Genomic DNA, 70,843 nt, shown 5'->3' with positions numbered 1-70,843 from the left:
AATTTTATGAAATACCAGTGTGTGGACTTTTTGTTTTTAATGTATAACTGCTAAAAATAAATTATTTTGATTAAATTCAAAGTTATGTTTGATTCTTTGTTATTATGCGAAAAGGTGGATCTGTATTCAACCCATATTATGTTTGTGTCAGGGATTTTCTCAAAAAATACTGATTTGATTTCAATGGGGATTTAATTATTTTTTTAAGTTTTTTTTTGGGAAATAATACTTACCTAATTTCACTTCCAATAAACTTATTGGTCTTGAGACAGAATACATTTTTAATTGGCTATAATTTACTACATCATTCCTTAATTATTTGTATCCTCTTTAGTATTAGATTAATATTGCTAATCTAAACAAAAAACCAGAACTTCAAACACCTATATTGCTTTTTGTGAAGAATGGAGCACATACATCATTACCTACTTATAAACTACTAATATACATACATGTGTGCATAAAAAAATAATAATTTGCGTGTCTTCTGTAATAAGCTAAATTTCTTTGTTTTGTTATTGGCAGCATTTGGAAAGTATATTTAGGAGTTAGGACATTGTGACATGTAGAGTATAGAGAAAATAAACAACAGTAGGTACAAACACAATAATTTAATAAACTCAAATATATTAGTTATGGTTAACTCTTATTGACTAAAATGAACAAAATAAATACTTAAACAGATATAATTATGTTTGTTGATGTTATCAATGTCATAAGTTATAGTTAAGGTCAGATATACATGTATTCTCAATGAATGTAAGCACTATTATTATTTATGTAAGTATGATAATTAGCTCAATATTACCGAAGTACTATATATTTGTTTAAATTTAAAATGTTGTATCTCATATTGAGCAATCAAAAACATTTCAACAGTTCCAATTTCTGTGTCTATGTTGCAATGTACTTGTAAGAGATATTGAAACAAAAGATTTAATATAACTACCACTTTGTTTTATTTATTGTTCTTGTACCTTCTATACATAGATAGGTTTATGTGCAAGAGTTACAACAGCAACATTGTTTTTTTAAACACGATTTTAAGGGTTTGAGTTTATAATCGTTTCATTATCTTGAAAACTGTGCAAAATTATTATGACATTGTAATTTGACACTAAAACTGCCTAGTTTCAAATATTTTGGTCCTTTAATCCAAGTACATTAGTAATTAATCTCAGTTAGATATATAATGTAGTTTGAATTTTAGGTAATGTTTCTTTAGCACCAATTTTAGAACATACCTAATACATAATTGAAAATAAATGATATAAGTACAATGTACAATCTTATTGTTTTGTTTACATACTATTATTTTAGACAATATTCAAAAAACCTATGTTCCTTTTAGTGAAGAAAATTACATAACCTGGGTTTATTCCAACATCTTTCCAATATTTCATCATCTTTTCAGATACTTACAGTTGTAGTGATGCAATAAATTTAATTAAATGAAAATGCATTGTATTCCTTAATTAAACCCAAAACATATATTTATTTAGGCACTTTCAGCTTCAATAACACAAGTTGAGTTATAATGTTCCCCTAAACTGTACATATGCCTATGATAGGTGATTACTAAGGGAGGATTGTCAAACTCTGCTCCTTGTTCAATGCATTCAGGACCCGTAGCTTGTATCACATTTATTGGACATTTTAATGAGTTTGAAAGTGCTCTAATTTCTAATTGACCACCCCAGACTTTAGTTTCAGTTATTTTATCACAATATTGTTCAAATTCAGCTTCAGTGAGCATATCACATGTATCTGGGTGGCTCATGAATGGGATAAAATCATCCTTATTCTGCCTAATGTAGTTAGAAACATTTTTTCTCAATTCATCTACAGAAAGCACTTGATTTTTTTTAAGTTCCAGTTGATGAGCAATAGCTTTGTACAAACAATCACCATCTGAAGGAATATGGAATATCTTCAACTTTTTCTCTTTTAACTTAGTGTTTAGAGATTGCATTTCCATATTCCTAGGGCCGTGAACATTTTCCTTTTCTTGCTGTTTTATTTCTTCTTCTCGTTCTTTTGCATGTTGCGATTTCTTATCCCTCCTTCTTTGAGCTTTTGAAACTTTGAACTTTACTGGCTCAGTTTCTGTTATCTCATCTGTGTCATTCACAAGCACCTCTGTTTGGGCACATTCTATTTCATGTTTATGACGCTCTTCAAGTTCAGATTCTAGCCTAGCCACTTCGGCAACAAGGTCTTTCTTCTTTGTCTTATCGTTTTTTGCAGCTTTCTTCAGAGCTTGAATTTTAGCTTGTACCTCTTTTTTTTCCTTTTTGTGTCTACATTCTATTACTGCCAGCGCATCGCCATCAACTTCCATTGTGAAATCCAAAAAGTGATTTTTCGGTATGTATTATAATTATTCCTTTTCGGAGTAATTACAAAGAGAAAGATAAATTTACCAAACTTTATGAATCTTACACAGCACGGTTATAATTTGTGTAGTCAAAAGTATGAAACCACTGTAAAATTATATATCCTGAAACAATCGATGGAAACGCTGTGTAGGTAGTAGTTAAGTAGATATCAATAATGAATATTAGATGCGAATTTATATTATATACGTAATATTTTAAGAATATTCAAGATAAGATATCTGCTTTTTCCGTAGTATTATAAAATAGAACTCAGAGAGAATTATAATAATACGGAAAATACAAATGCTCTTCTATGATTGACAAAGAGATGATCGTGGATGATTTTTTTTTTTTTTTTTTTTTTTCTTCATGGCTTCGCACGTCTAGTGCATTTAGCCAAAGACAAGTTGATGCAAATATTCATAATATTGGCTTGCGCAGCTTGAGATTGCAATTTTAGGTTTCTTTGCTGACGGTTTTTGCATAGGACAAAGGTAGGGAAACAGTTTGAGATATAAAATTAAGACTGGTAAAGAAATTTAGAAAAGAGGATATCAGGAGGGTTTGAAAGGAAAAAGGAAAAACTATGCCTTACATAAAATAAAAATTAAATAAAAATACAATTTACAAAAACATAACACTAATGATGGATGAGGATGAAATAATTACAATTTTATATTGTTCTTAATGAAAAATGATGCAATACATTTATACACAGAAAAATTATTTGTACTAAGTAAAGAGAGGATAGAAGATGGAAAAGGAATACAAAGGTCTAGAAGGGAGCAAATCATAGATGTACGGTCAAATTGAGAGCAAGAAAACAGAATATGATTTAAGTCGCCAACATCTGATCCACAAACGCACATAGGGCTGTTTACTATATTGAGTCTGGCGAGGTGAGCAGGGACACAAGTGTGACCAAGCCTAATACGAATAAGAATAGAAGTCTCGACCTTGTCAAACTTAACTCTGAAAACCACGGTTTCGTTGGGATCTGAGGCTGGATGACGGAGTAGTAGCGGCCCTTCATTATGCAACTAGATGACCATGTTTCTTTCCAAGAGTCTCGTAGAAAAATTTCGGCAATGATTGTAAGTCTTGACTGTAGTTTTTAAATGGAAATAAGTCACCACTTTGCACCGCATCCTTAGCTAGTTTGTCGACGGTTTCGTTGCCGTGGATTCCAGAATGACTAGGAATCCATACAAAATATAATAAGTATCCCCTCAAAATACATTTGTGCGCCAACTCTCTTATTTGGAGAATAACTGGCAAAATACCGTTATATTTAAAAGGAAATTTAAAGATGGCTTGTAGAGCACTTAGCGAATCGGAAAAGATAACAGCTTTATTTAATTTAAGTAAAAGAACATATTCTATAGCCTTCAGTATTCCAAAACATTCGCCAGTAAAAACAGATGATTCCGGAGGAAGCTTAATTTTTTGAACGATCTTGTATTGAGAGTGAAAAACACCAATGCCAACACATTCCGAAAATGAAAATTTAGAAGCATCTGTGTACAGGTAATGGAAGCCCTCAAAACGTTCTTCAAGAAATGCGTTGAATGAGATTTTTATATTGGGCGCAGTTTTATTAACACAGTCATAAATTATACTAGGAGAGAAAATTAACGAGTTGTAGCAGTTGTTGAAGAGCGGGAATTTATTAAAACGATGAGTGGGGGCCGGGATGGAAAAGATTTTTTTATAACTTATAATTAGGCATGGAGGATTACGGGAACGATGACTAGGTATAGTGGAATAGTATTTAGACAGAGCTTCCAGTAATGGAAAGAGGGGATGGGAGGAAAATTGAATAATTTTAAATAAGTATTTATCAGCAAGGTATTGCCTCCTGTGACATAGTGGAGGTTCACAACACTCCACTTGCAATGCATTAATAGGGCTAGATTTCATTGCCCCTGTAATTATGCGTAGTGATTTTGATTGAAGGTTATCTAATTTTTAAAAGAATAAGCTGCACCTGGTTCCAGCAAGAATGAACCATAATCAAAAATGCTTCTAATTATAGCATTATAAACAAGTTTTAATGAATGGGGGTGGGCACCCCACCACACACCAGATAAACATCTTAGCATGTTAATGTGGCGCTCAACCTTATTAACAACGTAGTCGCAATGTGAAGTACCAGAAAGTTTAGAGTCCAAGACTACGCCTAAATATTTAAAATTATTTTTGACTGGGATTGGAGTATCACGGTAAATAACGTTTATTGTTTGGGGACTCCTTTTTTTGGAAAATAAAACTGCTGCACTTTTAGAAGTGGAAATATCTAAGCCGTTTTGGAGAAGCCATAACGATAGAGATTGAAGAGCAGAGTTTAAAACTAAACAAGCGTGTTCTACTGAATGGGAACTATAATATAGTAGTAAGTCGTCCGCATATTGTAAAACTTGAACATCATTATTAAAAGAGCGGTCCAAGTCGTACGTGTATATATTGTATAACAAAGGACTAAGTACCGAGCCTTGCGGAAGCCCTTTCCATACATGTCGAATTAACTGTTGCTGAGTAGTTGAAATGCTAACCGTACGATCATGTAAAATGTTTATTATGAAATTTGAGAGATTTATTGGAACGCTGAGTGATTGTAATTTCTTATGCAGGATAGATAATATGACGTTATCATAAGCCCCATTTATATCTAGAAATACAGCAACTGTCGAGCAATTTTTGAGAAGGATAAACGAACATCTGTAGTAAAAATACTTAAACAGTCGAATGTACTTTTTCCTTTTCGAAAACCGTATTGAGTTTTTGGCAGTAAGTCTTTATTTTCTATGTACCATTCTAGCCGATTTTTTAATAAGATGCTCTGCTATTTTCATTAGAACCGGACTGAGAACGATAGGACGATATGATGAAATATCAGACGGAATTTTACTAGGTTTGAGAATTGGCAACACCACATGACGTTTCCACATCTGAGGAATGTTTCCTGTTGTCATTACGGAATTGATAAGAGATAAATAATAAGAATGAACAGTGGGACTAGCATTAGATAAAAATGAGTATGGGATGCCATCGATACCTGGAGATGAGTCTACAGTATTAGAAAGGATACCTTTCAATTCCTCAATATTGAAAGGGATTTTTAATGACGTGTCATCAGAGGTTATATTGGATTCCACACGAATTACCGGTTGTAAAGTAACTTCTTGAGGTACCCAGGGAGGAGCTAATGTATCTATAAATTCACCTGCTAAATTATCCGGGATACGGGAAGTAGTGTGGTCGGAAAATGCAGACCGGAATCTCCTAATATTACGCCAAACAGCTGAAGGGGTGTATTCGGTGAAATGACAGAGCAAAAATTATGCCAACTCTCTTTTCTTCAGTTTATAGAGTTTTCGAGTCTGTGTAATGATACTAGAGAGGTATATGAAGTTTTCTTGGGTCATATTTAAACTATATTCTATTTCAGCTTCTTTACGTTTTTAGCTGCAGCTGTGCATTCGAGTCCCACCACGGAGGCATTGGGATCTTCCTAAATGAATGATTATTTTTACTGGGAAAGCATCATCTGCAGCGGAAACAAGAATTTTAGCTAATACTTCTGCACAATCCTGCTCATTTCCATTATTGACAATTGGAAGAGAAGATAGCTGATTGTCAACATAATTTTTATAATTTAGCCAAGTGCTGCTCTTACTATGTGGAAGTTTGTGTTTTAAGTGAGATATTCTAGGTTGTGAATGTGGGATTGGGAATGGAAAAGATATTTTGATAGGGAAATGATCACTACCATATGTTAAGGGAAGGGTGCACCAAGTGAGACGAGAAGCAAAGTTAGGAGTGCAGACAGATAAATCTATTGCGCTATTGTTCTGACTTGGATCACTGCGACGTGTGGGGAACCAGAATTTAATATACATAAATTATGTGTATCAAATATATTGAGTAGTTCTTCCCCATAGGAGTTAGAAGTTGAACTACCCCATGACTGGTGATGGCAGTTAAAATCACCTAACAGTATATAAGGATTAGTAAGTGTGGAAAGAATACTGTTAATTTCATTAAGTGAAGAATGAGAAGGGTGAGATATATATACAGATATAATACATGTTTTATTTATAATTATAGCTATGATTGAGATTTCTTCACTGTGTGATGGTAGAGAAACCACAGTGAAAGGAATTGAATCCTTCACAAGTATAGCTACTCCACCATATCCATCTGGTCTATCCTCTCTTACTGTTGTATAACCATTAATTTTAAATATATTATTTGATTTGAACCATGTTTCACACAAGGCAAAAACTAAAGGTTCGTATTTATTTATTAAATAAATAATATCACTTTTTATTTATTGCGCTGCGGCAATTCCATTGGATTAAATGAACTTGATTGTCCATTTTGGGGTGATATCGAAGAAATGAGACTATGAAGTGAAGCAGCGTTGGACGGTGATATGTTAAATGAGGATAAAAGGTTAATTAATGCCGTAATAAATTCCATGATATTGAATTGTTTTACAGTATTGTCTTTAAGTACTTCATTGATGGCACAGCCGTTAGTGGGCTCAGGAATTCTAAATTCTTTTAAAATATTGTTGTGGGCTTCCTTATTATACCCTTTAGAAGGGCTCTTGGGGGGCTGAGGTTTGCGAAAAACAGTTTTTTATAACTTGAAGAATGTTGATTGAATGTAATAGGTGAAGAAGTTTCAATTTCTCTGGGAGTTTGAGATATAAGGGTGTCAGCAAAAGATTTAGTCACTGGTGGGAGCAATTTACTGGCTTCTGCATAAGATACAGAGTTCTGGGCCATATAGGTTTTTATTTGTATCTGCCTTGAGAGCTCAGGACATACTTTACTAGTAGCAAAGTGAAAACCTGAGCATAAGCAGCAATTGGCATTACGTTCATCCCTGTCACAAGAGTCCCCAGTATGGCTATCGCCGCATTTGTAACACCTTGGTTTGCTCCTACATTGTATTTTAGTGTGCCCAAACCGACAGCAATAAAAGCACTGTATAGTAGGGTAAATATAAAGGTCCACAGGCATTGAATTGTAGGACATAAAAATTCGTTTTGGAAGAACTTGGCCATCAAATGTGCATACAATGGTTTGAGAGGGCTTCCACACCATAGAGCCGTCTACTAAAGTTTTAAAGTTTAATCTGCGGACTTTTAAAATAGGTCCACAACCAATTGGTACAGATGAATTTTCTATTATCTCTTCCGGAGACCACTCTACTGGCACACCACGCACTAAACCCATTCTAGTTACGTTAAAAGACGGAATGAATGCCTTATAATTAAATTTAGACAGATTTTCATGAGTAATAAAAGAGTTGGCGTCAATAAATGTAGAAAAAGCCAAAGAAATTTTATTTCTGCCTATCCTCTTAACACTACCATTAATAATATTTTTAAAATTGTTACGTTGTAGGAATCTCCCAAACGAAAGTGGATGCAAAGTGGTAGAGTCATTGTCCTGAATAATATGTTTTTGTACGTGAATAACAAAAGGCGCACTATCCGAACCATCATATACTTTCCTGCCTACAGTTTGCGCGGGAATCGGGGTTTCTGAGGTAATAAGTTTGTTAATCGATTGGGGTTGACTAGTCTGAGAAAGATCTTCGCAATCACAGCCATGTAGGTTATCATCAGATGAGCCGTGTTTTAACGTCTTTTATTGCAACGCTTGCATACATGTCGGCGACTTCTTTTAGAGGCCGGGCTGATGCAGATGCATCTGTCTCCATACCCGACTCGGAGGCATAATTATGTGACTTTTCAGTCTCAATTGTGACAAAGTTGCCCGCCGGAGGGACTAAGCCCCCGGATCAGGCGGCAAATTCATAAGACCTTACTATTCTACAGTTTAAATATATGCAAAAACTTACCAAAAATGATGAACTAAACTAAAAAACACTAATCTACAAAATATACAGAAAATTTAACCCTACTGATAACTTATATTTACAAAATTAATTATTTTTTATCAAGATTAAAAAAAAACACGTCCGCCTATTTCCAAGTTTCCCGCGCTTTTTCATCGTGGATGATTGATCTGCCTTGACATTTATTTTTATTTTTCAAACCTTTTGGCGGGACTTATACATCCAGTTTTTCAGATGCAAAATGTAGAATCGGTATGCCGAATGATAGATTCAAAAATTTAAACATGCATAGCTACAAAAGTAGCTAAACAAATTTAAAATTTCCAATCATCTTTAAATTTTTGTGTCCTTATCAACAATCGTTATTTTTTCACTAATATGAATCTGAATGTAAAAAGATTAGTCTGAAATATTCGGCAGAGTGATCTTTGACCATAGCTGATACCTATAGAATGAAAAAAAAAATTGTTGACATTGACATTTGAGACGAGCTGACTGCTGGCTTTATGTTTGACAGATCGCCACTTTTTGGGTCAATAAAAAACCAATGAACCATCGAAACCGCCAAGTTAAGCTATTTTATTGTCTTTTTACAGCTAAAGTATTTAATTTTAACATATTTTAAAAAGATTTTACATGGTTATACACTTTATTTTAGTGTAAATTAATAAACATGCATCCTTGCACGATCCCAGCACCTCAACAAGATACGGAGGGTGATGGAAGGTGGAATAGTATTGTAAGTATCCACTGTCCATTAATCCGTTAGCGATCTATACGTATGTGGTCTTATTTTCCTATTTTCATTAAAAAAATTATTCCCATTTGTTAAATGTATAATAGCTTCATTTTTTTTAAATCTATTGATTGTTTGTAGAGAACACTGTCAAAAATGCCAGAAAGTACTTTTTATTTCAGCATAATAGATTCCTGTCCGACGCTAAGGGTAAAGATGCAGATGTAATTTTTATTGGGGATTCTATTTTGCAAGCGTTGGAACATACAGAAGTGTGGAACCAATGGTTTGCACCTTTACACTGCCTTAATTTTAGTATTCATAAAGATCAAACCCAAAACGTTCTTTGGCGTATAAAAAATGGAGAACTGGATCATGTAGACCCTAAGGTATTATATGAAATATTGGTTTATTTTAATTAGTTATGGTTTATTATTGCAATAATCCATTTTTTAATAATTTTGTAGGTAATAGTGGTGCATGTTGGAACTAACAATGTTGAACATACTGCTGAACAAGTATGTGAGGGTATTTTAGAAATAGTTAAAACAGTCAGGGAAAAACACCCAAGTGCTTATATTGTATTACCTGTAAGTAGACAATTCATAGAATATGTCTTTTGAATCAGACTAAGGAAATTAAAATACAGCAAATAATGTATTGTGCAGTCTAACATATATATATATATATATATATATATATATATAACATACTAAAAATAACTCTTATTACAGAGTCTTCTGCCACGTGGCCAATATCCCAATATGTTAAGGGAGAAAAATTCAAAAATTAATCAACTTGTGCGTGAGAAGGTAGCAAATATGAATAAGGTTGAGATGGTATCCATAGACAAAGGTTTTATACAAAGTGATGGCACCATAAGCCACCATGATATGCATGACTACCTCATTCCAAACAATTCGGCGTGTCGAAAGGCATTTGAACCAATTTATGATCTCCTGCAGCAGATATTGTTTGAAGGGGAGCCTGAAAAAGATTTGACTCCTTCCGAGTAAATTGTGGGAATGAAAATACTGAAGCAGCTTATTTTTGTGCAGCAAGCTCATTGTGATTACAACATTAGTACTTAGCTTTTTTACATTAGGCTTAAGTGGTTCTTAGTAAAATACTTTTAATTTTGTGAACTTTACATTCCAAATTAGAGTTACAATTATTATTATGATTATTGTCTTGATTGGCTGTGGTTGTTACTGTTTTTATTCTTATACTATGTTTAACTTATTTAAGTGGAAAGTCATAGTAAAATTATTTGTTAGTACTGCTATTATTGTAAAACATCTTTTATACAAGTATTGCGATTTAGTTTCACAGCCATGAATATGTTTTTGTAAATTATGATTGTTAATTATTCCAAATCAAGTATTATTTATTCAGTATAAATATTTTTTGAAACAGAAACATTTGTGCGCCTCATAAAATTACTCCCTGCAGATTTAAAAAATTATATTATATAGTAATATGCACTTGCTTTAGAAGGCTAATCACACAAAGTACTTTTAGTTTGTATCATCACATAATATAATTATTATGGCCTATAATATGTGTAACCAAAGATCTGTGAAGATTTAACAATTCAGTACTATTTTTATTAAACATGAGTCGTTAAAAGCAATTCCCTTTTAATAAAAATCTGATATTCTAAAATTTCTATAACAACTCACTAATTTCTATACATTTAAGTTTTTTTTGTGATGAAATGTGTAACCCACTATGACACAATATACATACTCATTTAAAAAATATACTGTATCAATTGTAGTGGTATTAGTGGCTATATTATAAGGTACTATTAGGTACTCAGGTTGCCAAAATAATTGCTTGAATCTCTTAACACAAAGTATTTATTTGCATGAAGAAGCTTAGGATGAACAGTGAATTATTTCTGTATAAATAAAAATGAAAGCACCATGATTTTTTTTCTTGTTATACCTGAAAATTTATTTCTTATACGAATACAGACAGAAAAAACTGAGATTGTTAATTAGTTTCCAAAAGTCTAAACAGATGTGGGACAAAGAACGAAGAATAAAAAAAAACATAAACTCGCCCCTCTGTTCCGAAGATTTAAGCAGAGGTGGAACAAGTGCATCCATATTTAGCCGATTTTTGTGCGTCTAGTTATGTGAAGGGTTCGACAAGCCTACTGTGATAGAAACCAGAGATTTTATTTCCACATATAAAAAAATTAAAACAGGCGTGAATAATATAACACTTTCTGCGTGTCTGTGGCTCTGTGGTCTTTATTTATTATAATTAGTCGCCTATTCCTACATGCAGGATATGTACTTACTGAAATGTTGCAAATCTTACTTACAATAGACATGAATTTAACTTCGGTTCCTCTCGGTACTGGTTACTCAGGATTGCGCTGTTATCGATAGACCACGAATGGCAGAGAAGACCGTTCCGACTTACCTACTGCTTGATTGACTCATTTTTTATTTAAGGTGGTAGCTCAAGGTCCATTTTCATACATTTTGTTTCGGCTTTAATCTGGGTAACTAAACAAGTATTGGCAAGTAAAGAATTTAAATTCACGTCTAGTTAGTGATTAGTTCTCGCAGTTGAAAGAAAAATGTAAAAATAATTAATAATCATGGATATTTCTGCCTTTAAAATTTCGTCATATTAAATTTTAAAGGCCGAAATATCCATGATTACTAATTATTTTACGTTTTTCTTCAACTGCGAGAACTAATCACTAACTAGACGTGAATTTAAATTCTTTACTTGCCAATACTTGTTTAGTTACCCAGATTAAAGCCGAAACAAAATGTATGAAAATGGACCTTGAGCTACCACCTTAAGTACAAGTAACTACATTATAACTTTTATGATCCGTTAGCTCGTGTGCTTTGCTTCCTTTCCAGCCGTTAGGTAGGCTGAGAAGACATCTTTCCATTGCGCGCTATACATGTTCGCCAAAAGAAGGTAAGTACGTATTTGCGAGATCGCAAGGGAAAAGTCTAATTTATGTTCAATTAAGTATCTCTTTATAATTCAATCTTTAATAGATTTGATATATTGCGTGGGTATATGTACCTATCTTAGCTACCTACTTTATATTGTAAATGTAAACTAAATTGTTGGTATTTGAAAATTACCGAATGCAATGTGAAATCAAGTGAAAGCTACATCGTGTTTCAAGCAGGCATGCCTTTTAATATGAAATTACCCAGTAGTATTAGATTGTGAATATACTTAGGACAGTGTTTTTTATTTCTAATAAACGTTATAAATTTTATTATAATTGATATAGCCATCTGTTATGAATTAGGACATAGGTAGGCTGTAGGTTGTGTTAGGTATAGAAGTCTGTTCAAAATTATTGAACACATGATTTTCAGTTCCGGATAATCTGTTTTGTTGCATAAGTAAATATTTAATCTACTTTCTATTGAGCAAGTATCTTATTAGTAAGAGAAACTGCATAAAGCACGGCGTCGACTAGAATCGAATCGCATTTATTTTAGTGTACACGCAATTGTACTACACGCAGTGATTCGGCACGATGCACCACTGGCATTCCTAATGGACACAGTTTAATAGTAAATATAGGTATGGCTACCAATTTGGCGAATATGCAATCGATTTGGCTCGGTGAGCCAAGTTGACGCTACCCATAAATTATATAGGGCGTACCGCGTATCATGTTCGAAGGACCAACTAATAAATGAAAAATCTCCTAGCCGAATTTCGATTATGGCGGCCCAACTCGACGGAGATCAGTCAGGTACGCAGGAGATATTATAGTGTACAAATTTGTGTTCCTTGAATCTTATAATCCGGTGAGATGGCAATTCGACTTGATCGAATAGTGATCAGGAGTAGGACTAACCGCTTTACGTGCATTCCAATGCAAGAGGGTATCATTCCGCCAACTTCCTGACAGCTGCGACCGAATAATTTTTAAGGTGTATATACCCAATCACTTATATACGTTACGTTTTCTTTTAGCAGAGTTCTTTATTGTTCCGTTCTATAGACATACGTTTCGATGACGACGCATAAAAAGGGACCGGAAGGATGTACATTTTTTTATTTAAACCATAAGCTATGTAAAACTACTATTCTAACAGTCACAATTATTTATGTCCCCCCACAGGATTCGAACCAGGAGCTCAGCGTGGTACCTAGTTGTATTCGTACCACGCATAACAACTACGCCATCGAGTCAACCAAGGACCAACTAAAGAAAGTAGATACGAAGTATACTAGACTTACAGGTTAAATTGATGACATCACAGGATCCTCTATCGGCTCGTCGTTCATGCTAATTCCTGTAGAAACTAATGTAATGGTCTTGCAGCCTCTATTTTTGAGTTTATCTTTTTATTAGCAATTATTTTTTCATGTATTTCATGTAAGGCATGGTAGTTGGTTTCGTCTGTACTTAAAGTATTATGGATAATGTAGGAAAGAAAACAACATTTATAACATGTATGAATATTATTACTTTCTAATACTACATACTACATAATTTTATAAGTTTATTTATTGTGACTACAACTAATTGCTAATATTTAATATTTATTCAGCAGTCTATTGTAGTATAAACTGATGGGCAAAGTGACATTTCCTAATGTCAATGATTTATTAAACAAATCAAAATTGCATTTCTGCAGTCTATTTAAATAAGCGTTTACTGCTACAGCTGGCAAAAATATTTGTTTAGCAATTTTAGGAACTTGAATACTTCTTGCCTGAAAAATAAATTGTGTATATAAAATGACTTATTTAGGGTTTTATTTAAAGGAATTATTAATACTTTAAGCATGCAAGAATGGCCTAAATTCATTTTTTATTCAAGGAAACTTGTTAATCTTTGAAATCTGCATAACACCTACATTGGAACTACATAGGTTGGTACTTTGCGGCACTTAACTCTAATGTGGTATTTTAAAATAACTAAATTATTTTTTAATGATTGAGTTAATTTTTTAAGAAAAGATTAGACCCTTCTTGCACTATAGGAATATTTTTTTCATCCATACCTTTTCTAAGTGACTATTTGCTCTGCTAGCTATTTCAAACGTAGCATTCCTCATATCTTCAGTATCCATGGCTCTCAATACATTTTCTTGACTTATTTTGTATTTCATAAGAATATCCATAGGTAGAGATACCATTTTGTGATAATTTGAAACATGAATTGATCTGAAAAATTCATAAGAATATGAACATCTATTTTAAACAAGTGCTTTAAAGTATTTTTACCACTTATGATTAATTATATTAAATTTATCAAAATCCTAGGTTATTATTATTGGCTTATGTTATTGATTATGATATTTATTTATTTATTTGGTTGTTAGTTTTATATACTTTGAAGTGTCCAGATTTAAATTTAAAGCTGAAGGCATTCTTTCTCAATTAACTCAAGGATGAAGCAGAGACCAATTATAATATTAAATGGGAAATAAATGCTTCAGGGTAGGTGTCTGACTCTATTCAAACTGAGAGCAAACTAAGATTTGTTTACTAACCTTAATATATTTGCTATTCCTTGTGCTTTACCTAGATGTGATGCAGCATGATCAGCATGGACATCGGCTACTCCAGCTACACCTAAAATAAGATAATAAACACAGGACACAGTATCCTCTGCATACCGTTCCAAATCTTCCATATTACGGAAATATTTTGACTTCAGAAGACTGCCTCTTGATGTTATAAGTCGTTCTAAGTGTCTACGAGAGAGTTTGTAACCGCTACAGACCTGAAATTTAATATGTATGAATTTACCACTAGTAAAAAGAAGTTACAACTAAATTTAAACATACAACTAATCAAATCTGAAAACTAGTTTTATTAAAAAGTTACAGCAAGTTATTATTGACTACCCAATTTGAGCTCAGTGTGGGTTTTCAATATCAAAGGCAAACTAGTGTAATAAATTACCTTGAACAACTCCTGGGCAATGGGATGTGCAGGTACATTTTGCAACTTCTGATCATTTTTGTAAATATCTTTGAGGGCATCTTGCCAGAATTGTAACCTGAATGCAGCGGTTTGCGCATCAGATGTCTGGTCTTGAATGCGCGCCACTTCAACATTAAAAGCTCTTAGTACCAACGCTGGAGATCGAATAGCCTTCGTCATAAGAAGCGTTGCCAAAAAATTTTCATAGTCGTGCTGTCTATCTGTAAAATAGATTCAAAGTACCAAAACAAAATATATCACAAAAACAACTCATATATATCTCTGTGTATTTTTACTTCAGCAAAAACCTAATAACATAACCAATAAATATATTATATTTGGTACCTTACGATATTCGCACAATAAGTAATTGTGTCTTCATTTGAACTAGCTACTTTTGTGATAAATCTGGTGTTCACAAAACTAAGGCTATTTAATTTATGGGGAATAAATAAGCAACTTCGTTTCATATTGACACAAAATCTTCCAAATCCAAATCCAATTTATTTTATTTGGCTGTATCGTTTATACGATAATTATGCCAATGTCAAGTTTGAAAAGCATTGTCATTGGTAGAAGACACACGTGCTATATGTCAAAAAAGGTCTTAGGCCGGGTGAATATGAAAACAATGATAACATATACGAATGAAATAAAAAAGCAAAAGAAAAACCTTGAATAGGAATAATTACTAAATTGAAAGTTCTTAGTAAAACTAAAATAATAATGTTAATTATATCAACCGTGAGAAAATACATAAAAAGAGAAAAATATATAATATATAAGTACTAACATGACAGCTACGCATGTCACGTTTACCTCTACCCTCCATAATCACGTTACATGTTATTATTTATTATGTAAGGTTATTTTCTAATAAGGTTATAATTTAATATTATTAATTAAAATATATTTAATAAGTTCATATATAAAGGGAGAATCAACTAAACTTAATAAAAAGGACATGTTGACAGGTTTCGAGATATTTGAAGGAAGACAATCATACAAAGAATAAGAAAGGTTAGGACATTTAAAAAATATATGATCCACAGTTCCTTCTTCCAGACCACACTCACATAATGAGTGATCCCTGACTCTGATTTTATTTAAAAATACAGGAGAACTTATGTGACCCAGACGCAAGCGAATAACAGTTGAGGTAGCATGTTTGGGAAACTCACGATATTTAAAAACCATGGTTTAGCAGGGATAGTCTGCTGAATGTTAAAATATCTATGACCAATAAGAGAGGAAGAACTTTTCCAAAATTCTGTCCATTTTTCTTTCAGATGAGATTTAGTCTCAATTCGAAGGTCACGAGCGAAACTTTCATTATACGTACCAAGGCCAAGATTGATAGCATCCCTGGCCTGTAAATCAACTACCTCGTTTCCTGCTATGCCGCAGTGGGAGGGAATCCATGCAAGCCTAATATCTAAACCAAGTGTAAGGCTTTTCAACAACTGCTCTCTAATTTTTAGAGTGATAAGAAAGTTATCTCCTAGTGCGAAAAGGAATTTTAAGAAGGTCTTGGAGGCAGCTATAAGAGTCTGAGAATATTATTGTTTTCGGGACCTTATGTGATCCAACGAATTTGATGGCTTCAAGCAGAGCAATAGCTTCACCCGAAAATATGGTCCAGGTAGAGGGACAACTGAAGCTAAGGGTGATCCGATACCTGGGAATCCACACAGCAGCACCAACGTTTACTGAACCCTCCATTTTAGAGGCGTCTGTGTAAATATGGAGCCAATCTTGCCAGTCGGTCTTTAAAATGTTATTAAACACCCTATCTGCTGCAGGTAAATTTTTAGTTATACCTAAATTTAATATAACCTTGGGTTTAAGAATAAGAGCTTCAAATGGAACACTAAATATGGGATTATGGGGAAATTTAACTAACGGTCGATCTAGCCTACTAAAATTAACATAGGATTTCAACAAACATGGCAAGTCCTTATGTGCCCAATAATCACAATGGGGTACAATTAGGGATAAATTATGCAGCTTCGGGATTAGGTCATGATTGGAATACTGAACTATATTATAAAAAAATCTATCAGCTAAAAATTGTCTACGAAGGAATAGAGGCGGATCTAAGCATTCAACCTGAAGAGCATTAATAGGAGAGGAACGCATTGCTCCAGTAATTATTCTCAAACACTTTGATTGGATTTTGTCAAGTTTTCTAATAGCCATTTTGTTACAGGGCTCAAGCAAAAAAGCACCGTAGTCAAAATGGCTTCGAATAATCGCATTATATAATAACTTTTGAGAATATGGATGTGAGCCCCACCAGACACCCGATAAAGAGCGCAGAACATTAACATTCCTTTCGCATTTTTCAGAGATATAGTTGAGATGATGGACCCCAGATAATTTGGAATCTAAAATGACACCTAAAAATTTAACTGAATTTTGAATAGGAATTATAAGACCATTTAATGAAATTTGAATATTAGGAATAATCCGTTTTCTAGTAAAAACAACAACCGAACATTTAGGAATCGATAAAGTCAATCCGTGATTAGTAAGCCAATCGTTTAGGTATGTAATAGCTGAATTGAGACGGAATGTGATTTCAGAGAAGGAACAGCTTGATGTATATAAAGCTACATCGTCTGCATATTGCAATATATTACAGAAGCTATTAACCGATTCGCTCAGGTCGTATGTGTATAAATTATATAGTATTGGGCTTAATACCGAACCCTGGGGTAAACCCTTCCAAATTTTTCTAAAAGGTTGAAAATTTCCTTGATATCGGACAGCTATGAAACGATCCATAAAAAGATTGCATATGAAATTAGTTAACCTCACAGGAATACTCAGATTGAGCAATTTTTGCCTGAGTATTGGAAGTTGAACATTATCGTATGCGGAGGCAATATCCAGAAATACACCTACTAGATGTTCACCCTTCGATAACGATAACCGTATGTCAGTAGTGAATATACTGAGGCTATCCATGGTACCCATAGACTTCCGGAAACCAAACTGAGATTTTGAAATAATATTTCTCTGCTCTACTATCCATTCAAGGCGATTTTTAACTAAATGTTCTGCTATTTTTGCTAAACAAGACGAGAGGGCAATGGGGCGATAAGCAGATGAATCGGAAGGGTCTTTTCCCGGTTTTAAAATAGGGATTATAACTTGAGTCTTCCAGGCATCAGGAATACGGCCCGATTCAAAAATTTTATTGATAATACTCAAAAAATATAATTTTGAATTATTAGAAGAGTTTATTATAAAAGAATATGGTATACCATCCAAGCCCGGAGATGAATCGCGCAGATTACTGAGAACACATTCTAGTTCGGAAAAAGAAAAACTAGCGTTCATTCCGTCAGAGGGATCATTCAGATGCTCGGACAACGTGACTGATTCCTCAGACGGGACATAAGGAGGGGCTAGCCTATCCATAAACTCATTTAACCACGAAGAAGGGTCATGGCTAACAATATTAGGATTTTCAAAAGAGAGCCTAAAGGATTTAATCCTTTTCCAAACCACGGAGGAAGGTGTGCGAGGGGAAAGGCTTTCACAAAACCTTATCCAGCCATTTTTCTTCTTTTTCCGCAGCAACCTTTTTGTATATGCCGAAGATTTCTGGAAATCCAGATAATTATCATAGCTCAGATCAAGGGAAAAACGTCTTTCTGCTTCTTTACGAGTGCGAACACTTTCGGTACAGTCTGAATCCCACCAGTGGGGAGAAGGTAGTTTATTTGTAGAAGAATTTTTCAATGGAATTGTCACATCAGCTGCAGATTTAATTGCCACTACAAATTGATCGTAACATGAAAGGAAAGAAGAATCAGATATCAGCGGTAATAAATTTAGCTTCATATCTATCTCACTTTGAAATTTTTCCCAGTCTGCTTGACTAGTTCTATATTTCAAAAGAGGAGTTACCGGTTTAGGGGGAATAGATTCTTGAGGGATAGTAATAAGAATAGGAAAATGATCACTACCGTAGGTAGACGGTAAAATCTTCCAAATCAAATGAGAAGCTAATTGAGGGGAGCAAAGGCTTAAATCTACAGCACTAGGATTTTGGAGAGGAGATACTCTACGCGTAGGAGACCCGTCATTTAATACACACAGGTTTAAGGAATCAAAAGTTTCTATAAGATGAGGGGAAAGAGAGTCACAATTAAAAGAACCCCACATAGTATGGTGAATATTGAAATCACCAAGAATAATTAACGGTCCAGAAAAGAAAGATAATAGAGAGTTAAGCTCTGTGATTATATGTATACTGGGATGAGGGATATATATTGATACAAAAGTTTTATTCATTGTTTTTAAGGCAATAATATTAAATGTAGAGGAGTGAGATGGAATGGTTATACGGGAGAAAATAATATCTCTCCGTATGAGGAGCGCCGCTCCTCCATATCCATCGTCTCGGTCGTCACGGAGGCATGAAAAACCCGATATTCGAAAGGTCGAGCCCGGGCTCAACCAAGTCTCCGAGACAGCCAAGAGAAATGGTTGATATTTGTTTATTAAATGAATCAGTTCATGTTTTTTCGAGCGTATTGATTTACAATTCCATTGAAGGATGTTGAGGGATGGAATTTTACGATTTATAGAAATGAGCAATTGGTTAAGCTTATCAATAACAGTGTACGGTAATGCATCGTCAAATTTAGAAATGATATTAATTAAAGTGGACACTAATAGGGGAATTAAGTTATCCTGAGGGACAGATTCTGTTGATTCTGTTATAGCACAGCCGTTAGGCAGACAGGATGAGGGTGTGCGCGTAATATTAGCATGGGATTCTTTATCATAAGAGTTACTTACGGTAGTAAAAGGAGAACGGTTTATTAGAACAGTCTTTTTATGAGATGTGGAGCGAGGGCTGGTATGGATGTTTTCCACTGGAGCATAAGATTGGCTAGACTGAGAAGGAATAATTTGGGCGACGTCTGAATAAGATCTTCGGACAGCAGGAAAGCGTAGTGATGCTTCAGTATAAGATATATTATCCTGAGACATAATAATCTTAATCGACTTTTGCCGGGAATGTTCGGGGCATATTTTGTTGGTGGCGAAATGAGAAGCAGAACAGAAGAGACAAGTAGAGCTCACTTCTGAGACTGAGCAATCCTCACCGGAATGGGGTTGTGCACATTTATAGCACCTAGCTTTTGATCGGCATTGTTGCTTTACATGTCCAAAACGACAACAATTATTACATTGAATTGTTGGGAGATTATAAATCTGTACAGGAATTGCCATAGAAAAACAAAAAATCTTTTCTGGTAGCTGCTGTCCCTGAAAAGTCAGTACCACTGTTTGAGTAGGAACCCAAACAGGGGCACCTTCAGTAAAAGTTTTACGATTCAATCTTCTCGCTTTGATAACTCTTACGCTATTTTGTGACATTTCAATACCAGAAACCAGTTCCTCCATTGTCCAATCTATGGGTACATTACGTACCGTTCCCATACGGGTGACGTGGTAAGACGGTATTACTGCTGACAATTTTTGAGGTCCTAGTATCTGGCTAGAAATAAATGAATTGGCTTTTTCCGCACTTACAAACTCAACTGCTACTCGGTTACGCCCCAATGCTTTTATGCCTCCTTTACTTATGCCACCTATATTATTTCTAAACAAGAGTTGGGCAAATTTCATTGCTTTTATGGTAAATCCAGATGCAGTGTCAGGTTCAAGTCTTGAGACGTGAACTAGGAAAGGACCAATGTCTTTGTCAGTGTACTCTACTTTTTTATTATTAAAATCTGGATTAATGTAAGTGTGTTGGATTGAGGTGTACACTTCTACGGTTTTTTTAGAAGGAATGGAAAGAGGCTGACTGGAGCTTGGGCGTTTACGCTTATCACCTAAGGATGCATTTGTCGAGACAGATGGAGTGGAAGGGAGAGGATCCGGGGGAAGAGGATCCGGAGGGTCTGGTGGATCATTCATGGCGAAAATTCGTTAATATAATAATAATAATAATATATATATATATATTTTTTTTTTTTTTTTTTTTTTTTTTTATAAATATATGTATTTACTTACCAATACTAATACTTAATATAAATTTTATTTACACTAACTAAATACTTAAATAAATGAAAACCTTCAAAATCAGGAGTCGAGAAATAAACCGGAGACACGTGTGCCCTCTAACCTCGACTTGATCAAAAAAAAAAACCACAAAATCTTGAATAATTTGAAATTGCTGCAAATGTCAATTGTTAAGTCCTAATGTCAAAGCAAACAGTACAGCAATTTTTTATTTTTTTTTTTTTTTTTTATTTTATCTTTTTTATTGGGAAAGTAAAAGGTTCTAGCACATACAGCATCATTATTAATAGTGTTTTTAATGAAATTCAGTACGTTAACAAAATAGAAATTCATTGTGGATGAATGAAATGGTTAGGCAAGTTTCACAATTTCAAATAATATTTTTATATTTATAGGGCTTAAAGGAATAGACAGGTAGAATGCGGCGGTAGGTGATTTAAACCTATGGCGGTAGATATCTAATATCTACAAATAAGTTCAATCTTATTTTAGGTACCAGTGTTCAATATACCTACTATATATTTTTTGTTATGTATTTAAAAGTACTCAGAACAATGACAAGCATAAAAGTATTTTATTTAATCATTTTACTCCCTTTTATCATAAATCTAGATTCTCATTTCTTCATGCCACGCTTGAGAAGCCTCTTCGGTCATCTGAGAAGTTGAAGTTGAAAATGCCTGTTTATACTACAAAATTTATGGAAAAATTCTTTACCGTTGTCGCTGTTAGGTTGTGAAATGCTTTACGATAAGGCGTGCATAATCGCTACCAATTTTCAAAAAAATGGTTAAAGAACACCTGCTTAGTCGTTAGAAATTTTATTGTATGATATTGACTATCCTTTGTTACTTTTTTTGCTGATTTGTAATAAGTATTTATACTTATATATGTATGTTTGTATATTTTATACCTATATAATTTCATTTGTATATATACGTACGAGTATGTATGTAATATATTATACTGTTGTAAATGTATGATCTGTATATATTATTGTGCTATATTCTATACTTATATATTATATTTGTAGTATTAGCTAATTCGTACGCCCTAGACTACCCTTTTCATCATTCCTTCTTATTCCATCCAAGGGTTGTCTGTATAGATGTTGTCTTTTATAGATGAACGTATTAATTCTAAGCTATATGGGTAAGGCTCATATTTTTAGCGCTATCGCATACAGGAGATCACAACAGAAGTTGTCACAACTGAAATAATGTGTTACAACAGAATTTGTAAACCTTTTTACACGGTAACACTGACAGAGCTTATTTTGCATTTTAAAATAAGTGAGTGGTATATACATTTCATTTTTTATGTATGTTTGTATTTAGTATGTATATTTAGTTTTCGAATTATTTTGTGTGTAATAAATTGATAAAATAAATAATAATATTAAATTAAAAGCATGATTTTTGTATATATTTTTATTATATATGACGTATTATTAAGTTGTTTATTTTCAGATTCAGCTGACTTATTTTTAAATTATGTTTTATAAATGTTGTGGAAAAATAAATACAGTTTGTGTAGTGATCAAAAATTTAATTGTTCTAAAATATTACAATCTACACTTTCCTTTATAATTTCCGTTGTAATACGTCGCACAATTTGTGTCACTCTGTCGCACAACGGATGTAATTTACAGCACGAACTAACCTAAAAAATCATAACATGTAAAGTAATAAATATAGCCTTCAAAAACTGTCATAGTTCAACAAAGAAATGATTGTTTTGTATGATTTAATACAAAAAATCAGGACAACTATTTAATTAATGATAATTTCAAGGAATAAATCTTACCTTTTCTTAACGACAAACAGTCTGCTCCAACACGTTCTTCCAACCAGCTTCCAAGTAACACGAAAAAAAGATGGCGGAATTGTTCAGGAATGTGTCAAGTACGATGAGCTAGTATTGTCACTTCAAATAAATTAATTCTTTATGGTAGATTATAAATAAAACCAGGAAATATCGCGTTACAAACTGACGTGTTACAAGAGAATAAAATTTGGGACACCTCTTAAGTTGTTAATATAAACAATACGGGGTGATTAACTGTAGTTGTTGTCGTTTTTTTTCGTAGTTAATATCCTATAGAACAAGATTTATACGAAAAATAAAAAGTCATAATGATAAAAAATTATATGTGTAATGATTTGTGTGGAGTGGGCGTATGCAGACACCAACAAAATGTATGGAATGAAAAAGTCGAACATTTTTTATTTTAATGTGGAAAAATAAATACTAGAAATATGTTTATGAAAAAAATTGACATAATAAAAAATTGTACGTACTATATTTCATATTTATAAAAAGTAGATTTATTATATATTTTTTATTTTTTTTTTGGAGTCTAACTCTTCGGACACAAACATTTTACAAAATGCGCTAAAAATATGAGCCTTACCCATATATCTGTAACTTACCTGCTATGTTTTTTTGTTGGCAATAAAATAAATAATAAAAAAAAGTATCCACCCAGACAAACTCTCACATGCTTACGTAAAAATAAGAAGTCGTCACTTAGTTCAATTATAATTTATTTCGCATTTTTTTAAAAGTATTTGGAATACAATAACTAATTAAATTCAAAAGGAAAATTAACAAAGTTATCTGGAAATCAGGTCACTAGCCATAATCGATCGACTTAATATTGTATTGTCAACTTTGTGCAAATTACTTACATAGCGAAAGACAGCTAAACGAATAGGTTATTGTTTCTTATAATTTATGAAACTAGTTCAAGTAAGGCGCCACCTTGGATCAGGGGCAGTGTACCCGAGGTCTTGGGTTCGAATCATTAGGTCAGGCAAAACTAAGAGTTAGATCACTTCTTTCAAGGATGATTTATCCGGGATTGGTTTCGGTACTAAAGTTAACGTTAGCCAAAGTTTCTTCGAAAACGTTTCTTGAAAAACGAAAAATCGGTTCTACAACATGCTTCAAAGAGAATATCGCGTCGACCCACAATATAAGGGGAGGTCAATGAAGACCTTAGGTTAGGGGCGAACCGGGCAACCGTCCGGGGCTTTCCGCTTAGGGGAGCGTTTCGTTGAGACGAAGAAACTCGTAAACTTTACAATAGACGAACTTTTTTTAGCATTACCACCCAGTTTACCAATGCCAAAAAAAAAATGTAGTCGGGAACCTTTTTTTTCTCCCACTCGCACTTCGCACCAGCTATGTCAAATGGGCGAGGGCGATGGCGAGCCTATAACTATATCGGACACCGATTCCACATACCGAGTTGATAGGTACTAAAGCAGAAAAAAAACAATACTTATTACCTTGTCCGAACTGCGAATATAACTCTAAGGGCCCAGACCATAGAACAGTCGTCGTAATGCGCACGTGATAGGTACAACTACAGTTACACATTTTTTGGGGCTTATGATACCCAAAAACAATATTTTTTTTAAATCAGACTAGGCTTTTTCGAGAAAGTAAATATTTTCTATATTATTATACTGCCTTGCTAAGCGCAAAAGAGGTATGTCAGGGAAACCTTATTTCGAGATAATCGAAGTTTGGTAAATATAGTTTTATAGTTTTTTAAGTAAAACTGGGATAGAGAAAACGCTTTGAAGGTTTTTTAACAAGTTCTAAACAAGATACCGTTATTTAGTAAGTTCATTGGTTAGGCAGTTCTTTAAGCTTTCCGACGCTATAAAAATCAAGATTTTGATTTTATTGAGATACCGCTTTTATGAAGGTGAAGATTTTGTTTGTTTGATCGCGCTAATCTCAGAAACTGCTGGTTTGAATTGAAAGAATATTTTAGTTTTGAATAGCGCAAATTATTAAGATAAGGCCACATAAGATGAGATTATGACCAATAGGTTTTGCCCGCGGCTCCGCCCGCGTTATAAAGTTTTTCGGGCTAAAGTTTTCCATTATAAAAGTCACATTATTTATTTTACCGGGAGCCTATGTTCTTCCCAGGGTCTAAAACTGTCTCCATACCAAATTTCGACTTAATACGTTGGGTAGTTTTGAGTTTAACATGTTCAGACAGGTAGATGCAGCGGGGGACTTTGTTTTATAATATATTTTTGTAGAATATTTAAGAGGAACAATCCCGTCATACATCGCTGTTGCATATCTTTAACCGTTTACTCAGCGCACGCAACGGAAGCTCTCAAAACTAGTAAAATTTCCCCGTTTTAGCAACATGTTTCATTACTGCTCCGCTCCTATTAGTTATAGCGTGATGATATATAGCCTATAGCACTCCAGGAACAAAGGGCTATCCAACACAAAAAGATTTTTTTAGTTCAAACTGGTAGTCCCTGAGATTAGCCATTACTGCTCTGCTCCTATTAGTCATAGCGTGATGATATGTAGCCTATAGCATTCCACGAACATTGGGCTATCCAACACAAAAATAATTTTTCAGTTGTAACTGGTAGTTATTGAGATTAGCCATTACTGTTTCGCTCTATTGGTCATAGCGTGATGGTATATAGCCTATAGCATTCCACAAACAAAGGGCTATTCAACACAAAAAGTTTTTTTAGTTCGAACCGGTAGTTACTGAGATTAGCCATTACTGCTCCGCTTCTATTGGGTATAGCGTGATGATATATAGCCTATAGCACTCCACTAACAAAGGGCTATCTAACACAAAAATATTTTTTCAGTTCGAACCGGTAGTTCCACAGATTAGCGCGTTCAAACAAACAAACAAACTCTTGAGCTTTATATAATAGTATAGATAGGAGCGGACCATCAATGAAAAATTTTGCAAAAATTTGAAAATTGTATTCCTTATGGGAACTTCCGTTGCATGCGCTGCGTAAACGGTTACAGTTACGCAACAAACGTGTATGAAGAAATTATTCTTCTTAAAAATATATTACAAAATAAAGCCCACCGCTGCATCTGTCTGAACGCGATAATCTCAAAAACTACCCAACGGATTTCAATGAAATTTGGTGTGGAGATAGTTTCATGACCCTGGGAAGGACATAGGATACTTTCTATATCCCAATATACATTTGCCCGGGAGGATAATGGGAATTATATCCCGGAAAACTCTTTCACGTAGGCGAAACCATAGACAAAAGCTATAATAGTATAGAGTATAGATAAGTAGGTAAGCAAAGTTTAAGTAAAATAAACGATTTATTGTATTGGAGTTTTCCATCATCGTCAATTAATTAAGAAACGCGATATTTTGGAATCCTCTGTAATCTCGCTACATGTTTAATATTACATTTGCTATACTTACACTTCTTGGTGGATAAAACGTTCCGATAGAATTCTTCACCCTATGGTTTTTACCTATTGTTGTCCAAACAGGAATAAACTTTACGTTTTTTAAATATTTTTTATTCTCGAGCCTTTTGGCGACATTTCCAACGAGCCAGCTTATATTCTAACATTAGTACAAATGCTTATCCTAAATTACTGATGAAATAATATGTACTTAGGTACTTAACTATAGAAGCTTTTGTTAATTTTTTTTATACTTTAGTAGGCCCAACGGTAACAAATTCATACAATAAGTATTTTTTAGAGCCTCTCTCATAGGTTTCGTCCTGACACATTCCACTAGGAGGTCTATGAGAGAAGCAATACAATGAATTTTGAATTACGAGTTGCATTAAAAGAGAGGGTGTTTATTTCATTGTATTCTTTGTGTAACAAATTTTGCTGAATAATTATATTTTTTATCGAACAGTAGAAATATTTATATTGCTAAATAAGTATGTTGTGGAAAAACATACGGTTTATCTAGCAAAAATGCTATTCTAAATATAGGACGTTATATTTTACAGCAGCAATCTTATTATATTAAACAGGACTAATTAGGTACTTACTTGTCGTTCTTAATTTATAAAAAATGTGTGAGGCTTGAAACTGTTTTCAAGATTCTAAATTCTTAGATGGCACATTGAAATACCAAGGTTTAGCACAGAACTATAAAAGCGTGATACAATACCATGACAATTATAATTGTAAAGAAATTTCATACCGATGGCTCGTCTGCATCAAAACGGTACTAGCTCTGGGTGGCATGTTCAGGCGTCCAAGTTATCTTTGATGACTAGCAATCCTATAAGAGAAGTAGTAGAAAACCTGAAACTAACTCCCAATCCGGATAAACCGTTTATTACTCTTTCAATTGGTGAGTAGATATTTAGACGTATTTTTTATGATATTGTGTGTGGGCGTGTTTAAATAATCGACGTGAAAAAAAAGGGTCAATACCTACCTGATACGTTTAAAAGTAGGTTATCAATAATTTTGTTCATCTATGAATCCGAATGAAAATTTAATACCTGCTGAAATTGCGGGAGGTAAATATTAAACTGATTTAGCACGAAGTAAACGATATATTTGATTATGATGTTGTTTTGTTCGCCATTTCAACTGAATGCTCAATAGTAATTAAAGTCTTAATAAGTTTTATAATCATTCAGTTGGAAATGTGTTTGGTTTTTGTTTCTATTCTATTCTATTTGTTATTTTTTCTGTATTTGATCTCTATATTTTTTATACGGACACAGCGAAGTGACTCTTGCAACTGGTGGTATGTGAAGTAGAGCCAAAATAGATAATCTATATATATGGTGCGGAATGTTGCAATTTAAGAGCTCATAAATGATTTAATAAAACATGGTTCAAATAAATTCTGTGATATCACATTCTAAGGAGCCATTGTTGATAATTCTCATAAAAGAAAAGAGAAAAATTTTAGAATAGCTGAAGTCGAAACTTGAAACAAACCGATTAATATGGTTTAAAATTACGTACTCTATTTATGGCGTAAATCAGGTTTGGCATATATTGCTCTAACCTTTAGGAAGGCCTCTAAATACTTGCTTAATTGTCTTACCTTTGTGTTTAAATAATCAATACCTAAATCTATCTTCACGAATTGTTGAATTGACGTTATCTTAAATCTTATCTTATTTTACTAATATTATAAATGCGCAAGTTTGTAAATATGTTTGGATGTTTGTTAAAAGTACGTTAGGAGCCCTTCAAGTATTACGGAACGCAATTTTTTAAGATTTTTTTGACCCCCCCCCCCTCCACGTAACGCGCCGTAACGTTTTCCTGTACGCCCCTCCCTCCAAAAGATATGTAACTCTAAAGTGTCAATTTTTTTTTAATATTCAAAATTATGTTACACAAAGTATAGGAAAGTCGCTAAAATACCTTTGTTATTGTTTTAAAATAAAAAGAAACAATATTACATAACGCTTTGTACGAACCCCCCGTTCCCCAAATAGCGTTAAGTAATACTTGAACGGCCCCTTATAGAAACAGCTGAATGGAACTGGATAAATAATAATTAGCACATGGCTAGCCACCTCAAAAGCCACTTTTATTCCAGCAATTTGCTGTTATGGAAAATAATTGACTTTTTTATGTTTTTTTTTCAATAGATGGCTTTGTCGGCGAGCTGTTATTATGAATCTCTACAGTCTTCTAGGGACTTTTATAGCGGGAAAGGCTTTCATACGGACGATGCCGCGAGCAATATCTAGTTAACCATATAGAGTGGAAACGGTATAATAGTATTCAACCGAGTATGGCGAAGTTTCTTATTTATATTTCTACAGTTACAGTTCTTCTACAGTAAGGTGCGTTGGGGTTAAATCGGACGCTTTTTCAACGTGTTAAACAGTGTCCTTGAAATATTTTTTTACAAGAATTGTATAGAAGTTATCATAATAAATTATTAACTTAGCTATATGTTATTAAATATACTAAATGGTATATATTTTTTAAATTTCTTAAATATAACAGTAAATTTTTTTATAAAGATTTGAAAAAGTACCATACTTTGAGAAATGTGTGAGAAAGATAGGACCTTCACAAGTATAGTTCGGACTACTCTCTAAAACCGTCTATATTAAGGAGATTCTAAAATCCATAAAAAGAGTATATTCTGATCTAGATAGTCATATATAAACATTCAAAAAATTTAATAAATTTCGTAAGATATTTTTAGAAGCGAACTTCGCTTTTTTAATAGTTCTAGACATACGATCTTACCCCTCATGATTGACACTGTAGATATTTTTAAAAATATTCGAAGAAATAGTACATACACGTGTAAGTAAATAACAAATAAACAAAATTGATCATTCACCTGAGCTAAAAAAAAATACATAATTACTGTATTCAAACGTTTTCGTGTATAAATTTTGACACAAACTTGCAATATTTTACAAGTGCCATATCGAACGATTTTTATCCGTTCTTTAACGACAAATAATTGTATGCGTAAAGATCGGATCTCAGGGAATATAGGTGTTTCGACAAATTTGAATAAAATAGTCACAAGATTTATTTCCTTTATGATACTATATAACTACAAAATTAATTGAAAACAGTAAATACTAAATTAAAATTAGACAAATTCTTGCATGGGGTTAATCCGAACCTGCCAGGGAACGACGAAATACCGATATTTTGTTCGTTAGCACCGTAAACATTATTTACTTGATGGAATCATTCATGTGAACTAGTGGAACGTAGGGAACAAGATGAGGTCGCAGGTAGTGTTGTCTAAAAACAAAAATAATAACACAATTGCAAGTTATTTGATTTAAACGATGTTACACCTCCTACGATCTTACCCCAATGCGCCTTATATGTATATTTTTTGGTATGTTTGTTGCCACCTCAGAACTCCGTCATTTATAAAGCGATATAAAAAAAATATTTGAATTAATAAACGTTCAGATTGGATGCATATAATTTTTATCAAAATTCGTTCAATAGTTTGGATTTTGAACCATTGGTTTAGCTAGGTTCTTTTTTGATATAGTACATACATAACATCACGCATTTTCTTCAGCGCAATATTCGTACTGTATGCGCATATACCTACGTTATCAAGGCAGTCCATTTTCTTAATTAAGCAAAAAAGCCAAAAATAAAAAAAATAAAACTTAAATTCAATTCCCTTCAAAAACCACTAAAGGCCTAGAAATAATTTAATATTATGAAGTATATACTTGTTACCAATGTTTGAGTTGGTGAGTAATTAAAATTGCTAGCTAAACTAGATAAGTACTTGAACAAACGAATACGATGTTTAATTGTAATTAGGCACCGACTCCAAATTGATAACTAGTATACAGAGTAATTTTGACAATACGTTAGTAAGCGAAACCAAACTTGACTTGTCTTCTCGAAAATAAAAATAAAATACTATACAATAAGTTACTTTAACCGTATATGTAAAATAAAAAGTGTAAGTTTGAAAAACATAAATATCAATAAAAAGTAATTTTATTTATGCCACGATTACTTTTCTAAGAGAAATTGTCGCAGCGGCAACATTACACTTAGTCAAATAATATATAGGGATCAGAATAGAGAAATCAGGATTTTTGGCGAAAATATTCGTTATGCATGGATGATTTTTGAATCAAAGTTGGCACAGCTAATGATGAGGTTATGGTTTCTTTTATTAACTCAGTGTTAAAATGACCTATAAGTAACGTAAAATGATTTTTTGGTACGTAACTTTATTAAAGCGGATTAATTTTTCGTAATTTTATTTTATTGGTAAATGGACTTACACTGGTATGATCTTCATACATATACACATCTTCCCTCTGTGATTTGTTTTTCCCTACGATGTATGAAAAGCGTATTCACATCAGCATAAATTATACTGTGCCTTCGAACGACATTTTCCTGAAGCAGTGATGGCCGTGCATCCTTAAGTGTATGGTCGTTAAGCTGTTGCCAATAAAAACAAAACAAATTAGGTAAATTGTCTGCTTTACTTTTCTATGAAGTTCTGTTATTTGTCTTACTGTATTTAATGTGATCATCAATGCAGTATCACTTTAGATGAATCTAGAGATTTCGTTTGTAACGATCCTTAACCAGGTAGAGCTATGTAGTAAAGGTAACGAAAATAGTTCAATGTTGATGTATAAGCGAATACAAAAATCTACATCTGTATAAATATGTATATCTATTTCCCATATTAATTGGGTTCGTTCTCCTTCTCCCTCACCTCCTTCCCCAGACATCCCTACTCAATTTCCTCCAGTTTCATCCCATTCGCCGGTTACCCTGGCGTTGAGACAAAAAAAAATATACTGGAAACGTAGGTTTATTGAAATACTAAAACATTTAAAGAAATAAAATATCTACTTGTTAGAAGTCCGCGAAACCAATTCGATTAAAACAAATGAAATAAATAAGTACTTACTAAATGCACGATTTGATTAGGTGGGTACATATATTTAAACACAATTGCAATTATTTTTGAATGACATGATGTTAATTACCGTCACTTATTTACTACATTTACAAATTTATTTTCAAGCTAACATGCCATTTGTGAGTCACACGATCATTTGAGTTTGAAGAGTTCTAAAAGTAACTATTTATACTGTTAAATGTGTTTGAGTTTCTCATTAAATACATAAAATAAGAACTAATTCTGGCGTAACATTATGATACTTAATATTAATATTATAATAAATATTTCAGGTGACCCCACGTGTTTTGGAAATTTTAGGCCCTCTAATCTTACTCTGAATGCTGTTAAGGATAGTTTACGCGTAAAAGAAAGTTGGAATTACGGTCAAACTGTTGGAAACCTGAAAGCAAGACAAGCGGTGGCCGAATATTACAGTGCTCGTCAAAATTCCGTGTCTGCAAATGACGTTGTGCTTTGCAGCGGTTGTTCTCATGCCATCGATATTGTAATATCAGTCATAGCATCTCCGGGGCAGAATATATTGGTGCCACGGCCCGGTTACATGATCCATAAAACTATTGGCGAAGGATTAGGAATTAAGATGAAATATTACGATTTATTGGTAATTAACAGTTACTTAATGTTTATTTACGAAAATACACTTTCTGGTTATAGGAATACATGGAAAGATAAAAAATTGACATTATACCTCATGTCAATTTTAAGAAACAAATTTTTTAATAACATATACCTAATATAGCTATGTATCTATTAAAGTGGTTTATATTATGATAGAATAATCATTCGAATATCAAAAAGACCCTGCGCTTCATTAAGTGTATAGGTCTACGTAACTACTTAACAAAGTACAAATAGGTGTGCTTACTTAATTTTTTTCTCACTACTATTTAAGTAGGTAATGCATTACACCACGAATCGCGTGTAATTTCAAACACGAGAAATCGATTTAATATTTTCTAGGCCGTGCATTTTGCAACAGAAAACATTATAAGTTTCTTATGTACCTAAATATAAGCATTTAATGTCTATGTTTCTTTTTTCAGCCTGATTGTAATTGGGAAGTCGATTTAGAACATTTAGAAAATCAAATTGACGGAAATTCCGTAGCGATTGTTATAAACAATCCTTCTAATCCATGTGGATCCGTATATACAAAAGACCATTTACGAGAAATATTGAAAATAGCTTCAAAGTATCGTGTACCTGTAATAGCTGATGAAATATACGAAAATTTTGTTTTTTCGGGATACAAATACACTGCGATGTCGTCATTGTCTGATGATGTTCCTATAATAACATGCAGTGGATTAACGAAAAGATTTTTAGTTCCTGGTTGGCGGATGGGCTGGTTCATTATTCATGACAAACATAACGTCTTAGCCAAAGACGTTAGAAGGGGTTTGCTCAATATGTGTGCCCGAATTCTCGGACCAAATACATTGATTCAACAAGCTTTACCAGCGATATTAAAGAATACCGAGGAAGATTCATTCAATGAGATGATGTTATTTATAGAGGTAATATTTTTTCATCAAATGAGTATATAAAATAGGGCTATAATGCGGTATACATACACAATTATCATCTAATGACTATAATTCTTTATCTTTATGTTTTAGAATCAAGCTAAACGTGCATGTAAAATGTTGAAGAATGCTCCCGGCTTACGACCGATTATGCCCCAGGGATCTATGTATTTAATGGTTCAAATTAAAATCGAGTATTTTCCAAAATTCACTGATGATTTTCAGTTTATTAAACAATTATGTTCCCAGCAGTCAATACTTTGCATTCCTGGAAAGGTATGTTATTTAACGACAACAATTAATATTCATAAATTAATTAGTATCTATATATATTCAATAGGTATGTACGTCTTATTTATTATTCAAGAGAATACATATCTTTTTAAGTATTTTTTGAAAACAACAATAATTTATGATAGTGCTAATTAAAATATTTCTGTTTCAGTGCTTCAATTATCAAAATTTTATGCGTATCGTGCTCACGGTGCCTGAAAATATATTAATTGAAGCTTGTGGTAGAATTATTGTTTTTTGTAAGACACATTTTACCGATGTTCACAAAATTATTTAGGTATTGGATGAATGCATTTTTTTTTGCATATGTTAAAATGGTAACGTATACTTATCATATTTTAAAATTGACTAGCAAAGTGCGAAAATTTTATCAGAATAAAATACGTCATCAAATTAAATTGTTAGTTTCATTTAAATGATATCTCTATTAGCGCCATGTAGCACGTAAAATAATGTATAGTATGGTTTGATAATAAGCAGGTATTTAAATACAAAACCCAAACACTTTTCTAATTTTCCAATTTAAATGAACAAACAAAATAGCTTATCAATCATGTAATATAAACAGGTACCTATTAAATATAGAATGGGTATTTCGAAAAACACTTTTTTCAACTAAATGCTTTTTAGGAACAATTATTAGATATCAGTTTCTTCTATTAATAATATTACATAAAATTTCATGAGAACTTATATAGACGAGTACATACGTACCTACTTATACCAACTAGTTCTTTTTAAGTGGGCACGAATGACCATATCCAAACCTATAGCGAGCTAGCTTTTGCATGCGGTACTACCCTCGGTGGTGAAAACGGCTTTGTGATTGCGCAACTGATTTAAATAAATTTTAACGGAGATCAGTCAGGTACTGGTGGTAATTCTCTCATATGTAAGAGTGCGTCTGGGTAAGTACCACCGCAATTTCTATATCTGCCGCCAAGCAGCAGTGTGTGACACTGTTGTATTCTGGTATGAAAGACACGGTAGGCAGCGCAGCTGCTGGAGATAGTAAGACTTAACATATTATGTCTCAGGAAGGCGAGCGCAGTGGAATACCAAACAATATTTTGTAATTCAAAGTGTTGGATGGTGTTTATGGGCGGTCGTATCGCTTACCGTCAGGGAAACGCCAAGCTTGTCTCGTCATTCAAAGCAATAAAAAAAATGTGCGCAGGAGACAGTGCATAAATGTGTGCGCAATACAAAGGTGCACTCTCAAAGTCCGGTGGGACGGCAATCCGACATGACCAGAGGGAGGTCAGGCGCGGGGTCAACGGTTTTACGTGCTTTCCGAGGTACGGGCGAATCACACCGCCAATCTTCTGACTAAGATGGAAAATCCCAGTCACAATTATTTTCGGCGCGACCCAGGATTCGAACTCAGGACCTCAACGCGATAGTGGTACACGTACAGCGTACGCAATACAACTTAGCCATCGAGGCGGTATAGTAGAGCAGTTGCCATACTAATATTTTTATTGTATTCTTTGTCGATATATCGCACTTTTACAACTTACACTGAAGCAATTTTGATGACAATTCTTGGCACGAACTAAACTTGATCCTCAAAAAAGAATAAATTATAATAGAAGGATAGATGAATAATATGTTGTTCACAAACCGAATTCAACGTCTTAAACGATTAATGAAGTCGCAAGCGAGTGCCAGTTTACTTGTTAGAACTTAGCAATCCACGCTAAATAAAAAAAATTAAAGACATATGTTTAAAAATTTAAGGTTTTCGAAATTTTTCCTCTATATGTGTTATAAAACCTTGCTTCATATTAAGTTTCAATATTCTAAGTCGACTGGAAGTACCCTTTAGGTTTTGATTCCCTTGCGAGTAGTTGCGAGTTTGAAAATATGCGGCTTAAATTGCTGTTTCTTTTGATTTTCGTTGACATCGAAGTTTGATTTTGTTACAGCTTAAAGGTTTTATAGACCTGAGTATTTGATATGAATTTCAATTTAATACGTCTACGCGCTCATGAGGAAAGGGGTAGTAACTTTAAAATTATTAATAATATTTTTATTATATGATGTAACTAAAAATTCATGGTATTCACATTTTTTCCTTTATCTGTACTATAAGACTGCTTTGTACCAAATTTCAAGATTCTGAGTTCACGGGAAGTACCCTGTAGGTTTTGATTCCCTTGCGAATTTCGAAAATTTACGACATAAATGGTTTCATCTTTTGATTGCGTTGGCTTAGAAGTTTGATTATTTCACAGCTCTAAGGGACAGTAGACTCGAGTATTTGATATAAATTTCAGCTTAATACCTCCACGCGTTCCTGAGAAAAAGGGTCTTGACAGACGGACGGACGGACAACAAAGTGATCCTATAAGGTTTCCGTTTTTCCTTTTGAGGTACGGAACCCTATAAAAACGAAAAAAAAAAAAACGTAATTACCTACTTGTATCTATTATTAATTTATTAATTTATTTGTACACTTATTACATATTATATAATTATGTAATGATTGAACTAATGACTAGCTAATTTCATGGTGTCGGTTTTTTCGTGACGGTAAATTGCGAGCAACGTCAAAATTTACTCTCATAATTTTTCCTTAGCGCGAACAAAAGTATGTACTACGTATAACTTAAAAAAATATGCGTTTTCATCTAGTGGTCAGCTGGAACAATGAACAGTTTTACGTTAAGTTATTTATGTTATCTTAACTTGTAACAAATATATCCAACTCTAAGATTTAACTAGGATTTAGAAAAAAAAAACAAAATAGAAACAGATATTTTGCATTTTTTATAAGTTTACAACGATTTTAAGTCCCGTTACTGGGATTGCCTTTGAGAAAATAGAAAGAACACTTTAAATTATTAGGAAGTGATTTGAACACAAGTGTAGCCAGTAGTCGTGATGTGAAATTAAGTTTTTATTAAACACTTATTTAAATTTATTTGCCGTTACTTCTTACTGATTTATAACTTAGGTATCCACCTATAATTTTATAATTTATTTAACTATGTCATTTTAATATTCTACCTAACCGTGAGAATTATGACAAAAAACTGAATATTGAAATACAAATATGGCAGCCCGCTGTATAAAATCGTAAATTTTTCTAGCTCTTATAAATTGACGTAGATGGCGTTGTTTATGGTACAAAAAAGAAAGAAATTGTCATTTGAAATTTAGTCGGGTTTTTTACAGCCACTTTATAGCACCACGTTGTTAAAAAATCGTGATTAGTCCATTTATTGTACTATTTCAGCGAATCCTTTGAGGTAAGGTTATTGATAATAAGTTGCTTTATAAATCATATGAGTGCTTAATTATTTAATAATATTACAATTAATTACATTTTTCGCGACGTTACATCATTGAACAAAATACCTAAAAACTTAGAATCTTAAATGCTACGGTGGCTAAGTCCGTCTAGTCTATAGAGAATAAGATCGCCATGTTAAGCCGGTACGTCGTTTTCAGGTATTGCAGAACATTTACTTACCACCCTTGGCTAAACAAAACTTAAAGTAAAAATTCAATTTATTGTATATACTATATTATTATTTAAGTATTCTTATTTGACCTTGGACAAATTAATTATTTTTCTATAAATAGCATAAAGTCCCTTAATTGTAAAATTAAACGTGTGTTAGTCACGTTCCTATTAAAACTACATAATATGGTAGGAACTCACGTGTTTTGTTTAGCTGCCACCCCTGATATTTAACGACATCGGAAGTCCTAATGGGGAAAAAATCCGCTAAAAATGTGTGTTAATGTGAATAATAGTGATGAAAAGGTTTTTAACTCCTGAATAACAAAGTATGCTGAAGTAAACTCATTTGACAGCATATACTGAATTCTTCTTGAAAGATATTGACATGCATACTATTTAATTACTTATAGTTTTTTTGTCTGTTTGGTCTTAGCCGACATAGTAGAGAAGTCCGACTACATGTAAATTTTCAAAAGGTTTTTTATTACCTAACCCATAATTATTTCGTGTTTTTGAGTTTTATTTAATAGCAAACTAAATATTTCATCACATAGATTGAATTTATTATTTTTTATACAATATTATCGAAAAGTCTTAAATCCGTCCCTGGAATATAAGGAGATGAGTTATGCCGGTCTACGCCGAGTTGACCTTACATATTTTTTGGAAGTAGGAATCTACTGTCAACAAAATCATAATAACAATGAAATTGAAAATAAGAAACTAAGTATAAAACTAACAAACCACACGCGAAATCAATAGGATTATTCATCCCCACATGGGAATATTTACTTAATTCTTTATTCCTTGGGAATTTATTTTAATAAACTTTTTATTAGTTTAAATTCCCTCCAACTGGTTTATCATACCTGTGTAAGCCTAATATTATTTAATTGTACTTCTAATGGCAATAACAGTAAGAATAGAATTTCTGTTATCTATATTAATTTTGCAATATAAAATAAATCGTTGTCATTATATTTTTATCGTCAAATACAGGTAGGTACCTACATATCGCGTAAAACGGTCGTTGTAACATTTATTACATGTAAGTATCAGTGAAGTGATAATTATGTATAGGTAACATACCTTCATTGGTACCTACTTATTCATTTGTTAAACATGAAATTCTGTGCATAATATAACACATCAATTTTGCGAACTTATGAAAATCTCTATCTAATATAATAATGCTCATGTTTAAAAATAAACTAATTTAACAAAACCTAATAAGTATGAATTTTTTTGATTAAGTACTAATTCTATAATTTTCTATAAATAAAATATGAATTACTTAAGTATATTAATTTAATTGTGGCTCCGCCCGGTTTTGTCTGTAAGGTTCTGTTTCGCTAACATCTTATCCCACTGTAATAGTGTATTCAACAAGCCCTGGTTGGGAAATAGTTTAAGAATGTGGGTACGCAGATAGTGGTATGTTGTGCAGCGGGTGGGCAATTTAAGAATATCGACCCATTTATGTATAAAAATAACTGCGCCGAATGCGTCATTTGAAACAAAAGTACAAGGGACAGAAATTACAACAAACAATCAAACAAGTATTGTACGTCATACAATAAATTACTAAGGAAAACATAATCTTTGATTGAGTGATCCAGAAATTGGTTTTATTGTCTTTCATGCCTGTAATAAGAATTCTTGTTAGTAGATATTTGAGTAAAATTTAAACGTTGGCCATTACTATTATTAATTTTAGGTTTGCATGTTTGTCTGAAATGTGGCGTCGTAACCGGTAACTCCCAAATGAATGGTCAGATTTAAACGCGTTTTTTGTTTCAAAACTGATGGAGAATTTTTTTAGCTAAAATTCAGGAAGATATATTCTGGCACTTAAAGATCATGAGGCTTTTCCTACTTTCACAGATCCGGTTGGTTTTAAATGTGGTATATTATTGCTTCGGTGGTATTTTCAAGATATTGCAACCTTAGTGGTGGGTATTAGTAAAAGGTATTTCTGTATGGATTATAATTTCGATTAATTAATTGCTAAAAATAAGGTTATTGTGCCGTTTTCCTGAGGGTTGGTAGGAACTTAACTATTTTGCGCGTACGCAGGTATGTCAGATTTAGCATCATCATCAAAGATCATACTATATAGAAGGAGTGTAAACGAATAGAAAATTATGTGTGTTACAAATTTATTAAAGCACATCCCCGAACAAATAGCGTTTAGAAAAACAATATCCACATTATAAAAAATATGTATGAAGAGATAGAGACAACATATTGCAAAAATATGACGAAGCTTCGAATAAATTGCTTCTAAAATAAGCTTAACCCGTCATTTTGTTTAGGGGAGCGCCTTAAATTCGATGGTAAAATTTCAATCACTGGACGGACACTACTTAGTACTAGTAATAAGACCACTGAAATTAACTTTCTAAATAGTCTAAATATCATTTATCAGCCCCTGTACCTACCTACGTAAATGTTAGAACCAGTTTATTCTTACTGATTTGCCAATAGTCCCTATGTAAGTAATTAAATAAAACTTAGAGCGATTTTAAACAATTAACAAAACATTTGACATTAAATTGTTTGTCATTCATAATCATATTGTTGTCTGTCTGTTTTTAGGATTTCGTACCTTAAGCAACCGTTATAGGATCATTTTGTTGTATGACTGTCTATCAAGACCTTTTTTCACAGAAACGCATAGATGTATCAAGTTGAAGTTTATACTCGGGTCTACGGTCTCCTCCAGCTATTATTAGGTCCTTACTTATGTAATTATGCCGTGCCCACTTTGATCTGAAATATCTCCTCTTTGTTTGAGACTTCTTAGTTCAAATTTATAAATGCAATTTTCTGCTATATTTGTGTTTCGAAAACAGTCATTTAATTGTTTTTTTTCTGATTAGTTTTTCTTTCGCGTTATTCATATTCCACAATGGAAAATATGAAATATCGGTGTGAGTGATAAAAATGTTTTAATCCACTTGGAGGACATTGGGAAAGTAAAAAAGCTTGAAAGGAGACAACCTCATGAATTGAGTAAATCAAACCAGCATACACGCGTCGAATGCTGCTTTACATTGCGAAACCCATACAGTAATGAAGGGATTTTCAAATCGAATCATTACCTGTGATGAACAGTGGATCCGGTACTAGAATCGAAAGCGCTCGTCACAATGGCTGAAACCTGGAGAACCAGCCAAAGCCAAGCAAAAATTTACTAAAAAAAAATTACTAGTGAGTATTTGGTGGACTAGTGCCGGTGTCGTTCTCTATAGCTCTAAAATCAAACGATTACGGCAGATATCTATTGTCATTACATGCAAACCATGATGGAGGAAATAGCTGCTAAACAACCAACGCTGGTCAATCGTTCTAGGGCACCGCTGCTTGAGGACTATGTTAGACCCTACACAACAGATCGCTGCAAAACTAGAGGAGCTGCAATTAGCATGTCTGCGACGTCCACCGTACTCCTCATTACGCAAGTAATGAGAATCTGTTGATTACCACTTTTTAAAAATAATCGACTCCGATGTGGCAGTCCACACCACCTTCAGAGAGTTTACTGATTCTCGCCCCCCATGATATTTTTACGAAAGGGATCAATAAATTCCCTATGTGATGGCAAAAGTGTCTATAACAATGGTATATACTTTGTATAATAAAAAATCGACTTTTTATTCCTCCTATATAAAACGCTAATTTCATATGTAAGGACTTAATAAAAATCAATTTATAAGTTAAAGCGATCAGAAGATATGATCGTTTATGTCTCATATTTTGCGATTTCTCTACGGAATCACAATCTGTAGGGTTTTCCCGTTGACCATGAATCAATCAATCAATCATGAATTTTGACAAGAAGCCATGTTTTAGCACAGGTAAAGAAAAAAGTCTGAAAATCGTATAAATTTATATAGGGGAACACGGGGCATAACGGGGACGTTAAGGGAAATAAAAAATAAAAATATAATCCGGATATTTTTATTAATTAAATGTAATTGAAACACTTAGGTAACTTATTAAACTAACATTTGGCATATAATTTGGTAGTATAAATAATTAAATAAAAAATAAAACAAAAAAAAATTAAACTCAATAAAACCCCATTGTGCCCCAGGGTAGGGGCAGTATGGGGTACTTAGCTAATTACGCCAAGTAAACTGTGAGGCAAAGTAGCAACTTTGCCTCACAGGTTACTTGGGAATGGGAAAGACCGTCTGCGGAACATTATACAGTTTAGAGGCTTTTCTGTAGCCTGCTATTTTACTCAAAACTTCATCAATGGTCTGTTTCATGCTCTCCGCAGACCAACTGCCTCTCGTACTATTTTTTATGTACGTTCGTACCGTTTTATTACCTAAAACAAAATAAATTCTGTTATCAAATAAAAGATCATTCTTTCAACCTATTTTCATAACAGCTACGGGGCACAATGGCGTACCCCATCGTACCCCGTAGAGCCAAGCCCCGTTATGCCCCTTGTTTAACACTTATTTAAATAATAAACAAAAAAAACAAATCGATTGTTAGAGTAATTTTGTTCAAAATATATCGTAAAGTAATATCACTAGAAAAAAAAAAACAAAAGTAGTAGCTCAAGCACTTACCGTTTTATGTGTGTCTTCGTATTCACTAACAATTAGATAAAATAATGATAAAAATGTTTTTTTGGTGTAAAAACCCATGCGCTCGGTCCTGTTACCTATAATTGTCAGACTAAAGACTGATGCAAAATGACCATCTTTTTGCGCCAACAACACAACTGTATTGTACGTAGTTACTTGTATATGTGTGTGACCCCGTCGTGCCTCACGTCCCCGTTATGCCCCCCCTTCCCCTAGTACTTTCATAACAAAAAAGCTAATTTATCATCTATTAAAAGGTACTAGGAACTTATTTTTATTTACGGTTAGAGTACCTAATAACTGTGTAGGGTTCGGACAGCGAAGTTAAATTTATTAAATTTGTACTTGTAATATAACCCTCGGTCCGGAACCCTCGGGGTGCCAGGTCGAGTCGCACTTGTCCAGTTTATTTTTAATCAAAATAGTTAATTCTGTTTATGAAATTACATTGTCAATAATTAAAAACGTGCTCGGCGTAGTTCTGTCCTCCTCCCTAAAGCGTGAGGCTCCGTGATTTAACCGACGTACGGCCTCGGGCTGGTGCAAAAGAAAGGACCTCAGCTGGGCTACACGAGGCCTCTCTAAAGCGCGAGGTCCCATGTCAAACGACGCGCGCCCCTGAGCGGGAGCAAAACATAGGCACCGATTTTAATATTTATTTTGAATGTAGAACGCTTTGAGCGTGGTGACCTAAAAAGAAGATCCATAACTGAGATGTGCCAGACCCTAGGTGATTGTCTGGTTCGCGCCCATCTAGAACTACCACTGCATCACATTAGTTACGAGTACCTACATCACATTTTTGGAATAAACAATGATTGTATTTATTTACGCAAGTGAATATCCTGGCCTATGTTTTTAATATACATATTAATGACACAATCTATTGCGTATTGTTTGCGTTAGGAACGTAATGATCGCAAACATAAACAGATTAGTATCTACTGATAGTTTTCTCAATGCGACAAAAAAGATTGGTCTATGTGGCCGGGGAATAAAAAGTCACTATTATATTAAAAATAAAAAGAGGGCTTGTTAATTTGTTAATAAACTGGAACCCCGGTAATATTTAGTGACTTAAATATATTCACATAGTTGGATACCATTATATAAGCGAGATACGGAATATATAAACAACCTGCTTCTATTGCCGTCACCTCATCTACATTTTCAAACCTGTTCCACGACTCGAGAGCCTGTGCTCGTCAAACGCCACAGTTCCGATACAAAAGTGAGGTGTATCGAAATGCGAGCAATATTCACAATTCAAGTTTAAGTATCGCCACAGGCCGCAGCGTTCCATATTCCACAAGTTTTGTGCCGATGTCGCGACGGTCACGAGGCAGTAACAAATGGGAGGTGCGTGCATCGACGTTGGCTCGCAACACCCATAATCTCATTCGAAATATCGTAGAGAACCTTCAGGTGGAGCCTAACCCTAGTAAGCAGTTGATAGCTCTTTCCGTTGGTAAGTTTATTTATATTTAATGTATTGTTTGAATACAGACCTGTCGGAGACGAAATCAATGTGTCATCTACATTACAAAAACTGAAAAACATTAACTAATAACATGTAAATTGGCGAAACTAATTTTTCCAAAAGAAAATATAAATATGTATTCAAAATATTTACAATAATATAAATTCAAGCGATTCTCAATCGTTAATTAATTTAATTAAAATGTTATTATATATGTTTTTCTTTTTTGTGGGTAATAATTACTTAACATTAGTCTTAAACACCCTTTTATTTAATTCTACAAAAACCTGGACAGAAATTATTGTTTAAAATAGTACTATTACTTATTCAGGTTATTTGTAAATAATCGTATTGATAAAAACAATATAAATCCCTTATAATTTGTCTTGGTACACCAAAAAAAAATAAGCCCCGATCCCCGATCATAAGACCGACCTTTCCAAGTAGGTATATTCTAGAGTGCGATGGAATGTGCTTTAATAATTGAGAAAAACGAGGCTTTAGTACATAATATATTTTACTCAACTAATGTTATTCAAAGTTAAGGCGTAGTTATGTTACCTAGACTACCTACCTATTTTAGAGTGCAAAAGTGTCTTAACAAGAATCTATTTAGTTTGTTTTCGCTCGATTCGCAAACTAGCTGACAAATTGTAAGTTTCGTAGAACAAGGTACATATTAGAAAAATAAAAACATCAAACACAGCGCCATATTTCAATACTACAGATTTAAACTGACGTAATATTTTTAAAGTTATTAAAGTTGACATTTTAAATCCTGAAGCTTCACATGTTTAAATTAGCGACCCACTTATGAAGTCAAGGTCAACGGGATTGCGATTTCACAATATTTTTAAGTAACTGAATTATCCTTTTCCTAATCATGTTCAACAAATAACAAATGCAATAAACATCTAGGTAAGTACTAATTTTATCGTATACCTAATATCAGGTGACCCAACAACTTTTGGAAACCTTAATCCTCCTGAGCAAGTATTACAAGCTGTCCACGAGAGTGTTGAATGGCACATAAGTCGTGGCTATGCTCCAGCTAAAGGGCATGCGGAGGCACGGCAGGCGGTAGCTGAATATAGTGCGCATAAAGGAAATGTAACAGCTGATGACGTTATTTTATGCAGCGGCTGCTCGCACGCCATCGAACTTGCAATCTCCGTTATAGCTGACTCAGGACAAAATGTTCTCGTTCCACGCCCGGGGTTCATGATATACAAGACTATAGCTGAAGGGCTGGGCATTGAAATTAAATATTATCGATTATTGGTAAGTGTGTAGTTATTATTTCGTGTTTGGAAATACTACGTTGATTTGACTTATAAATATACGTTTAATAAAATACGTCGAAACATGTTTAAATTAATGTCTACAAAAATTAAAACATGAGGCGCAGGGAGAATACAAAGTCTTATTATACAGGTTTCTAGAAACACACATAACAAGTTTCCAGTTTGTAGCTGACCGAATTTGCATATATCTTATTTACGCTTTATTTTCTTTATAAATGCGTAATGCCTTGAGTGAAGGTGTGGACACTTATACCAAGACATGCCCTATACGTAATCTAGATTGTTTTTATTTTTTAGCCTGATGAGCAATGGAAAGTGGACCTAGAAGATTTAGAAAACCAGATAGATGATCATACAGCAGCGATCGTTGTAATAAATCCGTCAAACCCATGTGGATCTGTGTATAGCAAAGATCATTTACTGGAGATTTTGGATATAGCATCTAGGAATCATGTGCCTATCATTGCTGATGAAATATATGAGCATTTCGTTTTTTCTAACTACGAATTCACTGCCTTATCAACACTTTCACAAGATGTTCCTATATTAACATGTAGTGGACTTACAAAGCGGTTTTTAGTTCCTGGCTGGCGCATGGGTTGGATTGTTATTCACGATAGACAAAACATATTTCAAAAAGAAGTACGCGAAGGTCTGGCTCAACTCGCCAATCGTATACTCGGTCCAAATACATTAATACAACGAGCTTTACCATCCATATTAAAATATACACCACAAAGTTTTTTTGATGAAGTAGTATTGTTCATTGAGGTAAGTAATTGTCGTGTTGCATCAAACGTTTGGTATAACTAACTCGATTAAATGATTAAATTTATAACTTGGTTTCAAACTGTAGGTAAATACGTAAACGAAACGGATTGTTGATCCAAAAAAAAAAATCATCCACCTAAAAAAATTACTCGATTTTAAATATAACACAGGGACGCTGCCAGCGTAGTTGAGATCGAGATTTCAGTGACGTGTTGGTTTTAACATTTTAAATAACATGTTGACTAACAAGCAAGATTGTAAATAACATGTTGACTAATCATAATAATATTATATTTTTAGAATCAAGCAAAACTGGCGTATGAAGAGCTACGGAGAGCGCCAGGATTACGACCCGTAATGCCTCAGGGTGCTATGTACATGATGATCGAAGTCAAAATGTCCATGTTTCCTGAATTTAAAAATGAACTCCAGTTTGTTGAACGTTTGGTCTCCGAACAATCAGTTTTTTGCTTACCAGGGCAGGTATGTTCAATTAAATTGGAACTTATCTATACTATTATATAAAGCTGAAGAGTGTATTTGTTTGATTGAATGCGCTAATCTCAGGAACTACTGGTTCAATTTTTTTTTTTTTTTAGTGTTGCATAGCTTATTTATCGCGGAAGGCTAAAGGAAATTCATAATCATATATAGCGAGCGCCAAAAAAAAAATTGCAAAGGACGGGGAAGATTTATTTCTTTTGAGAGATCTCGTTATGTGCGGTGCGTAAACCGTTAGAGTTACACTAGAATCATGTATTACGGAATTGTACCTACCTATTAAAAAGTTTAAAAATATATTCTAAAACAAAGTCTTACTGCATGTGTCTGCCTGTCTGAACGCGATAAACTTAAAAACTACGGAACGGTTTTCCATGTTTAGTATGGAGATAGTTTGAGACTCTGGGAACGATATAGGTTACTTCATATCTCAGGAAAATATATAGCAAGACTTGTCCCGAAAAACTTAGTCCCGCGGGCGGAGCCGCGAGCAAAACTAGCGATGTTATATTTTTTGAAGAATTAATACGATATAAATACCAATTACATCATAGTTGTGGCTATAAAGCTTGATAACCATATTTACGAATGGGCACCGAATCAGTCAATTTACTAATGGTTTTGTATTCTAATTTGCGGAGCCACTGGCTATAATACATATTTAAATTAGGTAGGTAGGTACTAGAGCGACAGTAAAGTATTATGTACTTAATATAATGATGTCCCATTGCTAAGTACTGGCCTTCTCTACTACTGGGACCGTTTAAACAGTCTACCACTCTGCTTAGGTACTGTGGGTACTAGATTTCACATAGATACCGTCGAAATTCTTATAGAGAGTTATTATTAGGCAGCAAAATTTGTAGGTATCTTGGTACTTCAAATTTGAACAAAAATATTTGTTTATTTTTACACGGCAAAGTCACCACACTAAACCTGATGGTTAGCAGAGTGGATTTCAGATAGAATGTCGATAATGATTATACCTTTCGCCAGTCAACATAAATATGCCATTCCATCGGGATAAGTATTGAATTATTTTAGTTTCATAATTTTAATTGGTTAAAATTTTTGAAACAGTATAAATATACTTAAACCTAACATGTTATTATTACATAATATTATATACCTAAACGCATTAGTGTTTAATCGTGTCTTTTGTCTCAGAAGAGCTCTGTAGAATTGACTCTGTATTTCCGACCACGGAAGATAGCATCTCTACATTTACTTTTCACTCTCGTCCCATTCTTATTGTAATTACGCACAATATCTGGATGAAAAACATCTCTGTCTTACAAAATAGCCACATAATACTATATTACCTACGGTCCAAATTTTCATACACGAATGGCCCTGTTTGCGAATGTACTTACCTCAAATACTAATATAATCTTTAACTTTTAATCATTTAAAACTATTAAAAATATTGTCAATTTGTTTTTACACCCTCTGTAATTGCAAAATTATCCTCTGTAATAATAGTAATGTAAGTAAGAATAAATAATTACTCAGCGTAAAAACACGGTTTGTTTGTCCCATCGCGGCCCTGAAGAACTTTGCTATCAGACTACGCGAGGGAATTGGGCCGCATAAAAGTTACATACTCACAAAAACATCAAGAGTTATTTATGAATAATACGGAAAAATATAGCCACCGTTTGAATGTGCACCGCGTTCAATTATACCCCACAATACCCTATTTAATACAAAATTTCAAGTAATCTTAGCAACATTAAATATTTTAGAGCTATATGCTCTATGTAGATATTAAAAATACATTAGGGGCCGTTCAAGTATTAGGCAAATTTTGGAGATTTTTGACCCCCCCACCCTACCATGTAACGCGCCGTAACGTTTTCCTGTACGCCCCTGCTCCCCCTCAAAAAGTTATGTAACTCAAAAATTAGTTTTTTTTTCCGAAAAGTACCGGAAAATCGCCAAAATACTTTTGTTATTGTTTTAAAGTAAAAAATCCAATGTTAAATAACGCGGTGTATGAAACCCTCCTCCCACGCCTGAAACGCACCGTAACGTTTTACAAGACCCCCCTTCCCCTCCAAATTGCGTTACGTAATGCTTGAACGGCTGTTCTGACTGACGTTGTTCATGCTCATGTGTTGATATTCTTTCGCAGTGTTTTGAATATCCAAACTTCATGAGGATCGTGCTAACTGTGCCAGAAGATATATTAAAGGAAGCGTGCTTAAGGATTGCTACTTTTTGCAAGGAACATATAGTATCGAGAGAAAAATTGAAAGAAATAGACACCAATTTTGTGTTACCCAGTGAAACTCAAGTCATTTGCGATAATGGGTTGACGCGTGTTGCTTAAAGGTGGTTGCAAGGCGTTTTTTAGGGCCATATATGCAAAGAAGATGTGTTTTTATTCTTATGTGTGGACATAATGCCCGCATCACCGTAACATCATGATGATTTTGTTTATCTGTAATTATGTGTCTGGAAAATCATCATTCCTCAATAGGTACACAATAGACAATAATAATACCTACTTATCTACTTATGTACAAATTTTATGTTGCACGTTTTTGTTGTGAAATTATATTATGTTAAATAAACAACTTATTGCATTGAAATGTTGTTTTTGTTTGTTACCAACTTTTGCTCGCGGCCTCGCCCGCCTGAAAAGCCTTTCCCTATAAAGGTTCTAAACGAATGTAGCGATCTTTGGTGTCATCTGAACACAAGCACCACCTATTTAAAAAATCAGATGTAATATTTCATTTAAATTATAATCTATTTAAGACCAGTTAGGTATTGTAATTTTTGATATACGTACTTATTAAATTGCATTGATGCTTGTTGTAATGCGTACGCGGCAGGAGTACCTACAACAAGCGCGCTGAGGTCCTGGCCTCGAACCTTCTTAGGTCGGGCAAAAAAATATTGTGACTTGTTTTTTCCATCGTACAATTAGGATTTCATTCTTTAAATTCAAAAAGTCAGGAAGTTGGCGGTGTGATAATTGTGCTTCGAAAAGCACGCAAAGCCGTTAGTGCTGTGCTTGTTCTCCGGACTAACAGAGTGAATGAACAATGGTGTACCTGTATATTGCGCACACACTATAATAACTTCTATGTATCTGGTTCATCTCTGTTGAGATTCGCCACAGTGACCAAACATCGGGTAGAAGAGATTCATTCATTGTAATTTAAAATACAATATTGGAATCCTAAATTAAGAATTTAAAATGTATGCCTGAAATGTAAAATAATTTTGGAATAACCGAATCAAAATTATATTCATAGATAACAGTTCCACTTCTTTTCCAATGCTTTCCAATTGGTAGTAGATCGGGTATAACATACTTATTTTTTAAATGTCCCGGCGGCGATGCCGTGTGCCGGTCGGTTGTCGGCTATTTCTCTGCGACATGGCTGAGGAGGCCGATGGCTGGCATATGAGTCATACTCGAGAACAGGTGCTACTTGTGTAGACTGGTTTGCCCATCGCGCTTACTACCTATATCTAAATATTTAATAATTTTAATAGTATATTGGAAAAAAATATATATCATCAAATTATTTCATGATTCCTATGAGGTTTGTGCATTCATAAGGGAATGGAATATATTTTAGTTGTCGAGTAAATAAATGAACTATTTTAAGTCAATATCATTTAATAATGTTATTTCAGTATTAAATAACAATATAAACAGCATCGATAGTTTTATAAAAACATATCCTAATGGTGAACCGTTATTACAGGCATGCATGGCCCACTGTGTCGTAACCCTAACAACGTGCATAGACATCTTGTGTTAAACGCCATCTAGCGTGGGGTGTTGTCTTCCTAACCAGTTTCGACCACGGCGACTGTAACTAGACAGGCATATTTAACCTACATTAAGACTGATTACTTAACAGACGTGCTTGAACAACCCTTTTGTGCGGTGTTGTGACTTATTAAAGCCAATTTTATTTATAAAATTATGAGCGCATATTGGACACAACAGTATCCCGTCGACGTAATTATAATTTAAATGGCCATAGATAGACCGACGTTTATTTGATCTGTTTTGTTATCGATAGCGGTATTACATCGAATTGACAACATATCAATATGTAAACGTGCCTAAAACAAAAATACCGTTTCTTATTTTTTTTACTTTGAGTTCGATTATGAATTTTTAATATTTTTGTAATACTTAATTTCGAAGAAAAAAATTAAAAAACCGAAGAATGCTTGATGACGTCATACATACGATTGAATGAAGTAGTTCCTTGGTCCACCTTACTATTTATTTAAAAAAACTAAAACACAATCATTTGTCAAATGTCAATATTACAATAGGTATGTCACAAACTCAGCATAAATGTCACTTTCAGAGAGAGAGAGAGAGAGAGAGAGAGAGAGAGAGAAACAAATAAAACTGTCACTTCACTTTTTACTGCAATGTCGGCGCCACACACAGACAAATATTTGAACAAAGACTAATTTGCCACACATTTGAACACAGTTACAGACACTGACCAAATTTCAATTTTTATGGCTTTTACTTTTAGGTTTCGATATAATCGGTTCTCCTTCAAGCAACTCGATAACTTTGAACGCTTTGATGTGTGGTCGAAAAACCGATACCGAATGGCAAATACGCAACATTTCAACAAACTTTGCACAAATACGCAAATACCCGTGCCACACATGAGTTCACACAAGTGTTCAAATAAGTGTTCAAATATTTTTGCTATGTGTGGCGTCGGGCCCGGCATAAAGCGAAGGTTATTGCGACTTGAGCTGTTTATATGACGTCATTAAGTGCTTTCGTCGTTTTAAAATAAAACAAAATTCAAAGTGAAAATCGTGAATGAAAATATCTGAGTTCTTTTTTTATTTTAGATCTAGTTTCACAAAATATAAACATTTGAGTATGTTGGAAAAAATGAAATGTTGTCACATGATAAATTTAATGCGAATTTTGTGTTACATGTTTTGTCATGATTATATGAGTTTGGCTATACTTTTATTTATTATTGGTCACATGCTATATCCACTCTTTTCTTCTGTAATAAATAAATAAAAAAAACTCTTTTCTTTGTTCCGTGTATGCCCTCAAGGTACTTATTCTGAGCTGGCAACATTGCCACCATGACAGATGACGTCGGCTGAAGGACATGTATCCATGGCTATGAATAAATTAAAAAAAATAATACAGATGACGTTGACATAACACAATCACATGTGACAACTACAAACTAGAGTTCGACACTTGACAGTTAGTTCTTATTGATTGGGATTTGCAATTATCATTTTACTTCATAATATTTGTATTACATACATACTGACCACGTTATTTCTTAGAGCAAGTAAGTAATATAAAGTATAATGTCGCAAGTTAAATCTAACAAAAAATTCAAATGGGCACTGGACTTTAACCAGAGGTATGTACAATGTTCAGATACTGCTGTATTTGTCATAATTTCCTGTATAAGCCATTAAGTACAAATTGACGTTACAGGAATAAGCCACAAACAACTGAGTTGTCCTCTCCGCCCGGTTATAGTCAATCGGCAAACGCGAGCTATACAGAATCGTCCAAGGACTCCGACTCAAATTTATTGTTGATAAAAAAACTTTGGGATGTTGCTCTTGGTCCTCTAAAACAAGTGCCAATGAATCTATTTATAATGTATATGGCGGGTAATTCTATCTCGATTTTTCCTATTATGATGGTTGGTATGTTAATTGTAAGACCTGTGAAAGCATTGTTTGCTACACAAAGCACATTCAAAATTGTTGAGGGAACGCAGGCTACAGGCCAGAAGTTTGTGTATTTTATTGGTAATATTGTTAACATATTACTTGCTTTGTACAAATGTCAGAGCATGGGACTGTTACCAACACACTCAAGTGACTGGTTAGCATTTGAAGAACCTTCTACTAGAGTAGAATATATTGGAGGTGGTATTTCTCTTATATAAATAAATGATAAGCTTAGAAAATGTATGTATGTACTAATTTTATTTAAATTATCATCACATAGACCTATTAAAAGTATGTACAAATCTTAATGTTTCATTTCATCATGCCTAATTTAAATACATAGTTGCCATCAATTTCCCCCTCCTTTTTTTCCATCATTAACTTCAGACAACTTTGTCTTTATAAACGCTTGCACTTTTTCAAACAATGCCTTTGGATCTTCCACTTTTTCAATCTGAAATTAAAAATCTAAATTATATTAAACAATTTAAATTGTAATTAAAGTTTAAACAATAACTTCTATACCCTGGTTCAAAAAATAGCCTAAATAATATTTAGCAAATGAAAAAAAATAAACAAACCATTTTTTTTTATCCCTGGCCTTGTCACATTCCTGAATAGTATTCTTACAAATTAGTCGGACAGCATCCTGTATTAAGAAAATATTATTATTCGATCTAAAATTAACTACTAACAACACAGAATAACAGAAATGTGACAACAAAAGAGGCCACATAAAAACTACAAATTCTACAGCTTTATTTGTTGAACCAGAAATGTTTTTCAGAAGTTTCCTGTATCAATGTCGGCCAAGTAAGATAATTTTATCAAGAATAGATTTATATAAAAGCATGATTACAATCTACACATGACCTCCTTTGTAATTTACTTTAACTACAAGCTTATTTATTATTGCCTATAACCAACATCAAATTGTGCCATTGTGATTTTACCTCATAATTTTGGGCGAAATACACCCCTGTATACACACCAGCTCCAAAAATTATCTGCAATAAATGTAAGTGATAAATATTTACTTGAAACACCTGCACCTAATGGTGTTACTTCAGACTCACAGATGTTTTTATAAATGATACTATAATGCCCATAGCTTGCTTTATTTGCTAAATTTGTAGGCAGAAATAATTTTATGGGCTCATCAATTATATTAAATTTTTTGATTCATGTTTTAACTAATTTACCTAGGTCATTTTGGAATGATGTGTTGTCACTTTGATGTTCCTAATTTGAATATATATTTTTTTTTGATTTAGTTGTTCCTATCCACCAAGTTCTAGAAAGGTTCATTGTTAATTAGTGACAAGTACAATTATTGTAGCATTATCTTAATTACTTTTTTTATATACATATAGCCTGTGTGTCTTTTGTTTTTCAATCTGGACATTGGCAGAATTGTTGTAAAAGCAAATTATAACAAATTGGACTTGGGATTAACATAAAAGTAGTGCAGACAATATTCATGCTTTATTAGGGACAAAATAGTTCTACATGGAGACAAACATATAACATGAAAAATTGTTTTAAAGAACCTATAACTATTGTAATATAGAACTTCTGGATATTAATAAAGATTGGGACTGAATAAAACTACTTATGTAAGAGAAAATAATGGGTGTGTCTTGAGTTACTTGTAACATATTTGATAAGCTATTTGCAGTCATGCCTCATAGAGCAGATGAGACTTAATAAAAATGAGGAGGAAATTCAGAAACAACACAGTTGTCTTATAATATGTCGTCCAAACTGCATAGAATTTCCATTGAGATTATTGTACCACCCTAGCATAAGTATTATTTTTTTATACATTTTTATTCAAAATGTCACATTACAAAATATAAATTCTGATGCTGCTATCATATTCATTTTGTTGAAATATCAGGCATTATTTGGACCTAATGGCTGTTTGCAGCTCACATTAAATATGAACAGATAAAATTAAAAAATATGAAGTTTTCATAAAACCTGTATTCTAACTTTTTTATTGTTTAAAGTAATGGTCATAATCTAATACATTAGCAGATGTTAACTGAAATAAGTGATTGCTATGTAACGCTGGTTATTATGTCACTTTTCTTGTTATTTTTCACAATTTATAGATTAAAGTGAAATATTTTACATTTTGTTTCACAACTAAATTATATTTAGAACCAATTAATATGGTAGCCATCCATTTTACATGTAAAACACATATATTTCGACTTGTCTAATGTTTACAACTCAACTAATTGGTTGCTAATCAGTACAGTGACTCTACTTCCTTTATGTTGACATTAGCAAAACCAGTGTACTGCTGTGGAACCGTTACCATTTTATTATTGTTTTTATAAAGTAGAACAAGAGTAAAATTTTAATAAATAGATTTTATATTGGTATACAAAGACAGGTAAATTTCTGTTTAATATACCTACACTACCTACTATAAGACATTTAAAAAATTGATTCCTAAAATGATTAAATTGTGTGTTTTCATAATTGGTCTTTATTGCCGAGATTTTTTCCAGACAATGTTAAAGAAATTTATATCAGAAGCACCATTAATATAAAATAAAATAACCAATTATTATAAAATAATATAACAATCAAATCAGATTATAACATAAGCAAAATATACCCATAATGCTGCTATATAATTCGTTCATATTCGATTTGTAGGTACTCATTGCAAAAGATTTGACAAAATTTTATACTAATGACAGCTAATATGTTTAGATCCCATGAAATTTTAGTATCTTATTTGAATTAAGATAGGCACACAAAGACGTCGTTTCACAAAAAAATGAAGAGTTCACCTTTTCCTACAGTGTCAAAAACATACAAGTACTTAGTTTTTTTAACACTAAACTTACCAAGCCTTTAAACATATTTACTATTGATGGAGTAATGTTTGGAATAATTTAGGAAGATTTTTTAAATCAACTTTTTACGCAATAATTGACTAAAGTATTGCACTCAAATCTAAATGATTCGTTTTGACGAATTCGTCTGGATAAATGACAGCTGGCATGACATTTGACATTGACATTTTCTTGCCGAATTAAAGTCTAGCGTCCACTTGGCGCAGTTGTTCGCTCCGCTTATCTGTCTCCCTGCGAGCGATAGATGGCGATGGCAGCGTCATTAATGGACATTTTCTACATAAAATAGGAGGCAAGGACCTTTGCATAGCGACTCGACACAAGTTGTTTCGATTCTTGGACGCGATCTATAAATTATGACCGACCTATTAGGTACTTTGTAAAATTTAGGCTTGTTATTGTGTAGAGGGGTGAACCCTCTGACAGCCACAGATTACTTATTACAAAGATAATTATAATAACTTATTAGGTGACAGCTGAAAAGTAGTTTGTCTGGGGTTGGGAGCATGTTTAAAAATATATTAGTGAATAATTCTCTCCACTTTAAAAAAATGTATTTTTTTACATTTTTACATATACATTAAAAAAAACATGCATATAAAAATATAAAAAAATTAATGACCCTCCGATGGCGAAGCTCAAGACCCAGGCCACCGGCGGTTAGGGATTCAAAGTGAGGAATCTCCTTAGAACGCGCGCCGTGTCCAGCAATACTGCCTTCTGCATCTGGCCTCCGACCCAAGGGCCAATTGAGAGCTTCCGAAGATGTTGGTCGAGGCTCTTTGGTGTCAATCTATGCGCAGAAACGACAAACGGACAATAATAATTGTAGAGTCCACATCCCACATGTCGGTAACCTCATGTGCCATGTCTAAATATTTAGACATTTTATCTTTATCGTCATGCGGAATGGTGACATCAACAAGTAAGTATTGCCCGGCGCGACAATTGATCTACTATCACGATATCAGGCTTATTGGCAACAATTTTCCTGTCTGTGATAATAGATCGATCCCAATACAGCGTTGCATGTAATCTATATTTATAATAAATCTGTAGAGAGGTCAATTCTGCACATGAAATATATTTCCAAAATAACTATCAGGGGGTGATTAGGGATCGATACTGATGCCAAAAATGCAATTAGTAAAATTTTTGTCTGTCTGTATAACCGTTATAGAAACAAAAACTACTCGACGGATTTTAACGAAACTTGGTACAATTATTTGTCATACTCCTGTGCTGGTTATAGTATACTTTTCATCACGCTACAATTAATAGGAGCAGAGCAGTGAAGGGAAATGTTGGGAAAACAGGAGAAGTTACTCCATTTTTTAAGCTTCCGTCGCGTGTGCAACCTTAATGGTTAAAGCTACGCAGAAATCATGTATGACGGAAATGTTCTCCTTAAAATTATGTAAAAAATATCCCACGACAGCATATGTCTATCTTTTATGGTTGACTCACAATAACACGTGTAACTCCCGATAGCTTAGCAGTTCGAAGCTTTCTCATTATATTTGACTACTCTTACGTTTATAATACTCTCAGTCATCCCTAATTAAAAAAGTTAACATTATTAAATATTCCATAAAAAGAATCATAGAAATCGGTATAGAAACACCAAAGTTATACATGAAATACGCTAATAATAAGCCATCACGCGTGAATACTGAATCATGCTATAAGCTTCCTTCGATTTCACCAGGATCCCATCATCAGACCCTGACCGGACAATCGGACCACCTGCATACCACCATACATTAAAAAAACATCCCGACAAATTGAGCACCTCCATTTTTGAAGTCCGAAATCCACGCGGGCGAAGCTGCGAGCGGAAGCTAGTATAAAATAAAAATAAAATATATTATTATTAGTATATATCATTAATTATATATTTTTATCGAGTTGAAACATATTTGAGTTGATAATATAAAGCAATAATAATATTATTAACTTAACTTATGTTGTATGATTTTATTTCTTTAAAGGTACCTATTTTAACACATAAGTATGTTTAATATTTAAACTAAATATTTCTATTCAATTTATTTTGTTTGCTAAATTAATAACTTATAATAGGTGGTTATTATAGCAATTGCACTGGTGTGATGTATATTTTTTCGCTTACATTAGTAATACATATTGTCCATTTCTCGCGGCATTCCTCGTCCCCCGGACCTTTCTAATAGTTCAGGCCCGCGTGCCGACGAATACGGTAATAATGGTTAGATTCGAGTTCGCTACGACTACGCGCGTCTATAATCGTTGATGTCTTATCCGCTCTCAGTGATCGTCCTGCGACGAGGTTCGTAACCCATTAGTGGATTGCCCCAGCATGGTCGCTTAATTTTCAAGGATGCGAGCGCCTAAAGCGCTCACCCAATAGTTTGGTGTATTTGTATTTAAAGCCGGCCTTTGTCAGACTAACAAACGTAGGGTCATGTTAAAAAAAAGAGGATATTAAAAAGTATGTATCCATTACATATCGTATTCGTCGGCTCGCAAGCCGGACCTATTAAAAAGGCTGGGAGGACGGGGAGGTCCTCGACGTCGTGAATGAAACTGCGGCCTTGTGTCACTACACACTGTCTTGTTGTGGTTTCAGGAATTCGTTTTTAAGTTGAAAAGGTGTCTTGCTGTAAGCAGCCAATTATAACTCGAAAACCCACTACAGTGGCTCTAGTGTAGCAAGAGGGAAAGACATGAATTTAAAGAACAAAAAAAACAACACAAAAAACTGCCAAAACATTGATGGTAGGGTCTTTAGAAACCTCACAATAAAGCGGAAACCTTGAATAACTTAATCAAATATCTTTTAGCGTTATCTTTAAAATTGACCCACTAGCTATCATGGCGCCCTAATACTTTTAAGTTTTTCAACATACTTACACTTTTTCATTGATTAGTACCGTTCTCTGTCACTTTAGGTATGAGACCTTAGACCACTGATTCCCAAGGTGTTCCAGGAACCCCAGGGATCGTTAACGTGACCAAAAAATTGGGGTCCATAATTCGAAAGCCACGAAAATGTAAGCATGCGGTTTGATAGTAAAGTACTAAAATGTTGCATTGACTTGACTGATAGGGTGTCGCACGGTGACCCTATGACCCTAACATAACCCCCGAGTCCTCCGTGATGGATGGGCGGTAGTTGTAATGCACATTCTCTGCGTAACCTAAAAAATTGTCCACCGGAACCAGCAACATTTTTAAAGAGATCTGTTAGTCGAAAAAGTTTGGGAACCTCTGTCTTAGTACGTCTCAATAGGACGCACCACGTGCTTTTTGCCACGAGTATAAAATTTTATTACTTTCAATGAAACTACTACATAGAAAGTGCAACACACATATTATACGGTTTTGTGTGGTTATGAACGGACACATAAATAAACTTCAAACACTGATTAATTCTTGTCTATTTTACGCTCATTGCCACAGTTTTTATTAATGTATGGACTGCATTCCCTCGTATATTTTGGCAAAAAAAAACAAAGATCATATACTTAGGTACTTAAGTTGCGCCCTTTACATAATATTGTCTTGTGAGACGGATGTAAGCTTCGTGAAAGTTGAGGGCATCTCTTTTTGTTCATTGCGCCTCTTTCTAGAGAGTCAATTTCGGGAATAAATGTGGGAGCTTAAGTTTCGTACTGCTAATTTAACAAATTATCATCATAATCAGTCTACTGCTGGATATAGGCATATCCCAAAGGACTCGTTTAACACTGATCTACGTCTGTTTCCGTAAGAACTGATAACCAAGCAAGGCAATCAAAGATGGCAACGCAACCAAATTAAATGGAAAAGTCACGGAAAATTACTAAGTTTTAGTGGTAGCTTTAGAAAAAATTGCATAGACATAAAGAGTAAAAGAAGTGAACAAACGGAAACAGAAATACATTGCTATTATTTAAGAATTGTGACATATTAATATGCACTGTATGGATAAACTGTAAAACTCTACATCTCTACCAGGGGCCTTATTCTCTATCCCGCACGTTATTTTGACAGTGCGTAACAAGCACGTAACATAACGCGTCATGTTTAGGACTATAGAAATTTGACTTACAGAATACCATTCCACGCACATTTCTCGAAGATAACATGACACGGCCGCGTTACGCGTTTACACTATCATACAGAATAAGGGCCCAGTAGGGATAGATAGCGGACACCCGTTCGGACGAATCACAAAAATTCATTGGTTTTATACGTAGCTGTCAAAAAAGTTAGTAGATAGTTTGTAATGGTAAAGTTTTTATTGGAGTACTTTAGCACACGTTTCAATTTTATTGCAAATAATAAATTATTATAAATGAAACACATCATTCTTAATATAGGTAGTAAGTTAAAATACATTACAAATAATATTTATATTACCCTATATATACACAAAATAATAATCAAATTGTCATAACCATTTCTTACATCTTATTTTTTTACGCTAGTTGTAATTAATATTTCTAATCATTAAACATACGGTATTCGTATTAGCTAGAGTATATATTGGATCATACGAAAAGGAACAACCATGTTTAATATTAACTTATTTAAATTATTCTATATTACTATATTAATACCTTAACATCAGACTGAAATTAACATAGGCACTAAATTTATTTTTTGTATTAGTCTATTAACTGAGCACTATTTTCCACGAACAACCAGAGATATCTATAATTAACCCTAGCAGCTAGTACCGTCGCAAACCACAGTGGGTACACTTATCACATTTATACCTAGACTATTTAAAAATGTTGTCACATTATAACATTAATTTATCATCCATTTTTCATGGATCAGTGATTACTGACTATTTGATAATGACACTACTATCATTAAAGGCTAAGGTTGAGGTATCTATTATAGAACCGAGTATTCATAATACAATTTATATATTATTTATTAATAATATATGTCTTTAGCATTGTTATTCTATAGTTATTATAGTATCTGCGATATACTTAGGCCCGACGTGGTATATGTAGTACCTACGTATGCGAGAAAGTAAAATTATTTTTCGCTGTTTCTAAAAAGATATTGAATTGAATCTTCATGTAATGCAATCATGAGCATAATCACGCCACCAGCAAGTATACCTAATATCGCAAGTAACAAATTAATACTTTTGCCTTTGTTGTTTTCGTTTATTTCTGGCACTAGATCAGCGAGTGCTATGTAAAAGAATGTGCCAGCTGTTGCTGCGTAAATCCACTGCGAAGCCGATTCGTGATCTTCTGCTAGCCAAATACCACCTGCCATACCCATGAAACTGAGTATTGATGACAGAATATTGTAATAGAGAGCTCGTTTTATGGTCATTCCAGATCGTAATAAAACGGCAAAATCACCGAGTTCATGTGGAAGTTCATGGCAAAACACTGCCAACGCTGTTGCGAAACCCGTTACTGGATCACCACTAAATGCTGCGCCTATGGCCAATCCATCAGTTAAGTTGTGTAAGCCGTCACCGACAATGACCATTAACGCCGTCGACGACATCGGACGTTCCACCGGTGGTGGTGGTGATCCGGGCATCATGGCACCAAGTTCAATAGGTTCTACTTGTTTTGCAGTGTCTGTTTTTATTTCTGTGATGCTTTTATCTGGATCGTGCGAGTGTGAATGTCCGCCGTTAACAGTTTGCATGATAGCTTCGACGGAATAAAAAAGAAGTATTGTTAGAAAAGTGACGCTGCATTTGAGTACGACTTCTGTTTCTTCTTGTTGTGCGGAAGGTGGCCCGTGAGACTTCAGTGCATGTGGCAAAAGATGCAATAATGCATCACCGCAAAGAGTTCCCACGGCGACTGCGACTAGGAAGTGTAGAACGTAGCTGAACACTACTGACTTGAGTAAAGGTACAATAGCTACTCCGATCAGTCCGGTTGCACTTATTACCAAGATACTAAGAGTGGCATATATCCAAGCTGAAATGATAATAAGGATTTGTAATTAACATATTTTATCTCACTTGCATCCATAATGCAGGTGTCTAATTCTAAATTAATACTCACTCCAAAGTCTGTCTAATTTCGGCGCAGGTACTTCAGTTTTATAACATGAACGTTGGTCCAATTGATATACTAGTGCTGGACACATTTCTAAGAATGTTTTGGGTCTAATGGTTATTACTCCTGGTTCGTTTTCCATTCCATAAACCTCCAACATTTCTCGTGGTGATAGGCATGATTTTTGCAATATTGGTTGGGCTGAAATAAAGAGTTAACAAATTAGATAAGATTATAATTATTTTATTTAGGTACCTACCTACTAATTTTATGTGCAGAATTGTAGTTTTAGGAGGTGGGTTTTACCGATTACTTATATAAAGGAATTTAGACTGCCTCAGTGGCATAACTGTGTATTGCGTGCGTGGCATGACACTGCTCTGAGGTCTCGGGTTCCAACTCGAATTAGACAAATTTCGGCAAATTATTAGATATTTGGGTTTTACTGAACAGTATCAGCCTTTTGCAAAGTTCTGAATTTTTACCCGATATGGCGATCTATTAATGAACCTGCCCAATATTTTTTTAAACTTTTTATCTATATTTTAATTTGTTATGACGTACAATTTGTAAAGCTGCAAAATTGTAGAATTTATCTATTTTTATTTCAATATGATAGGTACGAACAGTGGTAGCTGTGAAATATGCTACACATTAGTAATAATCATTTATAAAAATCAACACACATTTGATCGTTGTAATTTTCCTTAGCTATAGTGCGACAACAATAATTTGACAATATTAAGATACGAAGCTTTAAGGTAAGCCATAAATAATATTTATTAAGGATTAGATTACATCGTCGTAAAGATTTAAAAGAATTGATAATTATGATGTAAACACGTTTATAAAAGACTAGATTTGAAATAGGAACATTTGTGTACATATTACGTGTAAATTTACGTACGTGTACTATGATATTGTGCAATATATTTAATTTTAATTTAAATTCTTTATTAAAAATATTTTTAGTGTAATAGGCCAATGATATCAAAATAAATTCATACCTACTATGACGTTTTTTGTCGGTATTCGTATTATTATTATAGTTAAGACGTACTAAATATTTATTCTATCAGGCGTCTCGGCAAGATGTATGAGGTAGTTAGGTAGTATACTTCAGTTTATTACGGTTGTACAAGCTGCTGCCAGCCGTAATAGGATAATCGCGGAATTGTCATTCATAAGTACAGACGTCAGTTGGTGCGTCCTGCTGCCTCATAACTTCTGTTTCTCTTTATTTAATCTTAGCGGTCAATCATTTAATCATAAATTTTGATATCTGAGACGCTACTGAAGCGCTTTTAAGCCCGTTTATCCGGTTAACATAATGGTTATGATTATAATATAACAAAAAGTATATAATAATATACATAGCTAAATAAAATACAGGTATCTAGTTAGAATATTTTTTAAAACATTTTTTGTTACCATGGGTTTTATATAAGAATTTAGACCATAATATTGCATTTTGTGTTAACTTATTGTGGTTATAAAAAATACACTAAGGAAATAAATGAAAACTACCATTTACTACGTGTTACAGTTGCTGTTTTTTGTAACTCATTTTTTTTTAATCCAAGTTTAAGCAGTGTTGTCGTATGTTACGAGTATGTCGCTCCATTCGTCCACTTTGATCGGTGTCTACACGTTCACATATAGTTAGAAATACTTACATAATAAAATGCGTTTGACATACCGCGTACAATTTCTCGTGCCACGTTGCACCTCATTCCATCGCGCGTTCTTTCGAATGATTTTTTTATGATTGTTATGAAAACCGCTGACAATACACAACATTGCTATCGTAGCGCGACATGGCGCGTACACACTAGCGCCACGCGCGTCGCATCTGGCCGTGTGCCAATCTGCGATCTTGAATGTCTCGTGTTAGTTGTTGACACGTTAGTAAGTTTTTTTTATAGTATAGAGCGTAAAGGGGCAAGTGTGTCACCTGATGCGAAGGGATCTCATGAGAACAATAATCATGAATGTGTAGCCAGTTTTTGATTCGGCAGTGTTCACATGATCTCTTATCAATATTTTATCTTACTAAGTACTATGTTTTTCTTATTTCACTTCTTACTCACTTACTATATACCTAAGTTGTCTATAAGAAATTGCATCGAGTGATAAGACCGCCAATTGTATCTTCTCTCTCTTCATTTGATTTAATCTTAAGTGCTTACAGTGTTCTATTATTTGGTGTACTTACAGTGATGTTATAATTAAAATATATATTACATTTCTTACTTTTTAACGATATTTTCCGTAACTATTTACCGTAGTTGGAAAGGCTTTTGATGTGGATGAAACCGCAAGCAACATCTAGTAATAGTATATAATCGTTACAATTTTATAATACACAAATCAGTACTAATAAAAAAATACATGCAACGTAATACGCATTACAATGTACCTATTTCCTCATTCATATCTGAATCGTAATCATTGTATCGCTCTATCTCTATACTATTTCTAGAGTTGTGTTAAAAATCAAGGAAATGTTAAATATGTAGTTTCATCCTTTTTGTTTTTCCGTATGTTAAGTACTTTCATTTGTTCATTATTAAAGTCTAATAAAAAATTCCATATCTATTCGGGTAGAGTTGCAATTTTTTTTTCTCCGTGAGTTGTAATAATATGTTGAGTATGAGATATCGAATACTCAGATTTATCACTGCTCAAAGTATTTTCGATAGTACTACATTTATCCATCTACATATTTATATTTTCTACATTACAAAAGGTATTATGACCGTCGAATGCACAAGCACTAGGTACCTACGTTTAGTATAGAAAGCAAATCCAAGTTTTTGCTGGCATGTCATGAAGCAAAAAACTAGGTTAACAGATTTAATTTTCAACCACTACAAGTTGAATCACATTTAAAAATAGGATAAATTACAGGTACTAGTTTTAAATGTACGTTTAAATAGTTGTCGTGTGGTCACCACTTACCTAATTAGAGTTATAATCGATAATGAGTGTGCAAAATGTTAATTAGGCAATCGTGAACACTTAAAACGCTATCTATGGCATTAACCAAGGTATTACAGATATAATCCGCTTCAATTCGATTTACTTTATTAGTTCTTAATGAGTTGTTTTTTTCTTTCGTCGGCAGAGAAATAGCAAATTAATTATTCACAGTATGATATGGTTCTAATTTTATTCTTCTAAACTTATTGGAAATTCGGTGGTAATTAAAAATATTGTTTGTTTACGACCATTGAGAAACGAATTCTTTAGAAAATTATATTGCCATTCGACTGTCTAGTTGTTAGTTTGCCTGTTGTTAAATCATTTATAATTAGATATAACTAAAGGAAAATAAATATAATATACTTAATGCTCATAATTACCATCATTACCTCATTGCTCCTAAAATTATTTTCTAATAAATTTCAATTGATTCTTCTAACCAAAAGGGCTCGTATTGCAATAAATAAAGAACTAAAAATTAAGTTGAAAACATTTTCTGGACGAGAGACCTACGCGCACTTCGTGTAAGCTTGTATAATTTTTATTTATTTGCATTATTATAGTATAAATTCTTTTGTTTGATCGCGACATTCCTTGTTGCAAAACAAAAAGTAATGTTTACTTTCAGTGTTATATAAAAAACATTCCTATAATTTACTTTGTTAGTCACTATGTAGCAGTATAATAGCAATGTTTATACACCGCGAAGGCCCGACACAGTGGCTATGACAATTTCCACTCAAGGATGTCATAAAATTAACCACGGAGACTCAATTCGATTGAAATTAATTTGCTTCCTCCTTTCATTTTATACGGTACAAACTTTCAAGGCTCAATGTGTTAGTTTACGTCTGTTCTCATATATTATAATTGATTGATAAATAAAAAAAAAACAGACTTTCTACGAGACAGCTATGACATGTCAATAGTATTTTTCCATTGATTTTACACATTTTTATCAATTTAAACATTGAGTTGCATTTATAATATTGTCACTTTTAGTTACTTAAATAATTAATAAAATCGTAGCAATTACTGAGTAACATTAGTCATTTAAATGTAGGCGCTCTGGAAGTATAGAATTTTGCTCAGTAGTTAGATATTCAAATATAAAAAAGGTTTTTCGTAAATTCATCTTCTAAGCGGATTAAACCAAGTTAAAATTAGGTTATTTAGTAAATTTGTTGTTCTAACATCATTTAAAAAAATATGAGGATATTATTTTCGGCATAACTTGTATAGTGCATGTTAATTTTATAAAGCTAAGAGATAATTCACGGTACAAACTCAGAAAATACTAACCCAGGGCTGCCGACGGCGAGCGTCGATGGCGATGTTGGACATCGTGGAGTTGTCGAAAAGTTCCATTGATGCGATGTAGAGCAAGATCATGTGGTGAGTTGAATACTCGACCGCCAAGACCCAAACTGTCCAGAAGATGCTCGAAACCCTGTAAAGACGACATTATAACTTTTATTTAATGTAAGTAATTGAGTACCTGCATACAATGCTCGCAGCTCCGCTTTCATCAAAGACCATTGTGACTAGGGAATGCAATCTCGCGAGATTTTAGACCTAACCGAGATCTTGCGAGACCATGAATCCAGTCTCGCGAGATCTCGTGCTTTACGAGATTGCATTCCCTAATTATGACCACCAAAAGTGCTATTGTATTTATCGAAGATGAAGAATGGCTTATATATTAATCCAGGACATAATTTATCTGTAAGCCAATTTTTTTCAAACTCTCTTTTGTTTTCACTCCTAAAAAATATCCACACATCTTTAAAAACTTTGCTTTTGTAATATTTGTAAAATGTAAGATCTAAATTCTAGCCCAATCTAAATTCCTTTTTATGATGTTCCCAAATCCCAACTATTTTATAGCATCAAAAAATAACCTTTGCCATTAAAAAGGCGCTGATGAGCTCTAAAAACAAATGTTAGTAGGTTTTATATAAGGTAGAGACAAATTGCAAAAAGACGAGACTGTTTGTAAAGCGATGAACCATTTGGCGACGACTTACACACCTTAATTAATTGTACACATACGCCGCGTGTCTTTAATAACATCATTATTTACTTATACCGTTTTCCTTTTTGCTGGTGGTAACTCTTATAATAATATTAATATATTTGGACTCATAATAGCCGTTAAAGTTTATCAGATAGGCCGCGGATTCACTTTTTTGCACATTTGTATTATCAACTAGTGTTTTGAAAATCCAAGTACTTAAATAATGATTATAAAATAACAAGATACAATATTGCAAAAGTTGAAGGTTGTTTGCAATTTATAGGTTTGATAATACGATAAACAAAGTAGGTATTTTACAATATCATCTAAACACTTAAATGCACTAAGATATTAAGACCATAATATTATAATGAACATTTCTTAATGCGATCATTAAAAACTTACATAGATCCTTTTTAGTAACAGACCATTCAAATAACACAATAAATATAATATTTTTAAAATATATCTTTTTTAATTAAGCTATTAAAAAAAGTTATGGTATCACAGAGTAACTACCGGAATAAAATAGATTAATGAACTTAGGAGTCCTATAATGTCCAATGTTGTGTTATCTACGACTCAAGACATGCAAGATTTCGTAAAAATATATGTATATTATTAAATGAGTTTATTAGGAAATTTCTTAACGTTGACAAATTGATAAATTGACAAATTTAGTTTATATTAAAACCCCAGAAATGTAGAGTCGAATTTGGTTACAATTTATTACCTGCTTACTCTAGTGTCAGTGTGACCAGGCAATTCCAGTAATCAAATAACTGGAATTGATTGGAGGATAAACAACTAAAATACTTGTGTATTTCGATTTACTCGTGAGAATTAATTATTTTTCTCTTTGTGTCTAAAATGTAACGCCATTTATCCCTTCAGGTATACAAATATACACGAAATATGTGAATAGGAATTTGCACAAATATATTGACGGCTTTTATTCCTGAAGAGGTAGGCAGAGGATAGAAGGTCCACTCTTCGTCATTTACTATAACGGGCGCAAATTCTAGACTCCAAACTGATACTGAGCAGATAAACCCAATACCACTGCCCGACCTGGGATTTTAACTCCAGACTTCAGTGCAGATGTGATACTGTATACAATATAAATACGCCACCGAGCCACTCAATTGGAATACAGCTGTAGTGCTCTTCATTGTTAAAATTTTATAATTTGATTTAATATGTGCGTCTAAAAGCTATGTAAATGTTGGTCATGAATTCACAATCGGAACATCTGTTAGCATTCGTAGTATGTGTTTATCTTTTATGTACGAGAACAATACCCGTGAGGCATACTTTTTCGCGGTTTTAATGGACTTGAGGCCAATGTACAAATAAAAGACCCGAATATGAATGCAGTAAGCACGGTGCATGCAATAGGATAAAAACATTAGAATAACACGTGTACGAAGATTGTTTACGTATTATAATAAATCTAGATTAAGTCTATTATTTTTCCAGCTGCTTAATATTCCTTATTCTTGACTTCCTAGGTAAAAACAATATGTGGAATAAGTTAATTTTGTGGTGTGAATTTATAAAAATATAATATCTACATACCTATTGTTAATCATACTTTTTGCAAAATATAAACAGCTTTTGCAAATTAGAGCATGCTGACCTATGCAAGACTTAGGCAAAATATCGTTCGAGGGTTGCAAATTTTATAATGTCCAATATCTATATTCAATATAAAAATAATAACAGTCATTAAGGCTGAGATTTAAGTATAAAATGGAATCTAAATAAGCCAAATTCCCTCGTTATCCGATAGTTAAAAGATGTTTGGCTATTTGTAATTCAATTAACCGTTGTATTGTTAAATATGCGAAATATTTGAATGATAAAATTGCAGGCATAACACGTTTACAACGAGTACTCCATATTAATAGAGTCCAGTGAACATATAGTTCGATTATTAAATACGCAATAACCAACCAGCCGTGCCGGTTTGTACCCGACGGGATTCGAATCCGCAACTTCCTTTTCCGCAATTATCGTCCCTCAAGATACTCAACACTAAGATTAGCTTGTCCACTACTGGGTTTAGGCACTATGTTCGTTGTCACACACAAAGACTCTTACTCGTATTTATCTTACTATATTAGCTGGCTCGATTCCGAAGTGAGATAAATTTAAAACAAACTATTAGTCATCAATGAAACGTCAATAACATAATTGATATTATGAGAACGCTGCATACATTGAAATATTTTAACAAGTATGGATGCTAAGTCATGAAATCGCAGGTAGCCCGCTTGATCCAATAACATATAGATAAGCGGATATAGTTTTTTAATCGGATAGATAAGGAATCGTAAGTTATATCTAAACAAATACATAGTAATATTATTTAAGTTCGATGAACTTCCGTTTACGAAATAGGGAAAGGTGTTTTAGAAAATCGTAACAGGTAGCGAAGTAGAAATCGATAATGTGACTCGAATAGTACTTATTAAGCGTGAAAATCACCGATACATTTATCAATATAATATGTGACAAGGTAGTAAAATATATTGAGATAAAATAATGTAACATGGCTATTTATAATATAAGAAAATGCGAATATTAGTTTACATTACGGTTAATATTTGCAAACTTGTAGATCAACAAATTGTAGAGGAGTCAGTCACTCTAGGCACATTTTTTGTGTTATTTATATTTTGTTGAATAAGTATTAATACACAAACCTATAAACATTCTTTAAAGTTTTAAAATGAACACGCAAAAAGAAACATCGCAAAATATGTTCGGAACTCACCTCAAATGTGATGACACCTTTATCCCCGTACTTGTCGAATATTTTGTCAATGAAATATTGTTCCGCCGGTAGCGTGTTGTTGAGTTCGAGTTGAATGGGGTCGGTGCCGGTATCGGCGACTCCGGCGACGGCGGCGAGCGACGCCGCGAGGACTACGACGGCGCACGTTGTCAACATGGTCGCGACTGAGTGTCCGCGCAGAGCGGCGGTCCGCCGGAGCACGGCGGCCAGCCCGCGCCTCCGCACCACACTATCACACAATCAGCCTCGAATGCGGCTCGCTGAGCGTGATAATATGATGTATTGTGCGCCCGCGCATCAGTGGATTACACCTCTCTACTATTTGTTTTTTATTTACAATTATCATGAACTATTTCGCGGATGAAACGCAAATCACGAGCGTGTGACTCGGAGTTAGTTGTGCGTCTGAGTGGAGACTTTCACCTGACACTCGTCTGAGCCTCTAGGCCGGTTGTAACACCGTTACTGATAATAACGTGTATTTACAGTGACTGACAAGGAATGGACGTAGATAACTACTTAATTCGCGATTTGGATTGGCCGTGTCTCGAGGGTCAAGGACTGCGACATTGGCAGGATACAAGATTATAGATAGTAATTAGTAGGTAAGATCTCGACATTGGATCTATAGATGTTATAATTCTTGTTCAAAGTATTGATACGCATGAATCGTGATAACTGTGATAACCGCCGAGTGACTTATATTCATTCGAACTTCTCGCTCTTTATATTATTGCTTGTATGCAAGTATTTACATACGATATCTGTAAGTTGAATTTGATATCTATCTCCTATCGATAACTTACTTTAAATATATTTATTAATGCTATAATAATAATTTCGTGGTTCAAAAGCTTACCTACGTCTTATCATCGGTATTAGATATCTTGTGTTATAAGTATCCATATATTTGTATACTATAGCCAGACACAGTTTTACATTTAAAAATGTAAATCTTATACAGATTGTTCGATTCCAATGCTAGTTATTCTGCTTAGTCTATAAGAAGGTAAGGTATATTTAAATAAAATATGAACTATGCAAAAGATACTCAATTATTAGCAAAAACCTGTACTAAGTTGTTACTAATATAATATGCGCTTATTTTATGAGTAAATAAGCGTATGCACAAATATGTTATATTATGTTTTAGATTTTGTAAGAGTTAGTAGGGTCCTTCGGTCAGTTTTTGTTCACCCCTAATTAGCCTGAATAGATTACTTTAATTACAGATAATAAACCTTTCTTTTTTCGAAATAAAAACTAAAGGTATACTTTGAATATTATTTCAATACGTGTTCCATAATATTGGACTAAAAATGATGGGTAGCTACTCAAAATGCATATTTTATTAAAATGTTATGAAGCGACCATAATAAATATGGTCATATTCGAATTAAGTATGTATTTTATTTATGGTTATAAAATTTAGAATTTGGGTTGTAAATTCCTTAAAAATGCAAATATTTAGTTCATGACTAAATTATGTTTTTATGATAAAACTCTTTTTAATTCACTCATAGAAAGTGATCGCTAACCAATATAGTTAACAAAATACGATCGATGGCAGTTTGCGACTACAAAGACTGCAAACTGTCTAGTAGTCCACCACAAGATTCTTAATGAGTAAAGAGTATTTTTTATCATTTAATTAAAAAATAATTAGCTGAAATAATACTTTGCTATTGAATATTATTCGATATTTAATGATCTTTAAAAAAAAACAACATATATTTTGTTTCTATACAGATTGTTATATTACTTTATTTGTATTGTTAAAAAAGTAGGAATTATTTAACACTTTGGCTATTTTTCCAATTAATAATTCCTTATTTTTTTCGTATTTAATGAATGGCAGCGCATCGTTTATATTTTATTTCACAAGTAGACTATATATAGACCTATTCATATGGTCGTTATTTATTTTACATGTAAAATAAATAATATAAAACATATTTTTACTCGTCAAAAGTTAATATTTCAACTAATTGGTCACTAACCAGCTGAATGCACCCTATATGAGTCTTGCAATTTGAATTTACGAAGCCAATATGAGTTTTTATTAACTATTCGTTAGATAGATCGTGGTTTGAATCATTGCATATATGTTATCTGACAGAAAAAATTGCCATTAATTTATAATTTTAATAGTATACTTAAATAAAGGTACGTAGATACCTACGTAATACGTATTAAATATGCAGAGTATTTGCATACAACAAGCATACGGCACAGAATCCTTCCGTGTTAATAAGTAGTATTGTCCACGTGTAAAAATACTTGTATTTTGTCATTGTTTTCTTGCGAAGTTACTACCGCCGATTACGAATAAAACAAAACCAAAATAAAACTGATTAATGCAATACACGTCTCTCGCTATTATTTGCTTGACATAATAATTATAATTAATTTAGTGTACGAACTACTCGGTGTGTTTTCGGCAACGGACAACGGGTATCTGTAAATTCAACGAGGAAGATTCAATATTTTTCTCTTTGTTGCTTTGTGTATGACGTCAGTGGCGCGTTTTTTAGTTTTATATATTTTTTGCGAATTTAAATTATTTATATGAAACTAGGTAATTCAGAAATGCGCTGTCTATGTCAGATTTGTAATAATTAAATTTCTCAAAATACAGGTATTTATAAGTTATAAAATTTCTGATAATTCTATTGTCGTCCGGTTTATGCATTAACTAAATTATTACAATGCACGGTGGCGTCACTACAGCCTTTGTAACTATACTAAGCATGGGCGCCGGGAGGGGGTGCAAGGGGGTGCATGCGCACTCCCCTGTCCGGAACAAATCACAATAAAAATAACTGCATGACACTGGGAATCGACCACAGAGGTTTTATTATGGTTTAGCATATACAAATACCTGCGCAATTTTTATTCGATAAATAAATATATATAATGATATTATGTAGTACCTCCCTATGTAGAAGCACCTCCCTAAAAGTAATCTTGGCGGCGCACATGATACCAAGTACCTGTTACTTTTATCCGGGAAATGGAAGTGTTTCCACGACATAGAGGCCCCGTAGTTGTGGTCGTCATAAACTACCAAGATTATTTTAAAACGTCGCTACAGTGGGTAGTCATCGTTACGTCTTACAAATTCCATATAAAATTTAAAAACGTATTTCGTTTCACGATTCTTTAAAGTGAAAAGGAAATGCTACACCTACTCAATTTTTCATCCCTTGTTGCATTCTTTTATTTAAGCTCGTAAATGAATTTAGAAGTCTCTAAAATCCTTCAAATCCCCCAGAAAAAT

The 70,843-nt window shown here is 33.5% G+C and overlaps 8 protein-coding genes and 2 long non-coding RNA genes across 18 annotated transcripts in view; 5 read left to right on the top strand and 5 right to left on the bottom strand.

Annotated features, from left to right (window-relative positions):
- Positions 1-92, top strand: part of LOC115451290 (lysine--tRNA ligase) — a 5,612-nt gene extending 5,520 nt beyond the window's left edge. For both annotated transcript variants that reach the window (XM_030179570.2, XM_030179569.2), the window contains exon 8: positions 1-92. This exon is cut by the window's left edge and continues 109 nt beyond it. The gene's annotated coding sequence lies outside the window, so the exon portion shown is untranslated.
- A 1,375-nt stretch (positions 93-1,467) lies between these two features.
- On the bottom strand, positions 1,468-2,719 carry LOC115451294 (deubiquitinase OTUD6B). Of its 2 annotated transcripts, none has more exons than XM_037441652.1 (2): positions 2,671-2,719; positions 1,468-2,500 (listed from the first exon to the last, which is right to left on the bottom strand). In XM_037441652.1, the coding sequence occupies exon 2, from the start codon at positions 2,339-2,341 to the stop codon at positions 1,499-1,501; it is 843 nt and encodes a 280-aa protein (XP_037297549.1). In that variant the 5' UTR covers positions 2,342-2,500; positions 2,671-2,719; the 3' UTR covers positions 1,468-1,498. The 2 variants fall into 2 exon arrangements, with proteins under 2 accessions (XP_037297549.1, XP_037297550.1); XM_037441653.1 differs by having other exon boundaries at positions 2,680-2,703.
- A 6,016-nt stretch (positions 2,720-8,735) lies between these two features.
- Positions 8,736-10,920, top strand: LOC115451293 (platelet-activating factor acetylhydrolase IB subunit beta homolog). 2 transcript variants are annotated; one of them, XM_030179574.2, is made up of 4 exons: positions 8,740-8,991; positions 9,171-9,377; positions 9,456-9,578; positions 9,723-10,920. In XM_030179574.2, the coding sequence occupies exons 1-4, from the start codon at positions 8,926-8,928 to the stop codon at positions 10,002-10,004; spliced, it is 678 nt and encodes a 225-aa protein (XP_030035434.1). In that variant the 5' UTR covers positions 8,740-8,925; the 3' UTR covers positions 10,005-10,920. The 2 variants fall into 2 exon arrangements, with proteins under 2 accessions (XP_030035435.1, XP_030035434.1); XM_030179575.2 differs by lacking the exon at positions 9,456-9,578 and having other exon boundaries at positions 8,736-8,991.
- Positions 10,921-13,443: 2,523 nt separating this feature from the next.
- On the bottom strand, positions 13,444-21,148 carry LOC115451295 (NADH dehydrogenase (ubiquinone) complex I, assembly factor 6). Of its 3 annotated transcripts, none has more exons than XM_037441873.1 (6): positions 21,035-21,148; positions 15,277-15,537; positions 14,911-15,148; positions 14,496-14,728; positions 14,004-14,166; positions 13,444-13,712 (listed from the first exon to the last, which is right to left on the bottom strand). In XM_037441873.1, exons 2-6 carry the CDS (start codon positions 15,399-15,401, stop codon positions 13,533-13,535), a joined length of 939 nt encoding a protein of 312 aa, XP_037297770.1. In that variant the 5' UTR covers positions 15,402-15,537; positions 21,035-21,148; the 3' UTR covers positions 13,444-13,532. The 3 variants fall into 3 exon arrangements, with proteins under 3 accessions (XP_037297770.1, XP_037297771.1, XP_030035439.1); XM_037441874.1 differs by having other exon boundaries at positions 15,277-15,519; positions 21,035-21,141; XM_030179579.2 differs by lacking the exon at positions 21,035-21,148 and having other exon boundaries at positions 14,911-15,152; positions 15,277-15,504.
- A 1,365-nt stretch (positions 21,149-22,513) lies between these two features.
- LOC115454695 lies at positions 22,514-23,269 on the bottom strand. The gene is made up of 2 exons (XR_005112851.1): positions 22,789-23,269; positions 22,514-22,644 (listed from the first exon to the last, which is right to left on the bottom strand). It is a non-coding gene; the product is annotated as an uncharacterized LOC115454695 (long non-coding RNA).
- Positions 23,270-26,958: 3,689 nt separating this feature from the next.
- On the top strand, positions 26,959-33,413 carry LOC115451923 (tyrosine aminotransferase). Its single transcript, XM_030180336.2, has 5 exons — positions 26,959-27,118; positions 31,465-31,796; positions 32,239-32,712; positions 32,815-32,997; positions 33,167-33,413. Exons 1-5 carry the CDS (start codon positions 26,968-26,970, stop codon positions 33,290-33,292), a joined length of 1,266 nt encoding a protein of 421 aa, XP_030036196.1. The 5' UTR covers positions 26,959-26,967; the 3' UTR covers positions 33,293-33,413.
- Positions 33,414-36,174: 2,761 nt separating this feature from the next.
- On the top strand, positions 36,175-47,744 carry LOC115451927 (tyrosine aminotransferase). 2 transcript variants are annotated; one of them, XM_037442074.1, is made up of 6 exons: positions 36,175-36,269; positions 42,383-42,562; positions 43,527-43,855; positions 44,176-44,649; positions 44,950-45,132; positions 47,285-47,744. In XM_037442074.1, the coding sequence occupies exons 2-6, from the start codon at positions 42,418-42,420 to the stop codon at positions 47,480-47,482; spliced, it is 1,329 nt and encodes a 442-aa protein (XP_037297971.1). In that variant the 5' UTR covers positions 36,175-36,269; positions 42,383-42,417; the 3' UTR covers positions 47,483-47,744. The 2 variants fall into 2 exon arrangements, with proteins under 2 accessions (XP_037297971.1, XP_030036199.2); XM_030180339.2 differs by lacking the exon at positions 36,175-36,269 and having other exon boundaries at positions 42,204-42,562.
- Positions 47,745-50,326: 2,582 nt separating this feature from the next.
- Positions 50,327-51,174, top strand: LOC115451921 (ER membrane protein complex subunit 4). The gene is made up of 2 exons (XM_030180335.2): positions 50,327-50,549; positions 50,627-51,174. The coding sequence occupies exons 1-2, from the start codon at positions 50,494-50,496 to the stop codon at positions 51,087-51,089; spliced, it is 519 nt and encodes a 172-aa protein (XP_030036195.1). The 5' UTR covers positions 50,327-50,493; the 3' UTR covers positions 51,090-51,174.
- Positions 51,113-53,909, bottom strand: LOC115451922. Of its 3 annotated transcripts, none has more exons than XR_005112842.1 (4): positions 53,739-53,909; positions 51,825-51,878; positions 51,453-51,520; positions 51,113-51,325 (listed from the first exon to the last, which is right to left on the bottom strand). It is a non-coding gene; the product is annotated as an uncharacterized LOC115451922 (long non-coding RNA). The 3 variants fall into 3 exon arrangements; XR_005112843.1 differs by lacking the exon at positions 53,739-53,909 and adding an exon at positions 52,074-53,711; XR_003939432.2 differs by lacking the exon at positions 53,739-53,909 and adding an exon at positions 51,948-53,708.
- A 4,078-nt stretch (positions 53,910-57,987) lies between these two features.
- On the bottom strand, positions 57,988-68,231 carry LOC115451920 (zinc transporter ZIP10). Its single transcript, XM_030180334.2, has 4 exons — positions 67,543-68,231; positions 64,049-64,196; positions 59,768-59,962; positions 57,988-59,680 (listed from the first exon to the last, which is right to left on the bottom strand). The coding sequence occupies exons 1-4, from the start codon at positions 67,717-67,719 to the stop codon at positions 58,764-58,766; spliced, it is 1,437 nt and encodes a 478-aa protein (XP_030036194.1). The 5' UTR covers positions 67,720-68,231; the 3' UTR covers positions 57,988-58,763.
- Positions 68,232-70,843: the final 2,612 nt, after the last annotated feature.

Source organism: Manduca sexta, chromosome 23 (assembly GCF_014839805.1).
Source record: "Manduca sexta isolate Smith_Timp_Sample1 chromosome 23, JHU_Msex_v1.0, whole genome shotgun sequence".
Taxonomy (NCBI): Eukaryota; Metazoa; Arthropoda; class Insecta; order Lepidoptera; family Sphingidae; genus Manduca; species Manduca sexta.
The sequence above is the reverse complement of the archived record's forward strand: the minus strand, read 5'-3'. Positions and strand labels throughout refer to the sequence as shown.

Bases quoted from the DNA above. Each gene is read 5' to 3' on its own strand.
- LOC115451294 (XM_037441652.1), bottom strand. From the start codon at position 2,341: ATGGAAGTTGATGGCGATGCGCTGGCAGTAATAGAATGTAGACACAAA.
- LOC115451293 (XM_030179574.2), top strand. From the start codon at position 8,926: ATGCATCCTTGCACGATCCCAGCACCTCAACAAGATACGGAGGGTGAT. The intron at 8,992-9,170 runs GTAAGTATCCAC...TTTTTATTTCAG, and splicing joins ATGGAAGGTGGAATAGTATT to CATAATAGATTCCTGTCCGA. The intron at 9,378-9,455 runs GTATTATATGAA...ATAATTTTGTAG, and splicing joins TGGATCATGTAGACCCTAAG to GTAATAGTGGTGCATGTTGG.
- LOC115451295 (XM_037441873.1), bottom strand. From the start codon at position 15,401: ATGAAACGAAGTTGCTTATTTATTCCCCATAAATTAAATAGCCTTAGT. The intron at 14,729-14,910 runs GTAATTTATTAC...ATTAAATTTCAG, and splicing joins TTGCCCAGGAGTTGTTCAAG to GTCTGTAGCGGTTACAAACT. The intron at 13,713-14,003 runs GTATGGATGAAA...TTTATTTTTCAG, and splicing joins CAAATAGTCACTTAGAAAAG to GCAAGAAGTATTCAAGTTCC.
- LOC115451923 (XM_030180336.2), top strand. From the start codon at position 26,968: ATGGCTCGTCTGCATCAAAACGGTACTAGCTCTGGGTGGCATGTTCAG. The intron at 27,119-31,464 runs GTGAGTAGATAT...TAAATATTTCAG, and splicing joins GTTTATTACTCTTTCAATTG to GTGACCCCACGTGTTTTGGA. The intron at 32,713-32,814 runs GTAATATTTTTT...TTTATGTTTTAG, and splicing joins AGATGATGTTATTTATAGAG to AATCAAGCTAAACGTGCATG.
- LOC115451927 (XM_037442074.1), top strand. From the start codon at position 42,418: ATGTCGCGACGGTCACGAGGCAGTAACAAATGGGAGGTGCGTGCATCG. The intron at 44,650-44,949 runs GTAAGTAATTGT...TTATATTTTTAG, and splicing joins AAGTAGTATTGTTCATTGAG to AATCAAGCAAAACTGGCGTA. The intron at 45,133-47,284 runs GTATGTTCAATT...ATTCTTTCGCAG, and splicing joins TTTTTTGCTTACCAGGGCAG to TGTTTTGAATATCCAAACTT.
- LOC115451921 (XM_030180335.2), top strand. From the start codon at position 50,494: ATGTCGCAAGTTAAATCTAACAAAAAATTCAAATGGGCACTGGACTTT. The intron at 50,550-50,626 runs GTATGTACAATG...TTGACGTTACAG, and splicing joins GCACTGGACTTTAACCAGAG to GAATAAGCCACAAACAACTG.
- LOC115451920 (XM_030180334.2), bottom strand. From the start codon at position 67,719: ATGTTGACAACGTGCGCCGTCGTAGTCCTCGCGGCGTCGCTCGCCGCC. The intron at 64,197-67,542 runs GTGAGTTCCGAA...TCGTCTTTACAG, and splicing joins AAGGTGTCATCACATTTGAG to GGTTTCGAGCATCTTCTGGA. The intron at 59,681-59,767 runs GTGAGTATTAAT...TTATCATTTCAG, and splicing joins GAAATTAGACAGACTTTGGA to CTTGGATATATGCCACTCTT.